Source organism: Pteropus medius, unplaced genomic scaffold, assembly GCF_902729225.1.
Source record: "Pteropus medius unplaced genomic scaffold, Ma_sr-lr_union100, whole genome shotgun sequence".
In the NCBI taxonomy this organism is placed as follows: domain Eukaryota; kingdom Metazoa; phylum Chordata; class Mammalia; order Chiroptera; family Pteropodidae; genus Pteropus; species Pteropus medius.
In genome coordinates this window covers 1,973,978-2,046,066 of record NW_024344241.1, presented here as the reverse complement: position 1 = coordinate 2,046,066, position 72,089 = coordinate 1,973,978, and positions in this window count along the sequence as shown.

Genomic DNA, 72,089 nt, shown 5'->3' with positions numbered 1-72,089 from the left:
TGGCAGGCATTTACAATTCAGATCCTGTTCCTAAGGGATTCCCATTTAGGGCCTGTTTATATGATTGATTCTGAGCCTTTCTTCACTTATGGACGCTTGAGATCGTTAGGTAAAATGCACATATATGCTCAGAGACAAATCTTTATCATCATTACCTCAATGAATAATTTTCCAGCCCTGACATGTTCTAATGTCCCCAGTGCTTCAGCAGCACCCCCTCCTGTCTCTTTCTTGTTTACCGTGTTCCCCTGCCCTCTCTCCTCTAGTCCCCACATCTCAAAATTTCAAAGTATTGCCCCCATCAATCATTGGAATTTAGCTGGCAGCAGGGGAGTAGGGGGAGGAGGGGTTAGATAGGCAGCAGAATTATTATCCAAATACCTCTTTCAAAGAAACAAAAGATAATGGCCTTTTTGTGCTAAAGGAGAAGACAGGAAAGAAGGGAGGATGGGGGCTCTCTGAGACATCAGACTCAAGCTGTTTTTAAGATATTGATGGTATTTACTGACAGCTCACAGTGTTGTGGGGATCCTTTGCTAAGGAGAGAAAGGCCTCTGTTGTCCTGGCTGGACCTCCACACACTTCATTGCTTGTCTCTTGCAGCTGCTGCTGAAAGAGCACACATTTCTGTTTTTCCAAGCAGGGGCCTCCATCCAAGGTGATAGTCAAGCTGATTCTGGCCTGCTGAGGCAGCATTTTTCTCATTGCTGGATCAAGGGATGGTGCGATTCTCATCACTAATTATATGCACTATTTTTAGCTCTTTTAACTGATTTATAGTATGATCCTTGACCTCTCTGGGTTTTTTACCCGTCCTAGTTTCTCCTCATCGGGCCAAAGCACAGTTTTTTGTTTGTTTGTTTATTTAGTTGTTGCTGTTGTTTTGTTTATTTGACATGAGCATATTATTAAAAAAATTGTAAAGTAGACAAAATAAAAAATGCATTATCATAAATGCAACAGAATTCTTGTTAATATTTTGCTGTATTTCTTCCATTCTTTCTTTCACTTAAAAAATATAGCTGCAATCATAGTGAATATTCAGTTTTGTAGCTTGTTTTGTGTATTTCCTGTGTTGCTAAGTTATCTTTATAACGATGATTTTTAATGGTTTTATAATATCAAGACATATTTCTTATTCCCTTCTATTGATTCCACCTAGAAAACATACTGGAATTGAGATACAGTTTTTACACTGAAAAATTTCCTGTGGACAACCTCTTGTTAGTTGCCTTTTGAAATGTCAGGTAGTTTCTTTTTTAGAATAAGAAACTAGCCCAGTGCCTAAAAGATAAAACACCCAAACAAAACCAAACCCAAAAAACTGGTTGATTCTTTTTTAAAGTTCTCATGGCCAAACATTCGATTCTTCTAACTTTTGGATTAGCATATCCCAACAAGCATTCCTTGAGCTTTGTCCCTAGGATTACCAGTAAGTTCTTTTTTTGGATGTCAACTCTACTCAACACCTACTAGAAATCCTGCTGTGTCATAGAGACTAGGACATCAAATTTATATAGAGCTGCCTAATGCAAGAACTACAGATGTCTGATCATGCCAGGGGAGAGAACTTGCAAAGACCTGCAACTGGGGTACAATTGATTTAGATGTATGGCTTTTTCTGTCCCCACGTCAGTTGGGGAGACAAGTCATGGGATTATTTGATTACTCTTCTCCAGATCATAATGTAAGTCTGTGATGCAAAGTATCTGCATCATAAGAGCACCTCTCTTCATTGACTCTCCTGTGAAAGGCTGACCACCTAAGTAAGGAGGCTTTACATTGTTTGTGGTGCCATTGCTCTGCAGTCATAAGAGAAATATTCATACAGGGAAGGCAGTAAAGTAAAACTTTTATTTTAATTATTAAAAATCCAAACAAAAATTTCAAAAGGTGATTATTTTTGAGCAGTATATCTTCTTTTTCTTTGGTAACTCATTGTTTCCAAGTGAATTCATCATGATTCTATAACACATATCATCCTTCCCCATTTCTCTTGTTCCACACCAGGTCCAACTGCTGTTTCCTCTCCCACTGTATTTTTATCCAAATTGGATAATTGAGAGTCACCTTAGCTTTGTCTTTTAGTTTTCAGGTCCAACATTCATGCTACCTTATTAATTCTTCCATAAGTGGCTTTCATATCTACCTGCTTTTCAACTCCCCTACTCCTACTGTGCTACTTCAGTCGTGTTCTCATTGCTGGTTGACCAGATTTCTGGGTTACCACAGTAGTGTGACTAATCTAATATACATTTGTCCCTCTCTTTGCAACTCGTCATATCTGATCTCAAAATCACTCATTTTATTCTGTTCACTTTCATCAGAATCAACTTTCTCATGTGTCCATCTGACTATGCCACTCATCTGCTCATGAACTACATTGCTTCTGTGGTAAAGTTCAGGGTTCTTGGCATAGTGTACATGGTGCCTCATCATCTGCTGCCGGCTTCTCTTGCCAGCTTGATTCTTACTTCTGATTCTACTGAATCAAAACATTAATTGGTGGACTCCAGGCAAATATCTTTATAAAAAGCTTTCCAGGCAATTCCAACGTATATCATGTAGTCATCTGGAAACTGCTATTCTTGAAGTTCTTTAGAATATTAATATTAGAAATCTCAGGTACTGAGATTATTGATTTTTTAAATTCTAATTTTATTTTTCCTCCTGATATTTTTCAAATTTCTGTGTGGCTCCATTTTTCTGTAATCAAGAAAAAGATGCATCATAAAATAATATAGTTACTGAGCCCCCTTGGTCTGGGTCCAAGATAGAATCCTATCATAGTTAATTCTACATAGAAGTTTTTGTTTAGAGTTAAACCTCAGGATATTAATGTTGCACGCTAAATCAGTTATATTATTTCCCTGTCTTACTTCCAGAGAAGCATACCTCCTTATGCCCACGCAAAGTCTTAAGATGGAAGAGAGGGGAATATGGAAGTAACAGAGTGAGATAATAGAACATGATAATATGGCAAAAGAGCAAAAACGGGAAACGCGGCTACCCAGAACTTCAGAAATTGATTATCATGTGTAGTTTCATATAATATCATTTATATCAAACATGAAACTTTTAAAAAATGAGTTTTAATAATACGGTGAATACTTATTATTTAATAATATGAAAATGAAATTCTATAGAAAACGTTAAGGAAAATGTCAGGATGCAAAATTGCTTTTGTACCATAATCTCGGTTGTGAAAAATATGTATAGAAAAAGAATCTTTAGAATATTAATATTAGAAATCTCAGGTACTGAGATTATTGATTTTTTAAATTCTAATTTTATTTTTCCTCCTGATATTTTTCAAATTTCTGTGTTAACGGCTATTCCCTTGGGAATTAAGAAAATATAACCTTACTTTTATAATTGTCATTGTTAGGACTGGAACAGAAAGAGACATAAAGGTGAGAGAGAAGATGGTAAAGGAGGGAGAAAGAGAGAGAGAGAAGAAAAATGAAAGGAGGTAGGATGTGAGGGAGGAAAGAGTATGAAAATAAAGCAAGGGAACGTTTTGTTTTAAAGCCCGAGGAAGTACACTTTAACACTCCATCTTCAAATTGAGACTTCTGATTTTCTAAGCAGCCTAGTACTCTGATCAGAAGACACTATAAAAAGACAGCTTTTAAAAAAATAATTTACTGATATTCTTTACAATGACATGTGGAAACAACAGTTTATTTTACCATCAGTATTAAAAGCAACAATGAGCTCTTGGACATTCCTTTGAAGTCATTTGCTTCTTGGTAAATGAGTCACAAGATGGCAAAGCTTCAGTGTTTTAGGAAGTATTTCTTTAGTTTCCTTATGTCCTTTCTGTTGATTTCTATTGTCCAGAGCCCTCTCAGTTCAATCAAGGAGGATATGAAGCTAGACCCTATGTGCCAGTCTGTTCCTTTGTCCCAAGGTGAGTCCAGGACCCGGCTGTAGCTGTACAGTCCTGACCTGGAGAGAGGCTCAAGTCACTGTAAGACTGGCAGATGGATTAGGCCATGAATATGCAGAAAGCAGGATGAAGGGAATGACTACTCAATGCATAATGACTGAATTACAATTTTAAAATGGAATGAGTTAGATAGTTATTATCAGTGTAATTATTCATAAATGTGCCTAATTATTCATAATTATTCAGAAGCATATTACTTCCCTGATTGCCATAAGTGATCTCTGAGGCCAATTACAATTTGATTCTGGTCACAAGACTCAGTGAGTATTATCCCTTCTGTCTTGGTGAATCCTGAGTTTGGTCTCTGGCCTGACAGCATTGGGAGCCCTTTGTGTCATCTGGCCCTTTAACTACACACAACAAACCCTTTGCCTCAAACCCAGCTGATTTCAAAGCCCCCATTGTCTTTTTCCCCTTTCCAGTCCCAAGCTCCTCTTATTTGGGTTCAGGCTGTTCCTTTGAGGGCCTTTGCTGCTGCTGTTTAATTAGGGCTTTCTTGTTGTCATTCTTGCATTTGATATCTTAATAGCATTTGAAGGCACATGTAGGAAACGGGGCAAGAAGGAAAGGACCCTTGTGCAGATAAAGGTCACTTGGAAAAGCCTGAAGTCTGAAAGATTTGGCCATCTTTAAGAAGATGAGCTATTAAGTCCGAGATTTCAGATTTCTTGAGCATCTAGAAGCCCTCTCAGGTGGGGGAATACAGCCATGTTTAACTCACCTACAATAGACTACAGATCACTGCCTCCTTATACAATTCCTGCTTCTGGGATCATTTCAAAATAGTGTAACCTAGGAGAATATTTCCAGTTTTTGCAGAATGATTTCACTTTGACCTCAATGTGGAAAACCATCAATGTGGGTTCAGGCTTTATAACTTGCTCTTTGTGTGGAGGTTCTCATGAAGGCACAGCCTTTAGAGATGGAGGCACGGCTCAATTTCTACTTTTTTTTTTCTCCCTGGAAAACATTACAGCAATTACCATATTGTGGGGCGGCATTATCAAGTGCAAATTAGCATATAGATTAGTTCTGGTGGGTAGGGAGAAAGAGAGGTGGGTTAAGATCTTTAAAATCATGTATAGTTACGCTACACAAAGAGTAGCATGCAGAAATCTTTTAGGTCTTGGTTTACCTAATCCTGTGTACACGTTAACAGAACTGATGGATGTCAGCCGACAATTTCTAAGGGAGCAAAGACAATTCGGTTCTGATCGTAGCTGAGATATGGCTGGGGACTGGGCAGTGTGAGAAGTCGCAGATCTATTTCATGAATTTTAAGACTTTTACCTGCTTTTTTGTTCCTAGGTAGAGAATCCTTGATTTGGTTTGTAAGAATACCCTATAATTAATTGTTATCACCAAGTTCAGATTTTGCATTTGGTACAAGAAAAAGAAAAGTTAATTTTTAACCGACAGGGTAAAATGAAAGACAGAAAAGAAGAGTATAATTATAATTGAGATTTTTTTTTGAAAACGTGCCAAAAGATATATAGATTAAATTACTCTCCTCTAACATAAGAATATTAAAATAGATTTATTGAAAAGTAGAGATTTGTAGGATCCACTTTCTCTTTTTAGGTTTCCTAACGACTATTGTAACCAATAGGAGATGAGTGGTTTACAAATAGTCAATCAGCCACTCTGTCAAGTATTTATTGAGTACCTGGTATGTATACAACACTGTGAGTGATAACAAATATAACATATGGCACTAGCCATCAAAGCTTCAGAGTATTATGTTTTAAAGAAATGGTACGGCTTTAACCTATGACTGCTGTGGAAGAGAATTCAATTTAGAAGAGACAGCAAACTTTGAAGACTGAGTGGGCAAGAAAACACTAATAGGATTTGGGAACTTACTTGGCCATAAAGGTTAGTGTGATGTGAATAAGCATTTGTGAGGACATTCCAAGCCAGGGTGATGGGCCCCAGGACCCAGGGGTCGAGGGGCTGTGCGTGAGGAGACTAGCCTGACAGAACAGAGGTTCTAGTTGGGGTGGTGGGAGGTAAAAATAAAATGGGGTAATGACACCCAAGGCAAACATCAACCTCTTCCAATCTTTGTAATTGACTTAAATGAATCTAACAACCACTTTGAAAAATTATTGTGGAATAAAGAAATCAATTGTTTTTTTTCTATATGCGATTCCTGACACATAGTAGGCAGATAGCATTTGCTTCATGGATTAATTAGCTAATTTAATTTGGTTTAATCTAATTGAAGACCAAGAAGTTCTGCTCCGGGCCTAGTATTAAGCATGCAGCTTTCTCTGAAGAAAGTATTATCACTAAGAAACAGACAAGATAAAAGATATTTTATTAAAATAAATAGAATTCCTTTTAAAAGTAATATTGCCCAATCCTTTCTGGGATCACTCCCTCAGCTATCCTGGTTGGGAGTAGCCTTAGAACAGGATGCAGAAGAAGCTGCCACAGCAAAACAGAAAAACAGTATATATGTACAAGTGAACTGGTAAGACAGCTAGAAAGAGCTACACAGAGATTTCTTTCTTCCCAGTGACTTGAAAGAATGAAAACCAGAAGAATATGGCTCCAGAGCCTTACAGGTCAACACGGCTGCAAAGCGGAACGCATTGACGCAGCCTCTTTGATTGCTGGAGCCAACACTACACATTTCATGCTACATTAGGTAGATTTTTAAACCTAATCTGGTCCCATGAATGTTTTATCAGTGGTTTTATCAAGGTACAGATTGCTCAACAAGTCAAAGATGCAGAAAGGGCATGAGAGAGCCATTTGGCCATGTGTAATTTAGCATGACGTTCTGGTTCCCAGACCTGCACTCTTCATCGTCCACGGACGGCCCCATCAGCTCTGCACTCCATGTACCCTGAAAAGTCAGCTGGGTCTATTCTTTAGTATCTCTCCCACCTAGCATCTCCAAATTCTGTGAGAGGCTGGGTAAGAAAGGTACAAGGTCCTCACCCTTAGAGAAAAGTGTTGACGCATAGTAGGTGCTCAACAAATATTTGCGAAGTAATATTTGTTGAATATCTCCTTTTGTTTAGTTTGAATCACCAGGCCCTGCAGCCTGTACTGGAGGGCCTGGTGATTCAAACATTTTCCAACATTTAATGCAGGTATTAGAGTTTTTAATTTTTTCATTTTGTTCACAAAATGAAATATCTATTCTCCAATTAGATTTCAAGCTGTTGTAGGACAGGGACCTTTAGTTCTTGTCTCTTCCACAGTATCCAGTGTAATGCTTTGCTCACTACATGTACATGTTGATTAGCGATAATGGAAGGCAACTGTAATCTGGTGGAATAGGCAATAAATTAGGAATCATAAAATTAGTTTTTTTTGTGTTTTGACAAACAGTATGAGAACACATAAGCCATAGTCTTTTTGAACCTCAGTTTGATCATATGTAAAGTATGGATATGAATTAATGTCTCACCTGTATAATAGGATCAAATAAATTGGATTTGTGAGATTCAAATAAATTACTGTTTGTGTTTAAAATGCTCTAGCAATTACTTCTTAAATTTAGCTGTAATAGTACTATACCTACATGAGGCATCCTGAATTTGAGGCATTCCCATGCTAAGGAAGGAACTAATCCTCAAAAGCCTTCATGGAATAGATGTGAGCTAACATTGTTCTTTGACTTGGTTGCAATTGGAATCAGGCTAGTCCAAAGACAGAACGCCTTTTTTTTCCCTTCAGATATCATGTGATAGGTGAGACTATTGGTTCAAGAATAGACAGGCTTAAGCACAAACAGCAGCTTCATCCAAATAAAAATTTATGCTGAGGACAGAGAAAGAAAAAAGACTATCCTATCTGAGATTAGAGAAACAAAATTAACAAGCTAGGCAAATCTCAGCAAACCCAGGTCTATAGGGCATGAAATTCCTTGGAAGAAAGGAAAAACTCTGGGTAAGGAGTTTCCTGGAGTTGATGGTAACATAAAGTATAATGGAAAGAGTATGGTTGAAAATTCAGTTGGCTCAGTTAGCTCTGGGTGAATTTTTCAATGTTTATTGGGATAGTCTGGCCCTAGACCTTATTACTATGTTTTAATTTTCCTCCTGATGCATGTTTTACTAGTAGGTCCTCAATCCATCACTGACCCCACCATTGGTCAACCTCAGAGACATTTTTCCCCCATGCTTGCTTCATTTCATTCTATTTGACGTTGAGCATATCATGACTGCCATTATAACTTAATTTCTCTACAGCAGACATTTCTCTGCTTAGCATAGATGTTTGAGGTTATCTAAACAATATGGTGATCCTGGCAGGTTTTGAAGAAGCTTTCTCACTTTAAGACTTAGCTGTGCTCCTGAGAGTAGTAGACTAGTAACCCTCAATCCTAGATGTATTTAAAAATTTGGAGAACTTGATAAACTGATCTGGAGTAGGGCCAGGTAATAGTGACTTTTTAAAGTACTCCCTAAATGCTTATAACTGTAGCTAGAGCTTTGAATCGGTTTGTTACATAAGTGGAATTCTTGAGCCATATTATTGATATGTATTGTTTAAAGAAATCCTGCAATGACCCAGTTGTGACACAAATAACCAGTGTTGCGTGTGTGTGTGTGTGTGTGCACACGTGTGTGTGTATATATGAATAATACATGAATGTCACGACTCCAAAGACTTCATTACATAAGAGAGCTCCCTTGGTGCACCAAGAAGGAATCTTACTTCTGCATTTACAGTAAGTTTTTATCTATACCAATTAATTAATCTATAATCTTACAGAAGTTTGCATATAATATGTATTCATATTTACATTTAATTTATAAAATGAAAAACATCTACAAATTCCAAGTTTCAAGAAGGCTTATTTTTCCATCGTACTTTTGGTGGCATTATTTTTTCTTCTTTAAACTTTTTATTATGGACATTTTCAAACATACACAAAAATAAAGAGAATGATCTACTTGGTTCCCATTTACTAATCATCTGACTTCAACAATTATCAGCATTTTGTTCATCTGGTGTCTTGTCTTCATCTTTTACCTTCCAATCCCCAGTCTCTGACTGAGACAAACTTAACCTAATAATTCTTACATTTCTTTTAAAAAAATCTTAATAATTGTTTAATATTACATTCCCAACAACCCTCACTCATCCCTGACTGAAGAGGCAGGCTGTAATTCCGTCTCTGGTTTGCAAGGTTTCCTGCTAAACCTAAACCCTTAAGCTATGTTCTTGCAGACTGGGACATTAGCAAGATCTCTCGATTGAATTACAGAATTGCATTCCACCAAGGATTCAGTTTTGTAGAGTACTTAACATTGAACTACATGAGGAGGCACAGGAGTAATGGGTCTTTTCAGCAATGTCATCTTTTTTTTTCCTTCCGTAAATCAAAGGCGGTATTACAAGACATTTAGTTTTGTGGCACGAATGGAGATAAAAGTATACAAGGTCTGGGAATAGCCCCCAAATTAAAGCATTTCTGTCATCTTCTGAAGGTTTATTCTTTTATCTACAGTTGTTAATATGAATCATTGAAGAATCAGATCTTTTCTGTGATTTGAAACTTTTTTGGGGGAGAGGTACAGATTTAACAGTTTCCAGTGCCCTACAAGATGAAACAGAATAAATTACCTAATTCATTTCTGCCTTTTGTCAGTGACCTATTTTGGGGCTCTCTGATGCAGTCTCCATTCAATGGGGTGCTTTACTGTCCGGCCTTGAGGATTGGAGTTTATAGGTCACCGTGGGCTCTGAGACAGCCTGTACTCTCTTCTGGGTTGACTCTGACAGTAAAATAAAGAGACTGTTGTAGAGAATCTCCCATCCTGAGGAAGATCCATGGGCTACACACTGGAGGCCAACTTGTCCCTGTCTGTGAGCTCAAGCCAGGAGGATGTGTTTGCTTCCAACCTGGATTCAGTGACCTGTGTAGTTGTGTTACAGTCAAAACACCTTGAAGTTTCAACCCTTTTGTGTCTCCTGCTACTTCAAGAAGATGTGAATTTTCTGTAATTTTTCTCAAAACGATACTTAATTTTATTTTACTTTTATTAAAGAACCAAACACTTATAATGTCCGAAAGTCTGGGAGCAAAGAGGGGAACTAGAGAAAAGAGGATAAAAAGAGAAAGCTGTAGAAATTTGGGAACCAAAATCTTATGTCTTTTTTTTTTTTTTTTGGAAAGAAGGACAGTAATGAACTAATTGTGGTGGTGTTTAAGTGAATCTATACGTGTATTAAAATTCATAGACCTATATTACAAAAGAAAAAAAGTCAATTTTACTGTGTTATAATTTAAAAAATAAGTTGTTAATCAGGGGGAAAAATAAAACACTCTGTCCTGTTGAAGGCTGAAAGTAAAGAAGCCAGTGAATGAATATAGAAAATCCTGGAAAGGAATGGAAATGTTTACCTTGAGATTATCAGTGATTTTAAAAATTGTTTAAACTTTTAAAAATTATTTTTAAAGATTCCTATTAGGTAAATGATATTATAATGACAGAGATTTTAAAAATTTACCGAGAATCGCCTAACCATAATAAATCACTTATTTTTATTTAAAAAAAAAAACTTATAGACTTCAGTCAAGCCGCAAAGTTTCGTGGAGTTGATCAAGTCCTCACTATTCCCAGTGAAGTGAGGACTACCAGCTTCTCTGCTTCAGAAGCTGCTGAATCAGAAGCTGCCTTCTAGATGCACATTAAAATTTGAGAATCACTTGTTAGAGATACCTGGTTCCCCTGGAGATTGCTACTGAGGGCTCGAGTAAATCCTTGCTCTGAGGGTGACTACCAGCACACATACCTGCCTTGTTCCCTGCAGTTGAGAGTGAGGGCATGTTCCCCAGGATTTCTTCCAGCAAAATAAAACTAGAGTATCAGAATTGCCCAAAGAAGCTTATCTTAATTCCATTTTTAGTATCACAGGCAGTATTCGAGGATGACTTTCCTTTGTTATCCTAAAACATCTCTTTTTCTCTTAAATTTAAGTTTTATATCATCTCCTTAGCCAGGCTGAGGGGAGCAGGCTGATGGACTGGGTAGAATCTGTGAGAAATGTGATCTAGTACCTATGGAAGGTACTAGTTAGCAAAGATAGATGCCTGGGGCAGAGAGAATTCCCTGCTGTCTCCTATTGCTTGGTGGGGACAGAACTGTTCCATGCAGAGCTGTCATGTTCATACACACTGTTGTGGAAAGTCACCAGGAATGCTTTGTCCTGAGCATGTTCCCGACTGCTACTGTCCAAACAAGACTTCCTCTGTGGGCCCTGGATATTGGTGCAGGGACACTCTGGAGCTTGCTGTCACTGGGTGAGCTGCTGGGGCCAGAGCTGCAGGACCAGTTGGTGTTTCCCTATGGATGGCATGACTGGGTCCATACGCCTTTAATTTTATGAAGAAAAAAATCCCAGTGAAAAAATGAATTAGCGCCAACCGAGATTGCTTCCATCATATATTTTTCTTTTTAATTAATATTTCATGACCAGTTAACCAGCAGTCTGTTATCCTTCTAATAAAGAAAAAGCTATTACAACCAATAAAATATATTTATTGCCCTAATTTTAAAGTCTTAATTAAGGACCCATCCCTCATGAAAATCTTAAAAAAATACCATCAGAAATGCACAATAAAGGGGGAGAGAAGCCCTTGAATGCTAAAAAAGAAACATACCCTCTCATGGTTATCCCATTAACTGTGTTTCTTGGACAAATTTGTAAATTCATGCAGTAATTAGCTTATTATAGAAGAGGCAGAATTATAAATCTGTTACTAAAAATATGGATCATTGTAGATTTTGTATATAGCATGTGCATGCCGTAGCCTCATTCTCGAATTTGGAGAATTCAGAGATTTTACTTTTGTAAACTCAATATGAAAATATAGTGGAGCCCTAAGTTAGCAGAGTAATTCAGGAACACATTATAAGAAAAGGAGTTTAGTGCTTTTAGGATCATCTTAAATGAGCATAATATAGTTTTAAAGCCATGGCTATCAATCTTACTGGACATTTAAGTTGTGGGTTCCAAGAGATGGAATCTGTGAAGACAGATTCTGTTGAAGAATCTGTGCAAGACAGCTAGAGAAAGAGCACAATGAATTCATTCTCAGGTGGGTAAATATCAAATAGATCAGAGTAAGTAAACAAATTCTAAACCAAAGGGTTTCTCCTTCCTTTGTGTGTTTCGAGGTCTTGATTTTATTTATCAGGAAATGTGGGAGACAAGCTGTACACTATTTTCATTAGGGCTATTCATAGATAGTAAAATCACATATTTACAAGTGAAATAGAGGCTTAGAAATATTCCACTTAATTTTTCATTTGAGAAAAGAAGGTATAAAGGATTTAAATGATTTGCTCAAGGCAGCACAAGCTAGCTAGAGGCAAAACTAGGACTAGAATTCACCTCCTTCTGTCCTGTGATCATTTTAGAACTGAAGGAAGCAAAATTCCCATTTGTGCAGCCCATTCGATCAATGGACATGAAAAGTTCTGTGTAAAGTGCTATTAACTTATGCTTGCTGGTTCTTAGTCAACCAGGATAATTTCAAAATGTGTTTGATATGCCCCAGTAAACAAAAAGGGCATCTTTTTTTCCCCCCAGGAAATTTAAGTTAAAGGCATATTTACTTTTAAGCAAGAGGGACTATTTTTTAAGGCATTATGACAATCTCTATCCCTGAATCTGAATCAATGTAAATGGAGAATCTGTTAAAAATATTTTTAAAAATGGGGTGATTTTGATGAATGATTTTGTCAATAAAGTCATGTAATAAATGTAGGAAATAATTTACCAAAATCTTTGCTATCTGTTCAGAACTCTAATGAGATCATATGAGATATTTCTTATTCTATCATATTTACTTTTATGATAACACATTTTGCAAATATAAAATGCAAGTGTAGAATATACTAAATGCCAATAATCTTTGTTTGAATATCCTTAAAAATAAAATTATTTTTCCAGTTGTTTCTGTTTCCCTGTAAAGAGAAATCACTGGGCTTTTTGATCATTGGTGTTTATATCTTGTTGACTCTAAGTTTAAAGAACAAGCAAAGCAAAATACCTTCCACTGATAGTAAAAAAATCTTAAAGCTGAGAAGAAACCACTTGCATATTTATATTTTTATGATGTTAAATTGGTTTTGGTGAGTATTCAGCATACAAAACAACAAACAATAAACTAAACCCAACATCTTCCAATGATATTTTCTTTTTCTGCTGTTGAATGGTGGAAAGAAGGCAGTAGTGTGCCACCTAGTGGGTGAACATGAATTGGTGTGGCAGACCCAGAATTCTATTTTACAGAATTTAAAGCATATCAGTATTTCCTTAACTCTACCAATTCTTTCCTTCTTGGACAGATTTATTTTTCTTAGTCTGAAGAGTCTTCATCAGGCACTTTGATTTTGTTCGAATATCAGAAATAATTTAAAAATTATTTGAAATAAGTAATCACCTTTAATGTGCCGCTCCAATCATGTATGTCCATGGGCATTGCCATTTGAGTTATATCGATAAACGGTATTTAATTAAATTCAGATACCACTAAAAACTACATATTAAAAAAGATTCTATCTCCAGCTGCGGAATTACGAGGGGCTGTATATTAGAATACTAGAAGTTATTTCATCTCTGTGGACTACCAGTTCACTTTTCAAATAAACATTGATTTCTATAGCTTGACGTTTATCAAATGCTCAGCCTCTTCTGTATACATTTTATCTATTTGGTAGAGTACAATCAACAATGATCACAAACTATTACTCTTCATATTTAACCTTACCTTTCTCAAGTCCGGATAAGTTTTTATATTCTAGACTATGGTTATGGCCATCATTAGTGTATGGCAGATTTGTTATAGAACTCTAGCCCATGAAATCTGTTGTAACGTCCTTGAACTCAGTATAGGATTTTAAGATTTTTATTCTACTTTGTGTTGTGCCTTAAATATCTGAAATCTTGGCTAAAGTTATTGGGTTGGGGTTTAGGGATAGTCTGATCAGTATCAATGAAGAAAAATTCCAGGAATGGTAATTTACTTGCTGTTACAGACTCGGGTATATCATTCAGTCTTTTGTCTTTTTGCAAAGAATGTCTTGAAAATCAGAGCCAAAAAATTTTTAGACAGTGCAGCTAAACCAACCTCATGTAGTAGTGTTTTGAGGTTTGCCTTATGAAATTGAACTTAAAATCACATGTTCTCCTAATTTTGTTCTGTGGTAAATTTTTTAATATCAAATTGTGTGTATATATATGTGTGTGTGTGTGTGTGTGTGTGTGTGTGTGTATGTATATATACATATACATGTATGTATGTATGTGTATATATATATCATGCTTAGCTTTGTGTAGGCCTTTGGCTAAAAACAACAACACTCTTATTTAACTTGTCCTACCCTTTAGGATCCTTGAGATATTGGAGACTTTTCAACAGATTATAATGACAGAAGTTATAGCATATGTTTACATTCATTTTCAACAGAAGCAAAGACACTGGTAGATAAAGAGTAAAATGCATTAATTTGATTGTTTAAAAACATTAATCATGAATAATGATTCTCTTGTGCAGGAATGTAAAATAGAAAATATGATTCATTTCTGATTTTGAAACTTTGATGTTCTTTATTCTGAGATCACTTTATCATCTTCAGTCAAAGAGACAATATCTTGTTAATCTATCTCCTCTTCTAACATAATGGCATTAGTGAAATGTCATATCAAGGGCATAATGTCATATTATATTATAATGTCCTTCCTTCCATCTTTTTTTGTACAAAGCTAGATGATTAAATATTGCTAGCGAGTGGCACCCACAGTTTTTGGTGCAACCTTTGAAGCAAATATTATAAATCAAGGATATGGAAGTCACTGTTCAAAGTCATTACTGATCAAAGAAACCATCTACATTAGGTTATAGTCAATCAAGTCTTGCATCTTTGGTTGACTTTGCAGGAAATTGTAAGACGTTGCGTGGTGTAGAGGAAAGAACATTAGCTCGGGGTCTTGCTCTGTTGGTAGAAATGCTTTTAGACTTTGGTCTCCAAGAGGTTTATTTACGACTAGATTTTTTTATATACTAAGCTAGTTCTGCAACTATGTGTAAGACATTGAGCAAATCATCCCACATATCTGGGTCTCATATAGAGCACAAAGTAATTTGAAGTATAAAATAGTTAAACAGTTATTACAACAATCAGATTCTGTGGTTCACTTTCAGCTCAAACTTTAAGCAAGAAGTGAGTCTTCTTGACAAAGGGCTCTCATGTGCCCCTTGCATTACCGATGCTCCTCTTCAAGCTGGTGAAGTCAGAGGGAACAAGCCCGCTGACGTTACACACATACAGGATGAGGGCCTAGATGGGACGGAGTGTGGGTGTGTGGGGAGGCAGAAAGTTGCAGCCCTATGCAGTCATCTTTCTTAGTAAGTAATGCAAGCAGCCAACCTTTGGAGAGAATCAAGCTTCTCTTCAGAAAGCGAGTTCTGATCGCAAAGACAGTGGCTAAAAGCAATGTCTAAGAACAATTTTGTGCTTGACAATAAGTAGCAAGAAGGCCACATTCAGAGAGAAGTAATAAGATAGAAGAGGATCCAGGTTAGTTGTGAAATATTTCTCATCAAAATAGATTGAGTTATTACTCGTGCTCAGTGAGGAAGAAACAGTTATTGCTATCAGAACCTTCTTGTGTACCTTGTATAGACTCTAGTACAGTTGACCTTTGAATAATGTGGGGGTTAGGGGCACTGACCCCCCACACAGTAAAAAATTTACATGTAACTGTTGACTCCCCCAGTCTGTGGTAGTGTTATGGCAGCCCTAACACATCTCTAATACAATGTCAGAAGTTTGGCAGTTCTCGTTATTTCTTTTTATCATCTTCATGAAGTCTTCAGTTAGGATTGTCTGATAATAGCCAGGATGCTCAGTTAAAGATAAAAACAAATTTTAGATAAAAAAACAAAATAAAACAAAATGTTGGGACATACTGATACTGGACAATTACTCGTTCTTTGAAATTTGAATTTGACTGGGTATGCTGTCTTTTCATTTGCTAAATCTGATGAGTCTTTCTGGAGTATATTTGTCATAGTCATGTTTATTTACCTGGACTAAGAAGATTCTGTCTGATGCCTGCTTAAGGGGGCAAAAGCAGAGAAGAACAAATGCTGTTACACTTGTCTCAATAAGTTCTTTTTTTTTTTCTGATTATATTTAAATATGTTAAACTAGTTCTACTGCTAACCAGCTGTAAGACACTGTATACATCATCTGACATATCTGGGCCTCAACTTTCTCATTTGTTAAATGAGGGAGCAGAACTATATGTTTTCAAATGTCCCTTTCAGCTCTCAATGTCTACCATTGGAGAAAATGCTTCTTAAAAAAACATTTAAAAAAGCCTAGCTTATCAAAGCACTAGAAAGTACTTAGCTATTTTTATGGGTTAGATCAAAAATATAAGTTGCCACTTCTTGGGAAGCTTTATTACCTTCACTTCTTAGCAAAGACTGAAGTTTAATATCATTATGGTACCACTTAATGAGGATTCCCTAAATTAGGACAGCATTCATGATAATGATCACTTAAAAAGATCATTGATTTGAGAAATGGTTCAAGTCTTAATGGGTGCTAGAGATGAAGGCTGAATGATTACTTTTTTACTGGGCTGGTGATGGTGATGTTTGCTCTGCTGATTGTACTTAATTTACTGTGAATTTTTTTTCAGAGACTCCTGTTGCTCTGAAAAATGGTGCTACTGGGTGAGACACTGAACTTGGAGCCTTTATTCATTGACTATCACATAAGCCTTAATAGAGAATGCATCCTGAATTTATTTTTAGGTAATTTATTAGAGGGAGTACACTACAGTTAGCCTAGGAGTTTTGCATCTTCCCTCCACTTTGCTTCTTAGATATGTGAATAATTTTACCCATCAGTTTATGAAATCCCAGGAGTTGGTAATGTTCTTAAAAAAGAGACCAGATTGTTATTGCTCAAAGATGATTCTAGAGTTTCCTTTTTGAGAGCCAATGGGCATTTTATAGTGGGTGTCAGAGAGGAGTGGGATGGTAGGAATGTGAGGGTCAAGAATAAAGGGAAGGGGGTAAAATATTCCTGATTAAAAAAAAAATACTATTAGGATCCCTTTGCTCTTATGGAGAGCTTGGCAGAGCACTGGGTTTTCTTCAGGAACTTGTACTTGGGCTCAAGGAAGACTTTAGGCCTCGAGTCACTTTTGTGAGGGCTACAGTAAAGCAGTTGGCATGACTGAGACAAAACTCTTCTAATAACCACATCTTGAAGAAAGACACCTCAAATCACTCACCAACCCAATAAACCCTAATCCTTATCATAAAGATATCTAGAAGGTTCTGCTTATTCTCAGTGAGTCAGTTGGTCCTATCTCATGTATGATTTTATATAGAAATTTTAATTACCCAAAAAGGAGATTGTGAGCACACCCCGTAAGTTACCCACCTAATATAAATTTCCCTCTTCTTTTTTGCTAATAGAATTATGATTTTGTTTGGGCTGCAATGTGTCCAGTTCTTAGAGGTGGACTGTGATTGGTCCAAGCAATTATAATAATCTTGCCCTCCAATGTCCAAGCTTCCTTTGCAGCTAGCAGTGCCCGTGGGTCCTAACTCTGGCCAATAAGACGAGAGGAAGTCTGTGGTAGGGACCCTTGAAAAAAGCAGATGCCAATGGCAGATACCATCCCTTCCCATTTTAAAATTCCTGCCTCTAACTGAAATATAACGTTTGAAGCTGCATGAGGTGAGAAGTGAGTGGGATGATAGGGAAGAAAGACTGAAGAAGGCTGTGTCCTTCAGTTCACTGGCCCACAAATTACTCTCAACCTCTGACCTATGGACATTTTGTTGTACTAGATCTTACTCAGTTCTTAACTTTGGGCTCCATCATAAGAGGATTTGTTTATTCTTTCCTAGTGGATTCCATATTGAAGAAGAAAGGGGCTGACTTATACACAGAGAGAAAGTGACGTTAACTGGGAAAAATATCGCCCCTGGAAACAAACCAGCATTATCTAATGTTCTGTTTTCTTGGCTTAAAGTGTATCTTGATCAGAATAGACCAGGTCTGTGCCCTGAAGGTTTTGTTTTCTATTTAAATTTTTTTCTCCACCATATGGGTATGCATAAAGTATCACATACAGTAATTCTATCAAATATAATTGTAAATAATGGGAGCGATTATATATGTACATTATATTCACATTAACAATAGCTTGCTTTGCTTTGAAAGACCCCAATCACCTTTAGTACACTAAGGAATGCTAAACAACAAATCAATGGCTGGTTTTATAATTTCGGTTGTACTTTTTCTCCAAAGACTGTGCGAGGAATGAGAAACAAGACAGTTAATTTAACTGGACCTAGAAAGTCATCCTGATCTGAGAACCAGGTGTCTAGTTTTTCCACTAAGATTTATTGCCCTGTATGTCAGCCAGCCCAGGCTGAACATTCTTGAGTAATTAGGAGTCACTTCATTGGCAGACGGGTACTGACCTCACCTTGCAAAACTCTCTAAAGTGTCTGAGCCAGAATCCTCCCCCTCCCCAGCATACCTTTGCAGCAGTGTCCCTGCAGATACTTTATGACATGTTGCCATGACATAAAGCCCACATGAACTGCATTACAATCCCCCGAGCCCCAGGCTACTGGGAAAAATGGTAAGTGTTTGAAGTTTAAGCTAAATAATATGCTTTTAATGAGATCGTGTGCGTTGCAGATCAAAAGCATCACCAAAAGGTAAAAAGTTCAAAAAGGCCTGTACATGCACAGTGAATTTGACCAAAGAAGCTTTCATGATTTTTCTGATAGAATTTTAAAAAGCGTTTTAAAGTTTCTGATCCTAAATGTTACAATTCAGCAGGTTTTCCCCTTACCTTTCATCACACAGACACAGGAACGATTTGTTGGTGGAGTGGATTTATTAGCAGGGGAATGACAATGCTTTGCAATCTGTGATGCTGAGCTTATCAGGGTCTGGAAGCATTTGGGAATGTGAGCTGGGTGGTCTGGCAATCTGATAGGATGTTATCTCTTCAAAATGTTGGGGAAAATCACAAAAGCAATACCCAGATTAGGAAAATTTAAGCTTTGTTTAAGCTTTGTTTAAACTCTCCCAGAAATCTTGATTAGAATAAAGGGAGGGAGGGAGAGAAGAATCAACATTTGCTGAGTATCTATTAAATAAATATATGTTGGAGACTTTAGATTCATTATTTCATTGAATCTTCAAAGTATTTTTTTTTGAGATGGTTCTTGTTAATAATCTATTATTCCATGGAACTTTATTTTTAACCATAAAAGTAGCATTTATTATAATCATATGTGTATGATTTGTATGAAATTTATTTTGTAAATGTCATTTTTCACCTTTAGATTGCAGGCAGAGAGCAGAGGCTATGCCACTTACAGCTACTGTTTATGGCCTACTCTGTGCCAGTCATAGTACCAAGTTCCCTTTATTTGCATCATCTCCTTTAATCTTATAAAAACTCTGGGAATTTGGTTTTGTTTTGCTCATCTTATAGATGAGACCTTAGGTAACCTGCTTAAAATCACCCAGCCAGTAAGTGGCAAAGCTGAAATTTGAACTCAGCTGTCTCCAATCTTTGTGTTACCCTTAGAATCTAGTGCTTCACTGTTTGCTTGACTGAATGCTTCCCTCATCTTAAGTGATTTGTTTTCTAATGGGTAATGCCTTCCAGGCTCTGATCATCTGATTGCAAATCCCTTTAACACATTTTGCTGGCACTCTCTCAACATCGTCCTAACTCATCATGCAAAGTGTGGTTCAAGAACTAGCAGCATCGGCATCATCTGGGAACTTTATAGAAAAGCACATTCTCAGGGCCTCCCCTAGACTTTCTAAATCTGGGGCGGGACCTAGGAATGTGGTTTTAATCAAGCTTTCTAGGTGATTTTTACATATACTGAACCTCAAAAAGCTCTGTTTTAAGTGGTCTCTCTGTGTCCAGTCATGAATCATTTGATTTATTCTTTAGAAAACTGCCAGTGATTTTTTGAAACACACTTAGCACCATATCCCATGGGCGATAACTGTTTACACTCCTTTTCCAGGCACTGAACCCTCTACATGCTTCTGTTCAGGTACCTACCATATTTTGACGGTTTTACTGAAATGACTGTTACTCTCATTCATTGACCATGAGTGTTTTGAGGGCTTGGTTTTATTTACCTTCATAGCCTTTGTGCCTAGCACTCTGAATACTGTTTATTTAACAAACTCAGTGAACTGCTAAGTCACATGTCATTTTCTTGTGTCAAGAGGCAAAATCTATTAACCAATCTGACAAGTTTAGAATGATGTATCCAATTTTTTTTCAAATTTTTTTGATAATAGGTTTTTCCCCAAATTAAAAAAGAATACCTAGGAGTTGGAGTGGGGAGGTAATAATTACACAAGTAAAGCTTATTATTAAAAGTAATCAAAAAACATAACCATTACTCTAGCTGAAGAATCTACAGGCTGCTATATGCTGATTGCCCAAGTAGCCACCACTTTGCAAAGAGTCAATTCTTCATTTGTTGGCAAAGTGGTTTTTTTGGTTTGTTTGTTTGTTTTTTGCAACTTAAAAAAGGTTAAAAGGTATGTTCCCTCGTCTTTCACTCCTGAAATTTTGGTGGGGAACCCCAAGTTAAAAATTTTGTCATTGACAGGTACATTATCATTCGTTTTTTTCTCTTACAGAATCCAGAGTTGGGAGTTGCTTTCCAAGTAGGCAGAGCAGGAGATTGACAACATGAGGCAATTTTAAGGCTGCTGAAGATTACGTTTTATGTTCGACGCACTGAGGCTGATAGAATTTCAGTAATTTAGTCCACGTTCTACTGGTTGTAAGAAGTAGGACTGGGATTGAATTCAGGTCTGTCTGAGTTCTTTTCCCTGTAACACTGACCTCCCAAAAGAGGGGTTCCCAAGCCCCAGGATGAATAAAGAGCTTTAAAAAAATACAGATTTCAAAGTTCCACCATAGCCCTAATAAGTTAGAACCTTGGGGTAAATCCAGGAGAATTTGTAATTTTAAAACATGTTTGGCTATTGTGCGTGTTTGTGTCTTTTAACAGTGATTCTAATGTTTGCTAAAATTTGAGAAATACCAATCTAATTGTTTACTGTAAAAATGTACATATTCTAGGGAAGAACAGACTTTTAAACTATTAGTCGGTTGCAACGCAGTGTAAGTGAAGGCTTCAAGTGCATTTTCTCTACCTGTGAGAGGTGGGGAGAGACAGCAGCAGAGAGTGCTGGAGAGAGGTAAAAGGGATCTGTGGAGTTAGGAAGAGGGCAGGTAAACCAAGTACAATCTCTATAACCTCCCACTTTTGCCTCAGGCCAGCCCTGCCTAAATTAGCTCTTGCCTTTCTTCTAAGAAGTAAATGTCAAAGGTAGTTTTCTTTGAAGGCAGACATAGGTATTTAACACCTCAAACAGTGAGAATCCCACCAGACAGTTTTATGATGTGATAATTTACCCTGTACACTTTGCCCAGGTAAAATTTAACCAGCTCAATTTGGGTTTCAGAAAGGAATTCTGCTGAAACAACTTCTTCTGCTTTTTTGAAGGCAAATCTGATTGACTTTAAAAATTTTAATTGAAAAATAAAGTTCCTTTGGGCTCATCGCATCGACTAAAAGAATGGGCAAATTATTATCAATAAAACAGTGTGACCAGGAATTCCTGTGGTTTAAAAACATACATGAAGGTCTCTAATTTTACTTTTGTACAGTATAAAATGAATATGTTAATTCTTCCTGCATTTAAAAATATTTAAGTAAAATATTCCTTACCTTTCATTTAAAAATATTCAAGTAATATTAATTGTGTACCAATCATGTGTTGGCACTGTATTGGATCTTGGGGATATAGTGATGAACAAGACAGGATCTTGATGCCCAAGGAGCTTCTAGTTCACTGAGAAGTTTGTACTATATTCTCCATCAGAGATTTTTCTGCCCAAGCTATGCCTGGATTTTAGTTACATAGTTGCCTATACAGACTTACCCATAAGAATATCAAGCACATATGTTAGAATAATAACTATCTTTTTGGGCATGTCATATAGGGGTATTCAATGTATGATATTGTTTACATAGGTCATAGAAGAGCTGAGGAGACGGACAGGACAGCAAGGCACTCAGAGATGAGCAACACAAGCAAGGGCTGGAGGGACTCAGGGAAAGGTGGTGTTATCAGACTCCAGAAGCTGGCTCCTTTGGGTGGTTCTAGGACCACAGTGGGAACCTCCTGGAAGGAGCTGGAATCCTAGACAGATGCAGCTGCTGCTAGAGATGCCTGCCAAAGTAGAGCAAGAAAGAATCCCTGATTTACCTCTTGGGTAACATGTTGAAAAATTCACTTTAACTCCATTGCGTGGAAGGGGCTGTGGACAAGTACAGTAGGAGAAGATGTAGGGAGACTCTGAGAGAGGCTATTGGAGTTATCCAAACATTAGTTGTGACTTTTAGTAAAGGTTGGAAGAAGTGCCCCTTTTTAGGAATAATTCAAAGAAAAGTCATATATTAGAGCATAACACTTGCCTAATCCTTTTAAAATTTCTTTCTCAATATTTGCTCTTTATTGCTGACAGGCTCTTTGGCTGTGGGCGGCTCTTCAGAAGGCCCAGGCTCCTTTCAGTCTCTTCAGTGATCTCCTCACAGCTCCATCCTTGTTGTCAGTGATTCTGCACTCTCGGGCTACTCCTGGGTCTTGGTGGAACACTCTCTCCTGCCGTGCCTACAGCAGATGGATATGTTTACGATGTCTTCCAGTCATTGATTCAACTCTTCGGAGATGTCATGAGCTCTCTTTTTGGGCTGCACAACTGCCTCTTTCTCTGGTGGTTGAAGTTTGGTTGAGGACTGCGGACCATGTTGCTTCTTCAGGCTATTTTCACTGGGCAACAATGAACTAGCTGCTGGAGGTGATGACTGTGGTTCCACTGAGAGCTGTACAGTGATTAGTCTCCATGCTGGGAGTAGCATCTAAAAGTGCAGAACCTCCCACTGAACAAACCTAAGGAGAGATCAGGAAGACACGGGAGTCTGGAAACCACTATTTCTGTGATACAGAGAAGAGTAGGACATGGGAAAGTGCGAACACACCATCCAATATGGGCAAACTCAACTGTCTTCAGAAAGAATTTACTGCCAGTTAGATCAGAGTAAGAAAGTTATGGAGAAGGTCAGGATCATTTTGTGTGTGTATGTGCATGTGTGTGCGTGTGTGTGTGTGTGTGTGTGCGCGCGCCATGAAGAGATGTACCTCATGGACAGCAGACGAGATATATAAGTCAAAGCAGTGCAGAGGCACAGTTCCATCAAGACCCCTTTCAGAACCAAGATTCTTGGATTCTCTACTAAACCTCACTCTCGCTTCAATTTTTTAAAAAACTTTTTCATCTTACATCAGAACTCTATATCTGCCTTCTTCTCTCAGAAGTAACCAACCTAACAGTGAATCCAGACAGGTATCAATGTGTCTACATTGACCTCTTAGATTCTCAGAAAAAGAATGCTTAGCTCAAAGTAATAAATTGCAAGCATCATGAAAAAGGCAAACAGATTTTTGGCAAAGAGTTTCTTTGGGAGCCTCTACAGGATCCTGCCTCTCTTACTATAAAGAGCTCTGCACTGAGGTTCGATTTGTCAGTTTTACCAGGACAATGACAAGCTGGATACAATGACTTCAGCTGACGATGGTACTTCTCAAGAATCAGTTTTTTTTTTTTTTCCTGCCAATCCATTGTGGACTCATATTTTTGTAAAATATAATAGATTTAAAAAGCTTAAGAGGAAAGGATATACAAAGCACTAGTTCAAATATTTTTAAATTAGGTTCAACAGGCATAAAATTACTCCACCCAATTATGCTGAAAGTTTCTAAACTCTTACTTTCTGTTATGTACTTACTATAAAACCAGTCAAACAGTTTCTGGTCAGCTTCTGGTCCACTGTCCATACTTGCTCAGAATATACAACTGAGATTTTCCTTATGATCACAGAAGGCTGCTCTGGAGAGACCTTGTTTTTCCTCCTCCTGCCCTCTGACCTGGAGGTCTTGACCAAGATTTAAGACGAAGCAGGATCTGTGACTCAGTAAGAACACAGTGCAAAATAGCCCTGAGCAATAGCTGAGAAGACTCTCACCCATTCTGTTTTGGGGGCATGTGTACACATCGGATTCAGTAGAACGGGGTCCTTATCTTTTCAACTACTTCGTTTTATGTTCTTTCAGTGCTGACAACTTGGAAAAGGCAACATACTTACAAATGACAGTTATCTTCAGGGAAAGGAAAATGGCAAATATTAGACAAAAAAAGTATGAAGTAAATTTTTCACCCTGAAGGGCCAAAGAAATCATTAGAGCTATCTGACAGCCCGAGTCTCCAGGCACATGACCTGCCTCCTGGCTATCTCATTGCTATTTATATGAGCCGGGATGTCTATCTAGCAGCCAGGGTTGAAACCAGGTGGGATCCATAGAAACTTAGATATAGCTCAGAGTAAAATAAACCAGCAAACCCTTATATATGTCTTTTTAAATTCTAGACTCCAAATTATTTATGTATGGTTTATAATTAGTTACTCTTCTCCCAACACACACACACACTCACACACACACGTTTTTATATTTTTATTCCTCTCTCCCCCAAAACATTACATTGAACAAAGTAAATCTTTAAGAGTTAATTACCATGTCTTTTCCGCAAGATATTACTATACTTATAAAGTTGGTATTGAAATAAAGTAAAATGAAAATAGCTGCTCTTTGCACGGGTAAGATATTCAAATAAATTATGAAATAAAAAGTTCAAAATCCTTCGCTTAATTTTGACAGTTATTTAAATCTGCCAAATTTCTTATTAAAAAAGTTGCCACTATTGAAATATTATTAAAGTAATATAATGAAAATTAAATACACACGAATGGAATACACAGTCCAATACAATTGTATAGGGATGGAGTGTTCCTTTCCAGTTGGGAAATAAGTTCTCTCTAATGCCCTTTATTAAAGTTTAAAGGAAGTGTTGACTTGGCAGTAGCAAAAAAAGATAGGGAATGAGCTTTCCTGCAGCTGACCTTTAGGAGCTGGTGAGCTGCCTGCAGCACTGTTATTAAGCATGGGAGGATGAAGTAATGTTTGTGAAAAAAATGTTTAAAAAATCAAAAACGCAAAATTCCTCTCTCCAGACCAGCCCCAAATTCATCGCCCAAGATCATTCTGTGTTTTTGACATGTCTGCGTGTGCACACGTGTTTGGAGTGAGAGCTTGATCATTGTTCTACCAGGAGCTAAAATTCTAAGCCATATGTCAGTGCGTTTATCAAAGAGAAGCTTGACTGTATTCTCTTCATACTGTTTCAGCAATCGATTCTAATCACCAGAACTTAAAAATCTGTTCCCACAATTGTTTGACAAGTTAAAGTTTCTGTTTCAGCCTTTAGCATGATAAGAAAAAATTTGAAAACCTCTGTACCTATTGAATTCTTACTACTGCCAAGCATCTGCCTTCTCTCTGAAGATCGCATCATCTTCTTTTTGACTAGGTTGTACATTTAAGACCTGAAAACTGTGACCCCCGTTGCCTAGCAACTGAGAAACTCAGGCCTCAGCCTTGGTGGGTGAGATGAAAAAAGGTCAATTAATGTGGCAAGACTGTCCTTATCAATATGCTACCGTGGCAGCTACTTTTATTTCTTTATAGTAATATATCATAATAAGTTTTGTAGGTCTTTATGCTATGGTTTTCCCTTTTGAATAAAAGCATAACTAAGACTTGAGGGGATGTCTGATATAACAGAAAATGTAACCATGAAAAAAAAACCCAGAATAGAAATCATCTGAGTGCTGAGTACCCTGCCGGGCTGCCTGAGGCAGTTACACATTTCCATTGAGTTATTTTATGATCAGGCCAGTATGTTATTGAAATATTATCTCTTTAGCCTTTCTCATTCTGATAAGAAATGACAGGCTCTCAGAACAGTAATACATACAGAGTACAAAATATGGAGCTGCGGACAAAATTCAGCTGGGGTAAAGAACACTGGCTTCGGAGAATTTCCATTAAAACCGATCATCCTTGAGTTATATTTTCAAATCAGGCACGGTCACATTCTAATGTCCACCATAATTGTGATGAGAATTCGGAGCCTCTGTCGATGATTAAATTTAGACTCATTATTGAACAACATTAAAGAAAAAGTCTGTGTTATTTTTAGCAACCTCACTGAAAATATTGATTTCTTTAGTAAATAATAAAAAGCTGTAATATTTAAGATACACAGATAACAGTTACAGTCAGGCTTTGAAGGGTCATTCATGAAAAGAGGGTAAGGATATATAACTCAGAATAGAAAATTTCAATTTAAATATTCAGAAGGTGATCTGATTTGGAAATATTTTGGAAATGATTTGCAATACATATAGCTTTGTTCATTTATTTCTAAAGGTTTCTCAGGAAGGAAGATGATCTTATCACTGTTTACTTATTGATTTTTATTGTTGTTTAACACGTGAGGCATTTCATATTTACAAAATTAATATATACATATTTATAGATACGTAAGTTACACATGTGTTCTCTTAGTCTGGATATCAGGAGAACTGGGTTTCATTCATCACCCTGCATTGATTAACATGTGACCTTGGGCAAGCTGGCAACTCTTAGGGTCTCAGCATTGACTCCCCACCTATAAAATGAAGAAGTTGAACCACATAATTTCTTGTGTCTTTTCCTGTGTTTCTTTTATCTTCTATCAGCTACATATTTTTCTCTGTTCTTTATTCTGCCATCTAGATACACATAAATCACATTTTTTATGCAAAGGATGATATATATGTGATTTGGCATAATCGCCACTTTGTATATTTTAAGACTTTTTGACCTTGTGACAATAACATTTAAAAGGATGTAAACTTAGGCGTTCCCAATTATTAGCACCATTTTGGGGTTGGATAAATTGACCTTCCAGAAATCTAAAGTTAGCATTTTCCTCTGTTCGGCCCAGTCTCTGTGAATGCGTGGGATTCATGACTGTTTTGCTTTTTCTCTTCTTTCTTCTTTTTTTAAAAGAGCATTAATGTGGAAGCAGATGTTGTCTCCTCCTCACAAAAGCTGCACAGTGAATCATCTGAGCCTCTCTGTAAAATTTTAACTTAATGGAGTCCTGGCATTTCTGATGAGACGAGGAACTTAATTTTATAGAACAACCTATTGAACAAGCTGTTCTTGGACATTCCCATCTCAACTAAATGTTAAAAGTATTAAAATTCACATTAGCACAAGAGGAAATTTTGCATGGGTAATCCTTTAATACAGTGTTTTATGGCTCTATTAGCTGCACAGCAGCTGGTGACATGATGAATTTAATCCATTAAAAAATTCAGTAAGAGGTTTAAAAGTCAGCTTTTTAAAACATTATCTTGCTTCAAGGAAAGAGAACTTCTCCTCAGGGCCAGAACCGGGGTGGCTTCACACTGTGGCAGGTATGGGAAACACACCTGCATGACAAACTTTTACGGGTTCAGGGATTTGCACCTAGGAGGGGTCAGAGTGATGAGTGAGAACTCAGGGCTTGTGAGTAGGAAGGGGCTGAAGCTTTTGAACACTTCTGACTTACACCTCCCACTCTCTCCTTGCTTTCCAGAGGTTTCACAAGGATATTAAATGATGGCATTGTTTTTAAATGGGGTTAAGCATTTTTGTGTCGATGAACGTATTCATGTAAAATGAGAAATTCCCTGAGCCTTTAGTGATATAATTATTTATCTTATGAGGACATAAGTAAAAAAAGATTTCTGACCTTTAATATAAATAAGCTTCTGCAAAGTAACTTGGGTATAAAAGCTTTGACAAGGGTCTCACCTTGAAGAAATGCTCCTGATTTGTGTATTTACAGAGTATTGGGAAGGATTCTGGGCACAGAGCAGGTAAATTGCTTCTTGGATGGCTTAGTAAGTGAGAAACCTATCTAGGACTGGACCCATGGTACTGTCATGTCTTAACCACTAGCCTTAACATTCTTCATTTTTCTTTCCATTTTGTGACATGTTTTCCCAAAAGGAAAAAAAAAATATATCCACATTGTCCAGCCCTATCAGCAGATTTTGTGAGTTACTAGATAGAATTAATTGTTCTCAAAATCAAGAGAATTTCTTTGTTGGTAACAAATATGTATTTCTGAGCAGAGACGATAACAGGTCACTTTAGATCAAATTGCCTAGCATCTGTAAACAAGTTTGTTACTGTATTCAACCCTCGTGAATTAAAAAAAAAATAGGTAGCTTAACTTAGGAGTGGTTTTGCCTGAGCAATTAATTTATATGCTACTTCCTATGTTCATGTAAATTCCCTCATGTTAGCAGAACTTGGTGTGGGAGGGGAATTGCTATTTCTTCTGGTAGCTATTGCGGATCATAAGAGCAAAACCAAAATCCACTTTATCTGCTTTGCAGGAGATCTCTAACGATCCCTACAGTTTAAACACACCACCAGGTTGAAAACGGAAACAGCTATTGTATTTTCGAGTTTAAAAATTGGTTTATTTTTCTTCCAACACGAAAGGCTTTATCTTTCTTGAAGTGCATGGTTATTTGGGTATAAAAAGACTTTCCTTCTGTTCTGCAGGAGAAGACATGAACATTTTAAAATTATTAATTTCCATAATCCCCTCCCCCCACAATGTTGCCAAACATTTACCTTTTAATGAAAACTTCAATATATTTAGAAAACAGTTGAACTTGAGAGCTGATTACTGTTAGCTTGAGTGAAATCTGTTTTGATAATATCTAATCCTGTGTTTGAGCTGATTGATCTACATTCACTCATCTCTCCTCCTCCCCCTGGCACTGCAAAACTCCCCCCCTGCTTTTACAAAGGCGCCTTTCACGGGTGTGCAGTAATGTGTTTCTTTTTCCAATCTACAAAGTTCCTGGTGACTGAGCCTGTTGTGAGAAGGGTTATGCAGTCTGAGTGCTCGACTAATGACACTGCCTTTTTTTTTTAAATAAAATACAAACTCCACTAAAATGATTTTCTTATTGAAAAAAATGCATAACTGAAATCCAGTCAATAATGTCATCATAACCATACACATTTCCATGTATATACTATTTTCATAAGCAAGAGAGATTCTGGTTGACATTTCAGATTTTATAGCCAAGGATAAAATGAAAGCAGGATAATCAGGTCTTTTCAACCAGCAGAGGTATTTTGCTAGAATTTGTCATGTTATTAACCATTTCCAAAGAATTTAAAAATGAGAGCAATTCGTGTTTCTTGATGATTTGATTAATTTCAATGATTCTTGAATCGCCACTGCAGTACAATCCGGGTTGGGCCAAACTGGGTTACTTGAGATATAATTAGCTAATCCTAGCTTCTAGGAGAAAGCCCTTGGCTTTTTCCGTGTTTCCTCCACTTTGGGATATTCTGCAGTTAGACACTCTCCTCCCCTGGTGTATGAATGAGACATAGATGGCCTCTGTGTATTGACTCCTAGGTTGTTTATTTCTTCATCGTCAGTGCCATGCCAAACCAAAATTTTTACACACCAATTATTTAAAAAATAGCTCAAAAAAGCAAATTTTTAGCCATTTAGAGACTGTCTGCTTTGCATACCCAGTGAAATCTCATCTAACAGCTGTTACTTATTGTCAGGATAGGACCCTGCAGTTATAAGATCTCAAGCTGCAGTGCCCTTCTGAGCTCTCTGTCCCAGAGGCTTCCCACTGTGCTGAGTGCCATCCCATAGACACGTGAGCCCCTCATCTCCTAGGAATTCCCTTGTTCTCCTCTTTTAATAATGACTCCAATGCTGCGAGGGACTTTCCTCACATGCAACCCTCCAAGCAAGTTCCAACCGGGTAAGATGTGTGTGTTACTGCCTCCTGTGGTCATATTTTTTCCCTCCATCAGCCCCAAATTACTCAAATCCCTGACCCCCTCCTTCCCTTCCTCCTCTCTCCTTCTCTTGTGCCTCATTTTCTTTCTCCTTCTTCTCCTTGATTGCTGTGGGCTGAAAATGGGAGGAGGAAGGGCGTGGAGATTTTTAAAAAGGCTGCCAGAGTTTACACAACCTTGACTATGTTGATAAACAAATGACCACTGGCCCCCTACTGGTCTGGCTGCCATAGGGAATGCCCATTTGAGTAAGACAAGGGCTTATTCTCAGGAAGTCTCTGGGTGGACCACACAGATACATAAGACAAGAGAACAGATTAGTGGCTGCTCCTCTCGAGTTGTGTTCCACAAATTCACAAGCTGGCTTCTTTCTCTGCTCCCTTTCTGCTAACATTCATTCATTTATTTTTTCATTCTGAGGATTTTGATTGACTCCCTCCTGTGCGAATGGCACTGTTGTGGGCCCTGGGATACAGCAGAGAATGAAGCAAAGGTATGAATTAGATTATGATGTAGAGAAAAGTCCCACCAGATGGAAAGGGGAGCTTAGAGAGAAGCCCATCTTTCTAAACCAGTGGGGAGCAGGAAAAGAGAGTTAGAAGGATAGTGTATGGGGAAGAGGCCAGGATTCTTCTTTTCACCACTCTCTGGCCTGAGATTTGGGGTCTGATACAGCCATCCAGTTCTCTTGGGGGAAGTTTGAGAAAGTTGGGCCAAGTGACCTTCTCCATTAGGTATGGGACATGTATGTGTATGTGGATGGTGCAGTTCCCCAAGGACACTCATATTATGACAATACCCAAATAATTCTCCAGTAATCCCAGGAAGTGCTCAGGGTAAAAATAGAGCTCCATGGACAAATTTGTTTGTAAAACACTGCACACTACCAAACACATTAAGGCAACACTTCTCAAAGTGTCTTTGCACACGAATCAACCGGAGATCCTATTAAAATGCAGATGCTGTCAGTGGGCCTGCAAGGGGATGTGGGGCCTGTGATTCTGCATTTCTAATCAGCGCTCAGGTGAGGTTATGCAGATGGTTTATGAATCCTATTTCGATGAAAAAGTTTATGAGATTCTTTCTGCCTCTTAGTCTTTTAAAGTCACAAAGAAATCCTTCATTAATTCACCCAGGTTTATTGTCTAACATGTTCATTTACAAAGCTGTCCTAGCTACAGAACAGCTATGAGAGCTTCTGGAATGCAGCTAAGGAAACATTACACTATTTGCCTCATGATATTTCTCTGCATTGTCAGTCAAGAATTCTATTTGTTTTGTGTGAGCATGTGTGCACTGGCATGTATGTGTGCTATGTAAGTCTGTATGACAGACTGTAATTTGCACAATTATCTACTGCATCCTATATGGGAATCTCTCAGAACCTTGTCGACTTCTCATTACAAAGTAAAGTCTATGTTTCCTCCACTTGAACCTGTGCCTGACAACAATCTCCATGAGCAGAGCTCGGAAGGAGCATGATCACGAGGTCATAAAAGGTGACACAGTTTCCACTTCTGCTCTCTCAGAACTTGTGCTCCGAGCCTTCAGTCACCAAGTGAGAAGTCTGGTTACCCGTGGGCCAACCTGCGCAGCGACCACATGGAGAAATGAGAGATGTTGAGAGAACGCCAGTTATTCTAACATCAAGCTGAATCTACCCAGCCCAGCCACTAAACATGCATCAAAACTTTCAAGATGACCTCAGTAAGACCTCAGCTCCAATCACAGACTGACTGCACCTGTATGAAAGACCTCAAATGAAAACTGCCTAGCCGAGCCCACTTAGCCTCAGATTTCTAGAAAAATAAACGATTATTTATTGTTTTAAGCTATTGTTTTGGAATGGTTTTTATGCAGGAATCGATGTCTGGAAGAGTCCAAATAATACAACTTAATCAGATTGAGGACTCGCTTTTTTTATATTCACTTAGGGCCAGAGAAAGACTTGGTACAATTTTTGCTTGAGCTGACATAAAAAATAAGTTACTCTTAGAATTTTCCTATGGATAGAATTCTTATTGTCTGTAGTTAGTATCCAAAGCTTAAGCACCTTCTCTCCTCATATCCTTCCAAGGATAAGGTTGTATTCCATAATGCTAGATGACAACTGATAAACAAGCAGACACCCATTAAAATGAATGACTGTCAAAATTTTTTCATGCTTATTTGTTATTAACGACAGAGAATGTGAAGGTGCAATTCAAATAGTTTATTATTGTCATACGTTTTTGCAATATATTACAGTTTACGCCTTGGCTTGGAAGTTGATTACAAGTTTTATGAGACTGAGTGCCTGTTATTGGCAATCTTGATGTTTTCTTTATCCCTGTAACATGTCACAGGCAATTGATTTATATGTAGTCAACTTTTTTATATTATATCATTTCAATAAAAAAAATTAAAGAAGAAAGGGTGTAGTATGGTGTAGAAAGAGTATAATGAAGGTTACATCAGTCATATGGAGGGATTTTAAAGTATATTAATAATATGTGTGTTCTCTATGAAATCCATTCTAAGATCATTTTATATTCTTTGCGAGAGACAAAAACAAGTCATCAGAGACTTTTTTTTATAAACACAGGTGGTGCTTATTAACTGAGAAATAAAAATTTTACACTCCTGATGATTAGCCTAGACAAGTTTCCATGTGCTCCTGCACTTTTGGCAAATGATTCTTATTTTCTTTCCTAGTTTTTCTCTCAATTCTGATTACTTTCATTCTATATGAACAGCTTGGGTTAGTGGTGCAGTGATACCTAATATATCTCTGACAGATTTTTTCGGGAAGGTATTAGCAATCTATTTTACAATGATCATCATAATGAAATATGGCACTATACATTTTAACTGACATGGCTGTGAAACCTCAATGCAATAAACAAAGTCTTCATATGTGAATGGAGAATTAGGATTTACATCTACAAGTAACAGGCTTAAAAGGAAAATCCAATCTGCTTCCTTTATCTGTCATTGATATACATCGCTTGTGTGCTTTTTAGAATTGCCTGAATTGACTGGTTATTTTATGATTGCTTCAATATATATGAAGGGCAGCTTCAAAGAAGACACAAAAAATTAAGAGGATTCTGTGAAACAATAGGGAAAAAGCACACAAATGAAAAAGGGTACTGCAGGAAAAGTTTTGAAAGAGGAGGGAATGGATCCTCGAAAACTTGAAACAAGAAAAATCTGTAGTGTAAGGATTTGTGAATTCAGATCTCTGGAGGGCAAGAGAAATGAGAAGTTATATGGGCACTTAGAGTAATTAGAGGAAATGTGGTTTGGAGAGCTGTATGACATTGGAAAGTCTTGACGTGGAGGTTGAGCAGCGAAATTTGAATTTAAAAAATGTTGTAGAGATGATGGTTTATGGGATGGTCTTTGGATGCAGGAACCCCCTTTCTATGAACAAGCTTTACTTCTCATAATTTTTGGTATCAATTCAATTTCTTTCTCAGAATGCTGTAGAAATATTGTACTTGAACACACTGAACACTTTGTACTTGAAAATATTGTACTCACGGTTTGGTGAGTATGAGGTGAACAAGTGAAAAATATTTCTTTAGTTAAGTGTATAAATCTCTCTCTCTCTCTTTCTCTCATCTATCTAATCTAATTTATCTGTAATTCAACAAATGACCTAAGATGATGGCATAGAAGAGTGTAATCTAAAATCATTAATTATTAATTAGGAGATGAGCAAAGCAGAGTGCAAATAAATGAGAGGCAGAAGCCTTGATCTTTGGTTCTGGCTACTGAAGGACATCTATTCAGGTGGGGCGCTTCATAAGGCAGATGAGAAGAAAAGAACCTCCACTTGCTACAAAGACTTCAGCAATTGACTCCAAAGAACAGATTTCTGAAAGGTGATCATTTCCTGCACTATCGTTGTATATAGTGGAATAAACTCCCCCAAGTGAGAGATTAAAAAACAGCACAAGTTGGAGCAGATCTCAGATACCTTTCACCTCTGAATTCCTTGAGGAGCAATCCTACCATCTGCTCATCTGCCCACTTGTCTGGGGAGCTAGTTAGACCTTCTATCACCCATCTGTGTGCCTTCCTTGACTGATATTAATTGAGCAAAAAACCAAGAGAGAATAGAGGGAGGTACAATAAATGCCTCCTAAGGAAGACTTGAGCCTCTTTGTTGTTAATTTGTTATTAACTATTTTTGAGATTTAAATATTCACTAGGAAGAAAGTTAAAGAAACTTAATTTGGGTTTTGAGATTTAGACCCAAGGCAATACAGAGTATTTAAATAAGGAATTTTACCTCTTAGCAAAGGAATTTGATGGCTGAAGTTGTGGCCCACAAAAATAAATTTGTGAAATAATTTTCATAAATGATGGATGAGATTCCTTCATTCACCCAAGTATTTACTGAGCATATACTATATGTCAGCATGTTAATCTTTTTTTAGTCTACTTTACATGTTTATTATTTGTTTTAATTAAAGTATAGTCGACCTACAATATTATATTAGTTTCATATTCAACATTCATATACCTTATGATGTGATCACAATGATAAGTCTAGCAACCATGTGTCACCATACAGGGTTATTACCATGTTACTGACTGCATTTCTTGTGCTGTACATTACATCTACTTATTTATTTTATCACTAGAAGTTTGTGCCTCTTATTCTCCTTCACCTTTCTTCCCATCCCCTTCTCCCCTGACAACCATCAGTTTCTTCCCCGTATTTATGACTGTTTCTGTTTGGTTTTGTTTATTTGTATTGTTTTGTTTTTAGATTTCATATATAATTGAAATTGTACAGTATTCATCTTTGTCTGACTTATATCGTTTGGCATAATACCCTCTAGGTCCACCCATGTTGTTACAAATGGCAAGATTTCATGTTTTTATTGTTAAATACTATTCTATTGCATAAATGTGGTACATTTATGCAATAGAATAGTATTTAACAATAAAAACATGAAATATTATTTTATGAATAAAATAATATTTTATTTTAATAGATAGAATAAATAGAATATTATTTAACAATAAAAACATGAATATTATTTAACATAAATGTAGTCACCTATCGATGGACATTTAGATTGCTTCCATACCTTGGCTATTATAAATAATGCTGCAATAAACATAAGGGTGCATATATCTTTTCTAATCAGTGTTTGTTTTCTTTGGAAGAATACCCGCAAGTGGAATTCCTGAGGCATATAATAGTTCTATTTTTAATTTTTTGAGGAACCTCCTTACTGTTTTCAGTAGCGGCTGAACCAATTTACAATCCCACCAACAGTGTATGACAGGTCCCTTTTCTCCACATAATCACCATCACTTGTTGTTTATTGACTTTTTGATAATAGCCATTCTGATAGAGTGAGGTAGTATTTCATTATAGTTTTGATTTGTGATGTTGAGTCTATTTTCATATATCCATCGGCTATCTGTACGTCTTCTTTGGATAAATGTCTATTTAGATACTCTTTCCATTTTTGAATCAGATTTTTTTTTATTGATGTTGAATTATATAAGTTCTTTATATATTTTGGATATTAGCCACTTATCAAATACATCACAAGCAAATATCTTCTCCCATTCGGTAGGTTGTCTTTTCATTTGTTGATGGTTTTCTTAATTGTATATGGTGTAATACAGTGGTGCAGTTTTATTTATTTATTTATTTTTGCATGTATCTGTCCAGTTTTCCTGACACCATTTACTGAAGAGATCTTCATTTCCTTATTGTATATTCTTGGTTCCTTGGTCATAGATTAATTGACCATATAAGTGTAGATTTATTTCTGGGCTCTCTGTTCTGTTCCATTGATTGTTTTTGTGCTAGTGCTATACTGTTTTGATTACAATAGCTTCATGGCATAGTTTGAAATCAGAGAGTATGATACCTCCAACTTTGTTCTTATTTCTCAAAATTGCTTTCACTATTTGTGTTTTCTTTTTTTTGAGGTTCCATATAAGTTTTAGGATTATTTTTTCAAGTTATATAAAAAATGCCATTGATATTTTGGTAGAGATTGCATTGAATCTGTAGATTTCTTTGAGTAATATGGACATTTTAATGGTGTTAATTCTTCCTATCCTACAGCACAGTATGTTCTTTCATTTATTTGTGTCATCTTCAATTTCTTTCATCAATGTCCTATAGTTTTCAGAGTACAGATCTTTCATCTCTTTGGTTAAACTTATTCCTGTGGATTTTATTCTTGATGCACTTATAAGTAGAATTACTTTCTTAATTTCTCTTTTTGATAGTTTGTTATTAGTGTATAGAAACACAACTGATTTCTGTATATTAATTTTGTATCCTGCAACTTTACTGAATTCATTTATTAGTTCTAATAGTTTTTTGGTGGAGTCTTTAGGGTTCTCTCTATATAGTATCATATCATCTGCAAAAAGTGACAGTTCTTTTTTTTTTTACAATTTGGATGTATTTTCTCCTTCCTTCCTTCCTTCCTTCCTTCCTTCCTTCCTTCCTTCCTTCCTTCCTTCCTTCCTTCCTTCCTTCCTTCCTTCCTTCCTTCCTTCCTTCCTTCCTTCCTTCCTTTCTTTCTTTCTTTCTTTCTTTCTTTCTTTCTTTCTTTCTTTCTTTCTTTCTTTCTTTCTTTCTTTCTTTCTTCTTTCTCTCATTGCTGGGGCTAGGACTTCTAATACTATATTGAAAAAAGTTGTGAGAGTGGGAATCTTTATTTTGTTCCTGATCTTAGAAGAAAAACTTCCACCTTTTCACCACTCAGTGAAATGTTAGTTATTGATTTGATATATATGGCCTTTTTATGTTGAGAATGAACAGCGACTGAGGAATGAAAAAGAAGAAAAACAAAAAGTGCAATGTGGTAAAGAAAAGGAAAAGAAAAAAAGGTATATCTATTATACAGACAGACAAATTTCTCAGAGTGTCCTTTATGGACTTCTGATAGTCCCTGGTGGTTTACAAGATGCCAAGAAGCAAAGTGGAAGCTTTAAGAAAAAAGTTCTTAAATCATTTTATTCATATCATTACCCAAATTTGAAAGACTTTCATAATTATGCAAATCCTATTATATTCTAAATAATTGCTACATAATTAAGACAGCATATACTCTACAAGGGTTGTGTTTGTTGGTCATCTTGGTTAAAATTCATGTAAAAAGATATAGTTTTCCTGGGATTATATATTTTCATATTACTTGGGTCTTTGTCTTAAATTTGTAAAATGTCCCACTTTCATTATGACTATTGAGTTGTATGATATACCTAATTTATAAAAATCACATGCACAAAAATGGTAAAAAATGATTAGTTGGGTAATGGTAGAATAACTATTATTAAAACAGTTCTTCTACAAATAATGACTGTAACCTAGGGACAAAATACAAAAAACAACTACTTGAAGGCACTAGGGAACAAACAAAAGCAGGCAGGTCATGGAAGGACATTGAGAGCTAGACTGAAGAATTAAAACTGTGTCTCACATTTTTAAAGCTTTAGCTTGGGGCAAGTCCCAGTCACTGCCGTATGGGGTTGCTAAAACATGGGCAGAAACTCATCATCTTATTGGTTTAAAGAATCATAGGATAGAATTCCAGGTACACAGCACCTGGAAATTGACGTGGGAAATCTCTGAAATTATAGTCAGAGAAGAAGGGATCCCCAAAATCAGAGTAAACACTTTTCCAAATCTCTGGATAACCCTGAACAAAACATCTAAAGAGTAGACTTCAAACATCCCAATTAAAGCTAAAAAAAAACCAACCTGTTGTTTCAGAGTTTGAGATTTGCGTTCATCTAGTTTAACAATCTGCTTTAAAAAATACTTTTTAGAGAAGTGAACAGAATTTATAGTTTCTATAATATAGCATTCCTAATGTTCAGGATACAATCTAAAACTACCAGATGCATGAAGAAAAGTGATAATGTGATTCATACTCAAGCAGAAAGAAATCAGTGGAGAATGATCTCAAATAATCCAGATGTTGGCATTAGCAGACAAGGATATTAAATCAAGTATTATAATGATACTCAAGTGTAGAGAAAAATGTGATAAAATTAAATGTAAATATAGGAAATCTCATTAGAGAATTGCAAACTATAAAAAAAGAACCAAAATGGAAAGTCTATGACTGAAAAATACAATGTCAAAATTTAAAAACTTATGTGCTTAACAGCATATTGTATATAACAGAAGAAAGATGCCATGACTTTGAAGATTATCCAATTTGTAGGCAAAAAGATAACAATTTAAATGGAAATAACTAGAACCACATGAAACTATGGAAAATACCAAAATTCCTAATAAGTGTGTAATTCAAGTTCCAGAAAGAAAAAAGAGGGAGACTTGGCAGAAAAATAGTTATGGTCAGCACACAAAAAAATGAGAATATCTTAACCTGCCAGAGAAAAACAACACTTTAGATACAAGGTAATAACATTCTGAATAAGGAGAAAAGAGAGAATAGAATAACTTTTTTTTTTTAAATGCTGAAAGAAAAGCAAAAACTCGACCTCTAATTTTATATTCAGTGAAAATATCTTTTTACATGAAGGCAAAAATAAAAACCCAAAACATTTCTAATGCAAAACAAGAGAATTTGTCAACAGCAGACATGCATAAGATATGTTAATGAAATTTCTTCCAACTGAAAGAAAATAATGCTGGATGGAAACTCATTTTCAGGAAGGAATGGAAAACATTAGAGATGGTAGATATCTGGGTAAATATAAATTTTTTTCTTTTAAACAATGTAGGTCTGTTTAAAGCAAATTTTCTTGTGGGGATGTATATTATATATAAGTATAATATATATGCAAACTGTAACACGGAAAACAAAAATAGGTACAATATTAATTGTAAAAAGACCAAAAAATTAAGAGTGTATATTATAATCCCTGTATCATCCACTAAAAAATAATGCAAAGCAGTAAATCTAAAAAAAACCCCGATAGGTAAATTAAAATGGAATTTTGAAAATATTCAAAGAATCCATAAGAAGTCAACAAAAAGAGGAAACAGGGACCAAAAATCAAAGCAGACAAAGAGAAAATAAATAATAAAACGGTAGACCTAATTCCAATCATTTCCACGAATACACTAAATATTAAGGTACTAAACATTTAATTAAAAGGCAGAGTTGATTGACTGGATAATAAGGAAGACTTAATTATGTGCAGTCTACATGAAATGTGTTATAAATATAAAGACATAGATCACAAGTAAATAAATAAAAAAAATATACCATGAAAATAGTAAAAATAAGAAGAGTGGGGTGGAATTGACATTAGATAAAACAAAACTCAAGACAAAGAACATTATTGATGATAAAGACATTTATAGTGATAAAAGAGTCTATTTGTTGGAAAGTGATAATAGCCATAAGTGTGTGTAAGCATAACAATTTCAAAATATATTAATTAAAAATTGATAGAGTTAAAAGGAGAAATAATCAATTCCATGATTACAGCTTGAGATTTTAAAATGATTTTCTTACAAAATTGATAGAACAACTAGACAAAAAATACTTGAAAAATATCAGAAAAACATCAATCACCTTGAATAAACTGATGTTACAGAATATTACATCTAACAAATACAGAATACAAACTATTCTAAAGAGTTCATTGTATGTCATCTATATAACATAAAGGGCAGCATATGCTGTGCAGTACAAATCTCAATAAATTTTAAAGAATTGAAATAGATGGAGTATATGATCATAGAATAAACTTACATTAAAATACATTTTAATCACATTACAAATAAAAAAATGAGATATCAATGAAAACATTAACTATTTGGAAATTACTAAACTCACTTCTGAATAATTCAAGGGTCAAATCACAAGGGGAATTGGAAAATATTTTGAACTGAATAATAGTGAAAGTACAACATATCAAAATTTGTTGGATACAACTAAATTAGGCTTAAAGGGAAATTTACAGCTTTAAATGCTTCTGTTAAAAAAAGTAAAAAATAATTTGTTAAAGGAATGACACAATTGAAAGACTTATGCTTTCTAAATTGAAGACTTACCATAAAGCTACAATAATCAAGATAGTATGATATTCACAGAAAGATAGAAAAATAGATCAATGGAACATAATAGGGTCCAGAAATACACCTATGCATCTTGATACAGTTTATAGAGTTTTTGTAGTATTCCTTCAATTTTTCTTTGTCTGAAATTATGTCAAAATAAAAAATTTAAAGATCGAAATTTAAAATGTTAAATCATTTGAACAATAACAAAGTGGAATAGGTACTTATTGAATGTGCGGATGAAATCTATAAAATACCTATGCTAAAAAATGTGTTTATTGTTCTGAAATGTAGTTTTCTAAAGATTAATCTGTAATACTGTCTTCTATTTAATGAAAACCTTACATATTGCAACTGAGAATGAATATTTTAATGTGTAATGAATATTTGTATTAACATCTAAAAGCATATGAATACACATTTAAAAATTAAGACCCAACAAACCACTTGGTGAAAAAAATCCTAATTAAAAATGAAACTGAATCTATATACATTGTAGCAGATGCTGCATACAATCACTCCTAGCTCCTTATCCTTTGTCCAGGTTCACTTGAAGTTGAGGTGAACAGAAGCCATGAACAGAGATACTTTCCTACCTTGAACTACTATGGCTTTATATTTTCCGCCTGAAGGATTTCTCCAGTGTGCTTAGCTCACAGATGGCAGCTTGGAATTACTGAGGATTTAATACCCAAAGGAGTTTCTATAATGCATACTTCAGGTTCCTCTTTGCTCAATAGAACATTTCTATGGCATGTTTTCAACGTTTTCACAGAGATGGAACTATAGCTGCCTCTAGCATTAAACTGCTTATTAACTCACCTTTGATTGTTTTTTCTTCTTCCAAATATTAATATCCTCACTTCCTGCATTGCTTCCTAGAATCACACCTCACATAACTTTCTACACCTAAGTACTTGTTCAGGATCTTCTTTCAGAGGAACCCAAACTATAACACATATTATTTAAAAATAATGTAAAGAAGACCAGTGTGTTTCAAAACTTACAGGATGTGACTAATGCACTATGAATAAAATTTGTAGCACTATACATTTTTATTATTAAAAAAGAAAGAAACAAATATAAGAATTAAATAATTAACTAAAAAAGTTAGAAAGTAACACATATATCTAATAAAAGTAGAAATAAGGAAATTATACAAAAAACACACATACAAAATAAATTTGCTCGAAAGCAAAAAGTAAAATTAATAAGTCTAAAAGCGTGTTCTTTGGAAAAAAAATAAAAAACCAACAAAGGTCTGGAAATTCTGGTGAAAGATACAGTCTAGTACTACTTAACTATGAGATAAATTTTGAGAAATGTTTCCTTAGATAATTTTGTCATTATGCGAACATCCTAGAGTGTACTTCACAAACCGAGACAAGTCTTTACAATGTGTTGCTATACAAAACAACACAAGATTAAATCAAGCACAAAAGAAAATGATGCATTCATCAGTAAACGTGAGATGTATGAGGCTGCTGCCAGGGTAACATGGCATATTATTTTACAGCAAATTGTTTTTTTATAAGTAAAAACAGTACACTTTAAAAAATGTATAGTATAGTAAATATTTAAACCAGTAACATAGCTCTTTATTACCATTATCAAGTATTACGTGCTGAACATAATTGTATGTGCTATACTTTTATATGACTGGAAGCACAGTAGGTTTGCTTACATTAGCATCCCCACAAACATGTGAGTAATGTGTTACACTATGACCTTCTGATGGCTACAAATCACCAGGTGACAGAAAATTTTCAAAATTATAATTATAATCTTAATTATGTAAGATTATATTTTACCTATACTTAAAATTTGTTATAATCCTATGGTACTATGGTCATATATGTGAACTGTTGTTGACCAAAACAATGTGTTATGCAGCACATGACTGTATCAACAACAAAATAAAAATGAGAAAACACAAATAAGCAATATAAAAAAGTGATCACTACACCAGATATTGAGGATATAAAATAATTTAATCAGAATCTCAGATATGTTTATGCTAAAATTTTGAAAACTTTGGCAAAATGAATAACTTTTAAGAAAAATCTGAATGATTATAATTAATCTAATAAATAGATAGTTGAATATAATCATGGGGGAAATTAAAAACGTTTCGAAGAATTTCTTTAAAAATACTCTAGGACTGGATTATTTTGACATAACTTTTTTCAAACTTCAAGTCATAGCTAATTTTTATGTTACACAAGCCATTTCTTAGAATGGATAGGAATGGTTCCAACTTCTTTCATAAAAATTTGATGCCAAAATTTGAAAAATAAAAAGAAAAAAGAAAAAAACATAAAACAATTTTTTTTCTGAATATGCTTAAGATAACAAAAAGGCAATCTACAATCAAAAGGCAATAGTTTATTAGGCAGTAAAGAGGTAGAGGCATTGCCATTAAAATTAAGAAAAAAAATGGATGTATGCTATTGCCTCTATCAATTTATATTGTCTTGAAAATTCCAACTACAAAAATAAGACGAAAAATCGTCTGTCATAATGTGTTATTGAGAAAAAACTTGTTTGTAGATGGCATAGTTGTCTTTTTAGAAATTACAAGAAATCAATGGAAAAACTATGAACATGAATTAGGTTAGTATGTTGATTAATTAGATTAAAAGCTCTTGTGACAAAGAGACCCCAAATATAATAGATTAAATAAGATAGAAATTTCTTTTCATCTCTGTAATACTCCAGAGATTAGTGGTCAAGAACGATAAAACTGCTCTGCTCCATATGGTAATTAAGAGACCCAAGTTTCTTCTATCTTGCTGTTCAATAGACTCCTACGACAGGAATTGGTAAATATTTTCTGTAATGGGCCAGAAAGTAAATATTTTAGGCTTTAAGGGTACATACAATCTCTGTCACATTTTTTTCTTCTTCTTTCCTTCCTTCCTTCCTTCCTCCTCCTTCCTCCCTCCCTTCCCCTCCCTCCTTCCTTCCTTCCTTCCTTCCTTCCTTCCTTCCTTCCTTACTATTTTTTTACAGCCATTAAAAATTTTAAAACTATTCTTAGCTCATAGGATATACAAAAATCAGGCCACAGGTCAGATTTGGTCCACAGACCATAGTTTGCTAACTCCTGCTTTATAATGTTGTTCACTTCTTCATGGTTAAAGATGATTCATCCCAAGTCTGTGTTCAAGAAGAAAAATATAAGAATTTTGGATATGACTGGAAGTTGCACATACTATTTCCATTTTTATCACACTGGTTGAACATAGTCACCTGCCCATGCACAGCTGCAAGGGAGGTTGGGAAATATGGGTAGCAATGTGACCAAGAAAAAGAAAAGAATATACTTGGATGAGAAAACTATAAATTTGACTTACTGGTTAAAATAACAACTTTTAGAAAATTAATAGTCTGAATATCAGTTATTATCAATTAGAAAATGTAATGAAAGAGTGTCTGGTCAAGATGGCTGAGCAGGTAAACACTTTGTTCACCTCCTCCCATGACCACAGCAGAATTGCAACTAAACTACAGAGAAACCATTATTGAAAATCTCCTGAAATCTAGCTGAAAAGAGTCCTACAACTAAGGACATATAGAAGGAGCTATGTGGGGACTGGGAGGAGGGGTAGAGATGTGAAACAGCTGGTTACACACCCATATGCAGCAGTTAAAAATCTTGGCTGTGGAGGTACCCCCCTGAGGAGCAAGGGGGTCTCAGCCCAATACCACACTCTCCAGCCCAGGGTTCCAGTGCCAGGAATAGAAATTCCCATAACTTCTGACTGTGAAAACCAGTGGAGATTGTGGCTGAGTGAGACGGAGGGTGGCTAGAGTCCCAGACTTCTTCTTAAATGGCCCATGCATGGCCTTACTTGCTGATGGACTCACTCTGAGCTCCAGTGCTGGGGCAGCAGCTTGAAAAGCACCAGGGGCATATGGGGAGGAATGAAATTGTCTGGCTTCAGGGTGAGGGGTTGAAGGGCAGCTTTATTTCAAACAGAATTGCTGGCAGAAGCCATTGTTTCTTTGTTGAGACTTCCCTGCACCCAGACATAGGAAGGTGTCAAGTCTGAGTCTCATCAGTCTAGGTAACACTATTGCCCTGTCCTGGCTATTGCTGAGAAATGCCCCCACTTCTCTGCCATCCAATGTATGGATCCACCCAAGTCACTTCCAGCCGCTTTTTCATATAACTAGTTGGTTTGGCTCATGCTATGGACTTTCTTAAAATTACTCAAAGGTTCACAAACCCCAAACAATCAGCATCTGGCCTTAGTGTGCTTTGCATGATTTGATAAGCAGCCCTAAGCCTGGTACTATTGGCAGACAGCCTCAATTTGCAGCTTAGCCTCTCCCAGGAACCTCTAAGCCCAGCACAAGTGGCAACCATCTGCAGATCATTTTGTAGCTTATACCCACTGTGCCTGGTTAGGCACAGGCAGTGCCTGATTTTGGTGTACACCAGAGCCTCTTCTAAGATCCCCCAGAAACGACACACCCAGTGGCCAGCTTCAGACCACATGAGAGCACCACTTAACCACTTCCACAAATGATACACCCAATGGGTAAACTTGGCAGGCACCAGAGCCCTGCTAAAGCAAATCCTGCTCCATAGGGTCAACCCCTGCACAAAATCTCCTCTACTATAGTTGTGGCCAGTCCTCACAAACAATTAGCCTAAGAATCAATCCCTCCCATTGATATGACAATAGCAATCAAGGCTCAACTACAACATGAGGACACACACAACCCACACAAGGGACATACCTGGAGCACCTTGCTCAGGAACCTAGGGAGATTGTGCCACTGGGCCCTACGGACACCAATTACATAAGGCCACTCTACCAAACTGGGAGACATAACAGCTCTACCTAATACATAGAAACAAATCCAGGGAGGCAACTAAACTAAGAAGACAAAGAAACATGTTTCAAATGAAAGAACAGAACAAAGCTCCAGAAAAAGAACTAAACAAAATGAAGACAAGCAATCTATCAGATGCAGAGTCCAAAACACTGGTTATAAGGATGCTCAACGAATCCAGTGAGAACTTCAACACAGAGACAGAAACAAAAAAATAAAAATGAAGATAGAAAACACGAAAAAGAACCAGTCAGAAATGAAGAATACATTACAGGGAATCAATAATAGATTAGATGGAGCCAAGGATCAAACAAGAGATTTAGAAGATAAAGTAGCAGAAAACATCCAGTCAGAGTGCAACAAGAAAAAGGTTTCTCAAGGAAATGGGGATAATTCAAAGAGCATCTGGGACAACATCAAGCATATCAACATTCACATCTTAGGGGTACCGGAGGAGAAGAGAGAGAGAGAACGAAGAACAGAAAACACATTTGAAGAAATAATGATAGAAAACTTTCCTAACTTTGCAAAAGGAATAGGCATACAAGCCTAGGAAGCACAGTGAGTCCCAAACAAGATGAACCTAAAGAGGCCCATATCAAGACACATCATAGTTAAAATGCCAAAGGTTAAAGACAAAGAGAGAATCTTAAATGCAGCAAGAGAAAAGCAGTCAATTACCTACAAGGGTGCTCCCATAAAACTGTAAGCTGATTTCTCAACAGAAACTTCACAGACCAGAAAGGATTAGCAGGGGATATTAAATGATAAAAAGCAAAGACCCTCAGCCGAGATTAGACTACCCAGCAAAGCTATCATTTAGAATTCAAGGACAGATAAAGAGCTTCCCAGGTAAGAAAAAACTAATGGAGTTCATTACCACCAAACCAATATTACAAGAAATGTTAAAGGGACTTCTTTAAGAAGAAGGAGAAGAAAAAAAATAAAAATATGAATAATAAAATGGGAATAACTACATATCTATCAACAATTATTTTAAAAGTAAATGAATTAAATGTTTCCATCAAAAGATATAGGGTGCCTGAATGGATAAGAAAAAAGGACCTTAACATGTACTGCCCACAAGAGACTCACTTCAGACTGAAAGACACACACAGACTGAAAGTAAAGGAATGGAAGCAGATATTTCATGAAAATGGAAAGGAAAATAGAAATCTGGGGTAACAATACTCATACCAGACAAAATGACTTCAAAACAAAGACTATAACAAGAGACAAAGAAGGACTCAGAAATTTCACTACCTGGTATATATCCAAAGAAACCCAAAACACTACTTTGAAGAGCATGTGCATCTAAATGTTTATTGCAGCATTATTTATAATAGCTGAGATATGGAAGGAACCCGGTATTTATCAATGGATGAATGGATAAAGAAGAAGTGGTACATGTATATCTTTTTTATGGCTGAGTAATATACATGTACCACTACATAGATGGACCTAGATGGTATTATGCTAAGTGAAGTAAGTTAGACAAAGACGAATACTATATGGTTACATTTATATGGGGAATCTAAAAAACAAAATAATGAACAAATAAAACAGAGAAAAACTCATAGATACAGAGACTATTTTGATGGTTGTCATCTGGGATGGTGGTTGAGTGGATGGGTGAAAAATGCGAAAAGTTTAAGAAGTACAAATTGGTAGTTACAAAATAGCCATGGTAATGTAAAATATAGCATAGGGAATATAGTCAGTAATATGGTAATAACTATGTATAGTGTAAGTGGGTACTAGATTTATGGGGGTGATCACTTTGTAAGTTATGTAAATGTTTAATCACTATGTTGTACACTTGAAACTAATACAATATAGTATGTCAACTGTAATTGAAAAATAAAAGAATTAAAAAAAAAGAAAGTGGGGAAAAACAAATACAATTGAAAATAAATCTTTTATAATAACAAAATGTCTTTAATAACTATTTAGAAAACTTTGAACCTGAAGTGTTCAGGATTGACCTAAAGAGAATTAAAAATATAGATATTAAGGAAAGTAAATTTGACAAATCAAAGGAAAAACAAATAAAATTGCTAGATGAAAAGACTAAATATTTAAAATATGCATGCCAATATTCTCAGATTAATTGATAGGTTTAATACAACACTAATAAAATTCCAAAATTCACTCTGTATTTGACAAGATGATTCTGAAATATAGGATGATACAGAAAAACAAATGGGAGAGAATGTCCAGAAAAAATATTTGAAAGTAAATGCAATGAGAGAAAATTGAGCTGCCATATATTTAGCTATAGGTGCTATCATTTGAAGGAATGTTCAGAAGAGACAGTGTAGTTGGAACAGTGACACCCACCCATTACTTCTTCTAAGTATTTTTACATTACAGGATTTTGGGAAACAGAAAGTCCTAATTCAACTACTTTTTGAGTGACCTTAGGCAAGTGATTTAATCAATCTGAGCATCAATTTTTATATATATCAATTACATATATATAATTGGCTTAGTTTTATCATACATATATCATAGTTTTATTTTATATATAAATATATATATATATATATATATATATATATATATATATATATATATAAAACAGAGGTTTATTTAGGATTATAATTTATGTACTCCATCTCTCGGAATAAAAGATTTAATCTAACTAAAATGATCTTAAATCCAATGTCCCTAGCAGAGGCATATCACCTAGTATTGCAACATATGATGCCTATCGTTAACTGATGATGCTAAGGAAGAGGAGAGCTGATCAATTGATATGACTCTCTTGATATGCTACAGAATTTCGCACAGCGGTTTAGCTAAGAAATAGTTGTCAGTTTAGGGAAAGAAAGCTGTTCTGAATTTTAGTTCTCTTTATTTCTAGCTACATAATATTGGGAACATTACTTAATTTCTCTGTGCCTTTATTTTCTTATCAGTAATAATTCAGGTAATAATGATGATATTATAACATAATAAGCAATTTATTGATTATTTACTCTGTCCCAGGCACAAGGTGCTTGTGATACATTAAATCATTTAATTATGCACATAAATCTTAAGAGGCAGTAATCATTATCATCACCGTCATAGTTATTATTGACATTTTGCGGACGGGAAACAGAGATAAAAAGATTTCTATAACTTGCCAAAAGTCACACTGCTATTTAATGTGGACCTCAGGACCAGCATTTGGTCAGCTCTTCACCATCACAGTACTACTATGTGTTTAAGGATATGCACTCCATAAATAACTGTTGCAAGACTCAATGTGTCCTTGAGGTCAGGGTGTTTGCAAAGCATTCAGGACAGTTCTTGGCATATGGTAAACATGCAATAAGTGAGGCTGTTGGTGTGGTGGTTCACAATTTTAATTAAAAGGTCCCAGTCAATAAATATTTATCGATTGAATGACTACTTTAATAAAATCTCTGATCTTCAAATGTCTTGGATATTCCTGGATTTTCCTAGAGTTATAATTTTAAGATAGTGAAAGATACTCCACAGTGAAAAGGCTTGTAGTCATAAATCAGTGTTCGTCTATTGTACAATCTTTCCTATTTAAATTTGGTTTAAAACTAAGAAGTTTGTAAGGGAATTGTAACAGCCTGAAATAAAGGAAGTGAAACCCTAATCCACTTTGAATCAACAAACATTGCTTAAATGTTTAAGAGTAGTAACTGACTATTTTTTAAAATTCTGAATCATGTGTTTTATTATAGTCACTGTAACCAGTTTCACCCAATCCAGTGAAATTGTAAATTTCAGCAAAAAATGATGGATATCAAAGGAAACATATATTTTACTTGCAGTATTTCCAATATTACTGTTTTCAATTGTGAATCAAATGTTTGATTAAGATAATGAAGAAAGCAGTGCTATTTTATAAAAGTTTTATGGGTTCACTAACATTTACTTATTTTAATCCTTTCTAAAAATTTTGGCTAGAAACTGCTTTATGATTACAATGGTTACCAAGTAGAAATGTCCCAGGAAAACATTATTTTATTGAGGGTAGACTAAATGATTTTCTGGGCAAAAATAAAACCATCGAAGATAACAGATTTAAAAATCGTGCTTTATTTCAGAGTTTTTTAGCGTATAGATGATACCTATGATACCTATATTTCAGAACATTGGGACTGATTTCAAGTACTTTGTTGTACCATTTTAGATTTTCTTATTTGTAGTTATATAGTATACTCATCACTTGGAAATGGTGTGTCTACATAAGAGAGAATCTGTCCTGCCTTACCAACTCTCAGAAAAATTAATCCTTAAAAAGAGAGAGAGAGAGAGAGAGAGAGAGAGAGAGAGAGAGATGGCTGGGAAAATAATCCTGCACCTTCCATAGTGGCTTCCAATATCATCCCCAAATAGCTCTTTGAGACCTCAATTTATTGAACCTGATGGAAGACAAGAGACAGAATTGTGAGACTGATAATGATTATAATGTGCAGGTCATGGGCTTGGTTAATTCTCTTCCAAAGGGATAGAAAGAAGAAGAAGAGAGAGAAGGGTGAGTACAGTTGTTCAGTCCCTCACTTTCAAGCTAACTGGGAACTCTTTGTAATGAATGTCCCTGCCTCTATCAAGGGCATTTCTTCCTTTTAACAAGCATGCAGGAAGCAGACATTGCTCAAGTACAAGGGTTCAGTTTGCAGAGAGCCACAAATCACATTTCATTTATCAGGTCCTACAGATGACAGGATATCATTGAATCCCTAGAGAGTCATATTCATTAAAAAGAAATCTTAAGTAATTACAACAATTAATTGACTTGAAACAGTTTCTGGTGGATAAGGTTTACATAATTCATTTGCCAGACAAAACAAGCCTGATCAAATTCGAGAACATGCTATTTTGGAGCATCCCTCTATCAGACACTATGCAGTCCTGGAAAAGGGCTTATCAACTGGAGCCCACCCTCCCCCACTTTTTTTTTTTTTTAAGGAATAGGTAATTTATAAAGTAAAAAATGGAAACCTAAAAGGATCTGAATGACTCTATTTTGGGTCTATAATATGGGTTATAGCACTTCTTTACCTACCAACGTTACTAAAACTGAAGAATAAAAATGAAAATGACTTATATTAATCAAGAACTCTTTAAGTTTGTGGTTTTGAAGAGGTATAGATGGATACAAGGCAAAGCCCTCTAAAAAGCCAAGCAATCGTTTAGGACAAAATCAAGGCCCAGCCCAATAACTCATTATCCCCAAAGTAACTTACATGAACAACTACTCTTGTCAAATTAATATTTTGTCAACATCTTCAGCAATTAGTCATAAATTATTTAGCTCTAAGTTTTTAAATGTGGGGCTTCTGATTAAATTTAGAGAGGAGTATCACTGGAGAGCTATAGCAAATAATTTCTTTTGTGCACTATGAAATATAATTTTCCAACCATCTGATAATACTGCAACATAATAGAACCATATTATCAGGCTTCTGCTATATCAGCACTTATTTTTGGAGAAATGATTTAGAGAAGTCTACATAATAGGAAACTATCCTCTAACACAGTTCCAATACACTTCTTTGGGGTGGTAGGAGACTAGATGTTAGTGACTCTTCATAAAACAACAAAAAAAGTATACACTATAGAAATTTTAGATTGCTATTTTTTATTTCATGGCCCCAGGGAGAGTTACTAAGGCTTTTTGGACTTACAGAGGCGGCCTCATTGAAAGGGCCAATGATGAGGCAGGCACTTACACTCAAGAGTGGTGGTCTCTGAAGTTTGGTTCTTCTAAATTAAGCCACAGACTGGCTGCCTCATCTGGGAGCTTGTTAAGCATATAAATGCAGAGCCTATTGTTGACACAATGAATCAGATCTCTGGGGGTAAGAGGCCAGGACCTCTGCTGTTTTAATAGGGTTTCCAAAAACATAGTGACCATTGGTGAGGTTCAGAATCATTGAAAAACTTGTAGAATGAATTTGTTTATTGGTATTTTAAGAAATTATTCTTCTCCAAAGAAACAAAACCTATAGAATATATACCTGTATTGACATAGATGTATTTATTTATTATGAAGAATTGGCTCGTGATTATGGAGGCTGAGAAGTCTCACTATCTATAGTCTGCAAGCTGGAGACACAGGAAAGTTGGGACTGTATTTCAGTCCAAGTCCAAAGACCTCAGAATCAGGGGCCAATGGTGTAAATCTCAGTTCAAGGTCAAGGGAAGTCTCAACTCAAGCAGTGATGCAAGGAAAAAAAAAAAAGAAAGAAAAGAATGAACTCCTTCTTCTGCCTTTTATTCCACTGAAGCCCTCAAAGAATTGGATGATGCTCACCCACATTGGGAAGGGCAATTTACTTTACTGAGACCACTGATTAAAACGCTCATTTTGTTTGAGCATGCTCTCACAGACATACCCAGAAATAGTGCTTAATCTGGGGACCTGTGGCCAGTCAAGTTGACACATGAAATTAATCATTATACTCTCTAAGATTTCCCTTGTCATTACTTGTGCAACTTGTTGAAAGTTACACATTTCTGGAGCCTAGAATTCTGAAGAGAAGTTGCAGTGTTGTGTGTTTTATGCATCCAACCAGCCTTTTTGAACTACCTATCAACTATCCTACCTATCAACTATGCCCAGAGCTGGGGCTACAAAATTATTAATCTTTCCAAAAATTCATTTAGCATTTTTTTGAATTTCTTCATAGATAAAGAGATTTTAATTTTGTTTTTCTATTTTTTTAGGTCTATAATTTCCATTTGGTTAAAAAGGAAGTCATCCTGTGTAGGTGAGTTCCCAGGTCCTGGCCTAATTTGGTGGGTTGTTTAATTTTCTGAGACTTTGGGGTGTTTTTTTTGTCTGCTTGGTTTGTCTTGTGCCATGGGGTCTCTCACTGGTCTCTGCTGGTGCTGCCCAGAGGTTGACAGAGGTTTCCCCAGCTGAGCCCCCTCTCCAATGCCCAGCCTGCTGGAGTAGGAGAGTCTGAGGAGTCAGGAGGGGGTGCTTCTCTGTTGCTGCCAGTGGCTCTGGTATTTATCAGTAGAGGAGAGGAGTCTGCAGCCTTGCCTACAAGGCGACATTTTCTGCCAGAAGCTTAGCTGCCTCTTAAACAGTGCTGATTTGTTTCCTGCTGGTTATTGGAGGGGCCTCCTCCTCATTCCAGGGGAGGAACAAGCCTACCTGGGCTCCTTCTCTTATGAGGTGGGGGCTGGGAAACACTTAGCCTGGGGTGCTTCCTTCCATTAGTGGTGGGGTGGACATAGGACACCCTTCCCTTATGTTGTTCCTCCAAGCCTTAGGTGATGGTTTTCATCTCACCTCTTTTTGGAGTTCTCCTTTGCTCATCTCTTCTGCTGTTTACAGGATTTATAGTCATACTTGGCTGGGAGGAGCAGAATCTATGTTATGGTGAGTTTTTAAAAAATAATTTCCCATGGAAAGTCCTACAGATAGATTTTTAAAAATAATTTCAAACGAAAGTTTTTTTGTTAAAGCCTCAAAGTTTTTTTAGGTAATTTTCTGTGATGCCATTTAAGTGCGATAAGATGTATCAGTAAATTCATGTGTACTTAATTATATTTATATTTGAAACCATACATCAAAAATACCACAGGGTTTGAAAAACTCTATGCTCTAGGAAGAAGAAACAAATAACAAAAAATACTTTGTTTTCAGTTTCAGATTCTATGTCAAGCAAGGTTCATACTCTCATTTAGCACTCTTTCCCCTTTGTCATTCTCAAATGGATAATTATTTGAGGCAGAGTCAGTTTCCAGGGTTCAATGCCAAAAGTTTTTCAGACAGTCTAGGCCAGCGATGTAATCAAAGCTGGCTGATAACAGAATTGCCTAGAGAATTTTAATAAGTCCTAGCCTCCTGGTTTCTGCACCCTGAACATTCTGAGTCAGTGGGATGAGGCTCCTGAATATATATATATATATTTCTTCTAAAATTCCTTGAGCAAGTGACAATGGGTAATTGGTTATATTTGGTAACTATATCTAATCAAGAAATGGGTACATTTCCAAAATATGATAGAATCTATAAAAATAAGGCCCTTTCCCCGGGGTAACACTTTATGCATGGAAAGCCAAAAGGAAAATTGAAATATTAACCTTGCAATGATTTGTCCCAACACATTTTAAAAGGGGGAATGAAAAAACAGAAACTATTGAGAAGCATGACAAGGTTATATAAGGTGTGAGATAACTAGTATGTGAGAAAAGTGACTGAAATAAATGACTTGGTAAAGAAAAGCCTTGGAGAAGATGTGATAATTGTCTTCAAATATAAAAGTATTTTGAAGAGGAATTAGACTTCCATTGTTTTGGAATACGAACCCATATCTTTAGCAAACTTCTCAGGTGATTGTGAAGCAGTCTGTAGACCTCCCTGTGAGAAGTGAGCTGCTAGAGCACTCTTGGTTATGGGAAGGATTCATCTAGACTTTTGTGAAATGGTTTGGGTGCTTGAGGATGAATGAGTTGTGAGAAGAATTCAGTGGGAAAGAAAGGGAGAGGCAGGGATGTTTTGGGTTCAGAAGACCCGCTTTTGGTTGTATGACTTCCTGCAATAAAGCTCAGCAGTCTGGAAACAAACCAGAGAAAATGAAATTACATCAACTTGAAATTGAAAAAGAGAAAGGCTGAATGAAGAGTCAAAGAATAGAGGAACTTTTAGCTGTCAGTAGGAATAGGTTAAAATGAAGGATCTTAGCAAAATAGGAAGGCAGGTGACCTTTAGGAGAACAACAGATCTGGAAAAGTGAGTAAGGCCAGTGTGCTAGAGGTTACCACAAAGGTGAGGAAAAGTTTTAGAAACAGGAATTAGAAAGGATTCTAGATTTGGAGTAGCTTCTCTTTTCGTGGCCTGTGCACCAAGAAGAGAGCAGTGGCTCTTATTGGGCCCAGCTGTAGAACAAGTATTTTGCATGGGACAATGTTTTTCAAACTGGAGAATGTGTCAGAATCACCTGGAGGGCTTGTTAAAACATAGGCTGTGGGACCCCACCCCCAGGGAGTCTGACTCTGTAGGTCTGGGAGGGGCCCCAGGGCTTGTTTTTCTGACGAGCTCCTAGGTGGTGTCAATGCTGTGAACCTAGGACCACCCTTTGAGGAATGGTGACCTGAGAAAAGCCAGGTTTACATTACATTAACACTCTTGGAGAAGATGAGGTCATGAGAAACTCATTTACCATAGAGAATTTTAAAGGGCAGAGTAATGTGGCTAGGAGAGCCTGTACAATAAGCTGCTCCGGGGCAAGATTTTGAGCATTCTTACGTGGCTGGGCTTGAGCTGGATAGATTCCAGGGCATTTTCAAGTAGCTATAAAAGTCTGCATGGGCAGTTCTCTCTTATCCATCACAGGCTATTTAACATTGGCTCCTTTCTGTGCATATATAACTTTGTTAATGCCAAGGGCAGCTTTTTTCACTGTACCTGAAAAGGGTTTTGGTTAGATCCAGTACTGAGTATAATTGGCACCCTCATAAAGAATAAATATTTGGCAGCAGAGGCCTTTAGCAAAACCTGATGCTATGGAAATGTTATTTATAGTTTTTCTTGAAGCCTTTTAATGACTTCCCATAGCCATTAGGGTACAATATAGAATCCATAGTGTTATATACAAGGCTATTCACAATTTGGCCTTGGAGTGTCTTCTCCGTGAGGCAACCTCTCCCTCATTCTGTAGATTTTTGCTATAAAGGATGTGTCCTATTGCCTTGCATACACCATGCTTTCTCTAGTATCAAGGCCTTCATGCATACTCTTGGGGTTGCTTAGAATGTTCTTCTCTTGCTTTATTAGCAAACTTCTACTGATTTTTAAAATATCAACTTAAGTGTCTTTTGGGGGAAAACTTTCCTAATCATCAAGTTAGAGCACTTTTCTCCTCTCCTGTAACAATGTGTCTCACAGTTGTAATTCTAAGTTTACTATCAGTTTTCCATTTTCTACCAGGGACTCTAGAATGGCAGAAAGTGACCTACTTGTCCATGTTGCTCTGGAACTTATCTGGTTCCAAGCGCCATATACTTGGAACCCCTTAGCCGCAGAAAAAACAGGATTGTTGGTCAGACTAGCCTCGTTCACACCATTCCCCCAGATCTAGCACTGTAATTGCCACGCATTGTCTGCTAAAAATATTTGCATTAAAAGGAATTGTGTAGTGCTTGACATGGGTAAAAAGAGAATCATCCCTCACTTTCAATATCTTTATGACCTCAACAAACATTTCTCGAGAAGGAAAAAAAGATGACTAAAAGTCACTAATCAAAATTATTTTGGGGGTCCGATTCCAATCTTTCACTTTAAAAGTCAGTAGGTAGATTTGAGACTATAGGCATATGGTAAGATAATCTATAAGGCTGGCCTGCTGAGTATGGGAGTATCTATTCATTTTTTTATTTATTCATTCACTCACTTAGTGAAGGGCATTTTTTTATGCTTATCCTCAAAATACCCTAATCTCTCCACCATGTTCACTAGTAAATTAGATTTACTTTCTTCAGAGTTTTCAGAAATGACCTAATAAAGTACAAATATTCTGGTAGGAAATTACCTTAAGTTTTGTTAGCTACACGTATGAAGTCAGGAAGGGTGATCAGCATTGAGCTTCAGGACAAAGATCTGTAGACACGAGGACTTCCAGGGTAGCTTAGGTTAGGCAGTGATATCCTATTTTATTTTGATGTTCTCTCTCCCCACACAATCCCCAGGGACATGGATCTCTCTAAACAATTAAACAAATAAACAAACAAACAAATAAATGATCTGTGACCTTGAAGAAATGAAGTACTTATAAGGAACAAAATGTCCTGAGTCACACTCAAGCAAACAAACTCAGTAATTCATCTGTAAAGTTTTTTTTTTTGTAATTTTAAACAAGCTCTCCAATGCTTTGAACTACTGAAGAGTATTTTTTAACACAGTGCGTTTAAGAGTGAGCATCAAGGATTTCAGTCTTCCAAACAAAAAAAATGAGAATGCATGTCTTGTTTCCACTGAGATAGAGTAAGGGCAAAGGCTATTAGGACAACTCCTCTTCTAGAATATGAAAAATATCCTAACAGGCTTCTCCAGGTCAGAAGAAGGGGACCCATGGAGCTTGGAGTGAAGAACAGCTTTGTGATGGCAGCTTTCAGACAGGTATGTGGTAAAGTTGTTACTGCTCATGAAGGCAGAAATAAAAGTGAGTAAAAAGGGAATTAAAACGCTTCTTCTCAGACCCATGATTCTTTGCTTTACTCTCAAAGCATGTCTCCACTTTAGGCTTTGAGGGAAAAGGAAAAAAGAAGGCTGAAAGAATCTGAAGAGGAAATGCGGGGAGATGCTCAAGATCCCACAGTTCACCTGCTCAGCACCAATTCCTTTAACAGAACAGGAGCACCATTCCCTTTACTTCTCTCATCTCAAACAGAGATGATGGAGGAAATTGAAGTAATTTTTAAAGTGTTCTTGATGCTGGAAGCTATCTCAAGGACAGGAGATTCTGCACGAGGCGAATCTGTGCGTGGAGAGTAGAATTGATCAACCCATATCCATAACTACTTGTTCTGGTTTACCTGTTGCCATGTAACAAATTACTTTAGTTGCTTAAAAAAACAGCCATTTTATTCTACTTCATGATTTAGTTGGTTAGATATTCCAACAAGATTTAGTTGGATGATTCTTCTGTCTCACATGGCATCAACTATGGTTGATTACCTGGGGGTGTATTCAGTTGCCAGGTGGGCTGGTCTGAAGGATCCAAGACAGCTTCAATCACAGGTATGATGCATTGGCAGGTGTAATGGGTTGAATAATGGCCCTTAAAGATATCTAGGTCCTAATCCCTAAGGTGACTATCACCTTATATAGCAAAAGGCACATGCATATGTGATTAAATTAAGAATCTTGAAATGAGAAGATTATCCTGGGTTATCCAGGTGGCCCTAAATGTAATCAGAAGTGTCCTTATAAGAGGAAGGGAGAATTAATTATAGAAGAAGAAGGCTATGTGACAACTGAAGCAAGAACATGCATTGCTGGCTTTGAAGCTGGAGGGATGGTACCATGAATCAAGTAATGCATTGAATATGGCTCTATAAGCTGGAAAAGGCAAGGAAAGAGATTCTCCTCTAGAGCTTCTAGAAGGACCAAGGCCCTGCTGACATCGTGATATTGGCCTCATGAAACTGATTTTGGACTTCCGATCTCCAGTACTATAAGAACATATATGTGTGTTGCTTTAAGCTATCAATTTTGATACTGCAGCCATAAGAAATCTATACAGCAGGGATGGTTGGAAGACTGAACTGAATGGAGAATATTGAACAGAACATCTGCTGTGGCAGCTCTAGCATGGGAACTAGTTACAGGACTTCTTACATGGCAGCTCAGTGCTCTCAAAAAGAGTATCATGAGAGAGAGGATTGAAAGTTTCCATTTTTTAATACTTGGGCAAAACTATCACAGAGACTGCCCACCTTCAAAGAGAGGAGGCATAGACTTACCTCTCCATGGAATGAGCATCAAAGATTTTGTGGCTGTCTTTACACTTCAGGAAAGAATAATTTGAAGACTCATGTCTTTTTGTTTGTAGATCAACAACATCATGTTTGTATTCTTATTTAATCTACTGACTATCAAAATTGTAGTTCTGTTGTGGGTAAAATCACTTTTCAATTTGACATAAAAAAAGAGAATGATACAGATTCTTTTGTATTTCTATAGAATCCAAAGTCATATTGGCTTGTCCTTCTCAAAGAGATCAAGAAAATGAGTGAGATTTTCACATGACATCATTCATTCATTAATTCCTGGTCTTTCTGCATAATTGGCAAGAAGACAAACATCACATCAGCAACTATAACCAGTAATTTAAAAGGCACTGTGGCAAAACTGGTAAGTCTTCATTGAAAATCTGGTTTCAAACTGGAGAGCTTAGATTTCTCTCTTCTTTGGTCAGAGCACAATGACTATGAAGAACTGCATAGAATATGCTGCAGCTTCTCAGAAAATACTACTGTCACCTCCACTTCTGCCCCCAGCTGTTGTATGGATGAATATTCAGAGTACTTTTGGCACTTTCCCATGTATTATTTCTTTTGATCCTTATTAGATCCTATCTCTAAGCTTATTCTTTCTAATAACAGAAAACTGCAACTGAGAAAAATTACCTAGCTAAGTAAAAGATTGAGCCAAGATCCTGGGATTGCTTCTCTCTCTCTCTCTCTCTCTCTCTCTCTCTCTTTTGCAGCTGAGAGAAGGTTCCTAGGGATTGATACATGATACAAATGCACAGAGAAGTGGGTTCCTCTCACATTTCATATGGTGTGTTCTCATAATTGAAAAGCATGCTGATCACAAAACTGGATGACTTGACAGATGTTCAAGTGTTTGGGCATCTGGAGTAGAGACAGATCTGAGATGAGATCTTTGCATCAGCTCCATGCAATGCATACCAGCTGATATCTTGAGGCTCTTTAGATGATACTTTTGTATTTGCTGCTCCAGTGGGAAATCATTCAGTCAGGACAATAAGGACCAGCACTTTGGATGTGAGAACAAACTGGCTGGACTACTTGTGTTGGTAGGAGCTCAAATGCCTTCCTGCTGCTCTAAGGTATGTTCGAATGTGTACAGCAGCCCATGAAAAGTGCTACAATTAGCACCTCTGTGAGATCTTGAGGCTTTTAAGAAATCATTATAATAATAAGAGCAATAATAAAGATGAAATTCCTCATGCAACAACTGAAGACCTCTGGAGTAAATGGTTATTTTGTGGTCATAAACTTACAAAACTACTTTTCTCATATGAGAATGATGACGAAGTATCCAGGACTCCAGGTTGAGTTCAAGCTCACTTCGTGGTGAGAAGGGTTTCCAGGATCCTTATCAGTTACTATCATCACCATGCACTTCTATTTTTCATTAAGAATTGGCTCTAGGCTAGGCTCTGTACTTGGTCTTTTATTTATAGTTTTTCTTTTGGCTTAAAAGATAGATTTCCTCCACTACCTTTTCCAATGAAAGTATTGAAATTCTCCTATGTCTAATGACTCATATTACAGAGGGCTGCTGAATTCTGCTGGAAAAATAATGTGAGAAATTTTATAAAAACGAGGTGGAGTTTCTGTTATTCTTGTAACATTTTAGAATCACTTTATTACTATAACGTGAGATTCAAAAGCAACTGAGGTGCTGCTAAAGTTCAGATTTCAATATTATAGACTTTATAGAGAAACATGCAAGTGGGCCGCAGAGTAGTGTTTTGATCTTGCCATTAATCAAGAAAATGGAAAAGATTTTTTTTTTCTTTTGGAGAAACATGGCAGAGACATCCTTAGATCTCTCCTCTTGAAACAATAAGCTGAACATCTAAAACTTAACGAAAACACCCAAACTGCACACCAGCATGTCTGAGCATGGAATCTGCACATAAAAACTACCACAGTTTAGAACCCTGGGTGTTGGGTGGTGGACTGGGAGAAATAAAGAAGCTGCCTCTTGCAGCTGCCGGAGATCCCTGTAGGAGGAGAGAGAGAGGAGAAGGTGCAGCAAGTTCCTTGAACAGCTCTGCCTGGGAGAGTTGTGAGTTCCACCCAGCCAGTGGCAGGACCCATCATCAGGACAGAAAGCAGAGAAGTGGGACGACAGAGAAACAACAATTGATTTTTACCAGCTGTGGGTGCAAAACTGAGGCTGAGCCATAGCCCCCAATTCCTAACCCAGAGCCCATTTATCTGAGACTGAACACTGCAGAGCTCCAGGGGAATCTTTGCAAAAGCTACCGAAACTGTTGCTAACAATGACAGTGACTGAGACTGAGGGTAGCGAGCATGATTAAATATCTACAAGAAAATAAAAAAGACATTAGTAAGGCTTTATATAAAGCAGGGATCCAAGAGGCTTAGATGCCTCCTACTGGAAACCAAAAGAAAAGCACCTTCTTTGCAGCAGGCTAAAGAGAGACCTTTATATAATAAATCTTCTTTCTAGAAAAAAAGCAAAATACATTTCTATTAATACCCAGGTGAAGAAATAGTCCATTAAACATCATGAACAAGCAAGGTGATAAGACATCTCAGAAAGAAAGAGAAAAATCTCCAGAAAATAAGTTTATAGACATAGAAATATGCAACTTAAATGACAGAGAATTCAGGATGTTACTTCTGAAAAACTTCAGTGAGTTCCGAAACGAGTCATATCAACAATTTCAGGAATCGAAAAAACAACTAGATGAGCAGAACAAGGAGGTTGAAACCCTTAAAAAGAACCAAGTAGAACTTCTGGAGATAAAAACAACAACTGCAAGAGTTGAAGAATGAAATAGCAAGCTTGGGAAATAGAGTTGACCAAATGGAGGAAATGATATCAAAGACAGAAATCTAGAAATAAATCAGAAAGAAGAAGAGAGAAACTAAAGAATTAAAAATAATGAAAAAATACAAGAACTAGCTGATACCATCAAGAGAGGAAACATAGGAATAATGAACATTATCAAAGGCGAGGAAAAAGAGCAGGGTCTAGAAAGCATTTTCAGATAAATAGTTGACGAGAGTTTCCCAAATCTAAGGAATGAGCTGGAACTTGGAATTCAAGAAGTCAACAGAACACCCAATTATCTCAACGCAAAAAGGCCATCACCAGGACACATTGTATTAAAATTTTCAAAAATCAATGACAAAGACAGAATTCTCAGGGCAGCTAGGGAGAACAAAACAGTAACTTATAAAGGAAAACCCATTAGATTATCATCGGACTTCTCAGTGCAGACCTTACAAGCCAGAAAGGAATGGAATCAAATATTTAAACTATTAAGTGAAAGGAACTATCAGCCTAGAATAATGTATCCTGCTAAGCTCTCCTTTAGATATGAAAGAGAAATTAAGACCTTTCCAGATATAAAAAAATTGAGGGAATTCTCCACTACAAGGCCTGCACTACAGGAAATACTGAAAGGGGTCAGCTCATGTAAAACAAAATGACAAAAAAAGAAAATACATAATTATGAGTAAAGTGACTATCGGGCAAATAGAAGCAGAGAAGTGCAACCCTTACTAAGAATACGGCATTATAAGCTTAAATAATAAGAAGAGAATTGTTATAAGAAGATAGTAATAAACATTCAGCATACCTAGGGACAAATTGGGATAACAATGACTGAAAAGGGGAGGATTCAAAGATCCAAATTTGCAAAGGGGAATGGAGATAAGGCATGCACAGAAGAAAATGGATGACTATATATATATATAACTATCCTTTACATATTCGTAATGGTAACCACACGCCAAAGGTTCAGGACTGAAGCATATAACATAAAACAAGAAGAACCAAAGGGAAAATCCACAAAAGCCAACCAAAATAAAGAAATCAGAAACACAAGAACAAGGAAGCAATGGAAACACTGAGCAACCAGAAAGCAAAAGATAAAATGTCTATAAGAAGACCTCGTATTTCAATAATCACCCTAAATGTAAATGGACTGAACTCACCAATAAAAAAGCACAAAGTGGCAGAATGGATCAAAAAACAAAACCCAACCATATGCTGCCTCCAGGAGACACATCTTAGGTCCAAAGACAATTATAGACGCAAAGTGAAAGGGTGGAAAATGATATTTCAAGCAAATGGCATTCAAAGAAAAGTGGGAGTAGCGGTACTAATATCGGACAAACTAGACTTCAAAATAAAAAAGGTAAAGAAAGATACTGAGGGACACTTCATAATGATAAAGGGAATCATGCACCAAGAAGACATGATACTTATTAATATCTATGCTCCCAATCAGGGAGCCCCAAAATATGTAAAGCAATTACTAACAGAACTAAAGGAGGGAATAGACCAAAACATTATCATAGTAGGGGACCTAAATACCCCACTGTCAGATATGGACAGATCATCCAAACAGAAAATCAATAAAGAAATAACATTCTTAAATGACACATTAGACCAACTGGACATAATTGACATATACAGAGACTTCCATCCCAAAATGGCTGCTTATACATTTTTCTCTAGTGCACATTGAACATTCTCAAGAATTGACCACATACTGGGATAGCCTCAACAAATATAAGAGGGTTGAAATCATATCAACCATATTCTCTGATCATAATGCTTTGAAGTAGGAGATCAACTGTAAAGAGAAAGCAGGAAGAACCACAACACTTGGAAATTAAACAACATACTACTAAAGAGTGACTGGGTCAGAGAAGAAATAAAAAGAGAGGTCAAGAGATACATAAAAACAAATGATAATGATAGTACAACATATTAAAACCTTGGATACAGCAAAAGTGGTAATAAGAGAAAAATTCATATCATTACAGGCATAATTCAAAAAAAAAAAACAAACAAACAAGAATGAGCCCAAATAAACAAACAAATGCTTCATCTTAAAAAACTAGAAAAGAAAGAACAAATGAAGCCTAAAGTCAGCAGAAAGAAAAAAATCATCAAAATTAGAGCAGAAATAAATGAAATTGAAAACAAACAAAAAAATAATAGAAAAAATAAATGCAACAAAGAGCTGGTTCTTTGAAAAGGGTTATAAAGTTGACAATCCCCTGGCTAGACCCAATAAAAAAAAACAAAGAAAAGACACAAATAAATTATGATTGACAAAGAATCATACAAGAATACTATGAAAAAGTATATAACACAAAATTTAATAACTTAGAAGAAATGGACCAGTACTTAGAAAAATACAACCTTCCTAGACTGAATCAAAAAGAACTGGAAAATCTGAATAGACCAATCATCAGTATAGAAATTGAAACAATCATCAAAAACCTACCAGGACCAGATGGCTTCACCAGTGAATTCTACCAAACTTTCAAAGAAGATTTAATACCTGTTCTTCTCATACTCTTCCAAAAAATTGAAGAGAAGGCAAGACTTCCTAACTCATTTCATGAGGCCAATATTACTCTGATACCAAAACCTGGTAAAGATAACACTAAAAAAGAAAAATACAGACCAATATCTCTCACGAACACAGATGCAAAAATCCTAAATAAGATACTAATGAACTGAATACAGCAACATGTTAAATAGATTATACACCACGATCAAGTAGACTTCGTCCCAGGGGCACAGAGATTATTCAACATATGCAAATCAATTAATGTGATTCACCGATAAATTAAAAAATAAGAATCATATGATCATATCGATAGATGCAGAAAAAGCCTTCGACAAGATACAGCATCCATTTATGATCAAAACACTTCACAAAATCAGTATAGTAGGAAAGTCTGTCACATAATAAAGGCCACATATGACAAACCTTCAGCCAACATTATATTTAATGGTAAAAAACTAAAAGCTTTCCCTCTAAGATCAGAAACAACATAAGGCTGTCTACTATTGCCATTGTTACTCAATATAACATTTAAGGTCCTAGGGAGTGCAATCAGGCAAGAGAAAGATATAAAAGGCATCTAAATAGGAAACAAAGAAGTCAAACTGTCACTATTTGCAGATGACATGATTTTCTATGTAGAAAACTCTAAAGACTCCACAAGAACACTGCTAGAAACAATAAGCAAGCACAATAAATTTTCTGGATACCAAATCAACGTTCAAAAATCCATAGCATTCCTATACTCTAATAATAAAGTGTCAGAAAAAGAAGTAGAAAAATAATTCCTTTTGCAACTGCAACAAAAAGAATAAAATACCTAGGAATAAATCTAAGGAAACATGTGAAAGACCTATAGAGTGAAAGCTACAAGACCCTATTAAAGGAAATCGAAGGAGATACAAAGAAATGGAAAGATATTCTGTGTTCTTGGATTGGAAGAATCAACATAGTTAAAATGACCATATTACCTAGAGCATTATACAGGTTTAATGCAATCCCCATCAAAATCCCATCGGCATTTTTTAGAGAAATAGAACAAAAAAATCATCAGATTTGTATGGAAGCACAAAAGATCCCAAATTGCCAAAGCCATCCAGAGCAAAAAGAATGAGGCTGGAGGCATCACTCTGCCAGTCTTCAAATTACACTACAAAGTGACAATAATCAAACTGTTGGAATGGTTTTGGCAGAAAAACAGACACATGGACCAGTGGAACAGAATTGAGAGTCCAGAAGTAAACCCATATTTATATGGGCAAATAATTTTCACCAAAAAAAGCCAAAACCATACAGTGGAGAAAGGAAAGCCTCTTCAATAAATGGTGCTGGGGAAACTGGAAAGCCACCTGCAAAAAATGAAACTAGACTGTTGTCTATCGCCACACACCAAAATTAACTCAAAATGGATTAAGGACCTGAATATAAGACCAGAATCAATAAAATGCATAGAAGAAAATGTAGGCACTAAATTCAAGGACCTTGGACTTAAAGAGGATTTTATGAATTTGACCTCAAAAACAAGAGAAGTAAAAGCAAAAATAAATAAATGAGACTACACCAAACTAAAAAGCTTCTGTTCAGCAAAAGAAACCATCAACAAGGTAAAGAGAGAACAATCAGAATGGGAAAATATATTTGCAAGTAATGCTTCTGATAAGGGCCTAGTATTCAAAATATACAAAGAACTCATATAACTCAATAATGACAAAACAAAACAAAACAAAACAAAAAAACAAACCAAAGTATCCAATCAAAAAATGGGCAGAGGATCTGAACAGACACTTCTCCCTAGAGGACATACAAATGGCCAACAAATATTTGAAAAGATGCTCAACATCACTAGCTATTAGGGAAATACAAATCAAATCACAATGAGATACCACCACAAGCCTGTTAGAATAGCTATAAGAAACAGGACGAGTAATAACAAATGTTGGAGAGGATGCAGAGAAAAAGGAACCCTCATACACTGCTGTTGGGACTGCAAATTGGTACAGCCACTATGGAAAACAGTATGGAGGTTCCTCAAAAAACTAAGAATTGATCTACTATATGATCTAGCAATCCCTCTACTGGGTATTTACCCCAAAGACTTGAAAACCCATATCCGAAAAGATATGGGTTTCATATCGGACGTTCATAGCAGCATCATTCATGGTGGCCAGGACATGGAAGCAACCAAAATGTCCTATGATAGATGATTGGCTAAAGAAGCAGTGGTACATATATACAATGGAATATTACTCAGCCATAAGAATTGATGAAATACTACCATTTGCGACAACATGGATGGATCTTGGAATAATGATGCTAAGTGAAATAAGCCAGACAGAAAAAGTTGAAAATTACATATCACTTATATGTGGGATATAAACCTAAAAGCAACAAATGAACAGGACAAACAAACAGAGACTCATGGACATGAATATAGACTAGTGGTTACCAGAGGGTAGAGGGTGGGAGGAGTAGGGAGCTTGACGGAGTAAAGGGGGTCAAATATAGGAGGGTAGGGGGAGGGTAAAGTGGGTAAAGGAGATCAAATATATGGTAGCTGAAGGAAACTGGACTTTGGGTGGTAAACACATAATAGAATATACAGATGTCAAATTATAATGTATACCTGAAAATTAAATAATTGTATTAACCAATGTTACCCCAGTAAACTTAATTAAAAAATAAGGAAAAAAAAAAACTTTGCCAATCTGATATGAAAACAAAAAAACCAAAGAAATGAAAAAAGAAGAAATGTTGAAAGCTGCTAGATATAGCAAACACTGCCCCCAGGAGGGAATAGGAAAAGTCTGTATCAAGTAGGATTTGGCTCAGTTGCATGTGACAGCAAACCACAAACAATGATGTCTATTCAGGATAGTTGTTTAGTTTTTCCCTCTGCAGAAGGAGCCCTGGGATAGACCCTGGTACAGTAGCTCCATAATTATCAGGGATTCAGCTTGATTGCTCTCATTGATCCACTGTCCTTGGTCTGATGTCCTCTGGCTTAGGAAGACTTCTTGAACTCCAGCCAGTGTAGCTGTACTTTGTCCATTAAGAGGGATAAGGGAGAAAGACAAAAGCAACAAAGGACACAAACCAGCTATCTTTTAAGGGGCTTTCTAAGCTATTATATATACTGCCATTTTTATGTCTGGCAAAAAAAAATCTATTAGGGGGCGAATCTTTAATCTGTGTGGACATGTACTTAGCTAAAAACTAGGGTTATTATTACTAAGGAAGACAGGGAAAAGCAACAATGGATAGAACATTCGCAGTTGTGGCACATGCCACATCTGTAAGATGATAAAAAACATAGAGATCAGAAAAAAGAATGACCTGATTTCCAATTGTGATACAAACATAGAAACTCTAACGAGTCATGCTCCCCTTTCAAAAACCACATTAAAATAAATTTAAATACATGTATTATAAAACCATTTTTCTTTTCCCTAAAATATTTTTCTGGTAAAATTGAAATGTATCTTATGTTCATTTATGTTTTATATTGAGGCGAAAATGGGAAATATCTCATTGAATTTACTACCTCAAACCCATGAAATAGATAATTATCCTCATGGCTCAGAAGGGTTAGGGAGCTTGTTCAAGCTCGGAGCCAAGTTTGAAATCCAGATGTATCTAGCTTCAAAACCCATATTCTCGCCATTCCAAATTATTTCAAACTTCTTCAAAACACACCAAAACTTTTGGACTTCAAAAAATAAATTATCTTAATGAGAGAGGCTCTTCTCAGTTTCTCCTATATTAAACATTGATTGGTGGTAGACAGAGGTAATTTAGAACTGAGGAAGATGGTGGGACATTTTATAAAGGAAAATTGCAATGAAATATTGTCCTAATCTGTCCTGGTCAGAGAATTCTGTGTAACCATAAAGGGGTAGGTAGTAGCCAGGCCTCCCGGTGCCTTTCCTGCAGCCTTTTGTTGCTTTCACAGCAGTTACATAGTAGGTCCCAGCTGAATTTGTGTTATAGGCTGGTAGGCAACCGATGTAAACAATCCAAATGAAATGTTCATGCTTCCAAATACAATGGCAAATTCCCAAATGCAGAACAGATGTGAAAAATAAACTTGGACCATCTATAGCTGTTGTAAATTGAAAGGGAAAACAATCCCCAAGTAGAAACACAACTTGGTTTGGTGTTAGAAGAATGTATTTTTTAAAAAATGATACTTGAAGAAATTTAAATAGTAAAATGTTATTGGGTAAAGATGGTTAAATTCAGTATTGGAATCCAAATGTTTCCTAGAAGACAAGTGCTGTCCTTTATCAGCATTCTAAATTAATCAGATATCCAAACTGGTAAGCCTTAAATTCAAGGGATGCCTAACAACACTTTGCTTCCAGATTTCATCTCAAGAGTGGACTTGAGTATATTGTCATGACAGAAATATAATACGTTTATTGTTTATAAGGCCAGAGGTTTCCCCACAGTTTCTTCCATGTAGGACCTGGCAATACAGAAGAAATTTTGAATGAGGCCATATGGCTCTGATGTAATTTGATGGACTGTCTGCTCCCAGACAGGTAGGTTTTCTGGAGCTATCTCTGGACTTCTGAAAAACTCTGGCCCACAGCCAGCTTTGTATACGTAATTAAAGGCTTCATAACAAGTTTTGGTCTTAGCTGAAAACAGTGGTGTGGTTAAAAGATCAAGATCTTGAATTTTATGCTTTGAGCAGAATAGTGAAATTCTCTGGGGGAGAAAGAAGTCAGTTGGACTCAGGTGAATTATTGGAAAACTAGTAAACCATCAGTGTTGCATTGAAACTGGAACACTGAGTAAAATGAGCCTCTGAATACCATGAGACCCTAAAGAAATCATATCTCCCCAAGTCAATGATTTATGCTAATTAATATGTTGGGATTTATTGTTAGACATAATCATAGGAGTTTACCTTTAAAATAGGCAAAATGAGTTTTTTTCCTGGATGTATATTTAAGAATTTAAAATACTATTTGAATACCAGTTTCTAAACTACTACCAGTCAAGGAATCATTAAGTATTTATTGCTGCTTATTTTCTGTTTCTTGAGATATGATAGAGTACTGTTGATGATTTGCCATTGAGGAAGGATACTGAGTATACAATGGGCATTTCTTTTCCCCAACTCCAGCTTTACTGGCATATGATTTGACTGACAAATAAAAATTATATATATTTAAAGTATAAAATCTGATATTTTGGTATAAGTACACATTGTGAAATAATTATCACTATCAAGCTAATTAACACATTAGTCACCTCACATAGCTATCTTTTTGTGTATTTATGTGTGAGTGTGTGGGGTGAGAATAATTCAGATCTACTCTCTTAGCAAATTTTAAGTACACATATATTATTATTAACTCTAGTAACTATATGTCAGGGTTCTCCAGAGAAACAGGAAAAATAGGATACATACATAGATACATATAAAAGGAGATTTACTACAGGACTTGGCTCACACAGTTATGGAGGCTGAGATTCCCACAATATGCCATCTGCAAGCTGGAGAACCAGGAGGGCAGGGGGTAAAATTGCATCTGAGTCTGAAGGCCTGACACCCTTTAGACTCAGGGTAGCCTGTGGTGTAACTCCTAGTCCCAGGTCAAAGCCTGAGAACCAGGAGACCACTGGAGTAAGTCCCAGAGTCTTAAGGTTCAACAACTAGGTGCTCCGACGTCCAAGAGCCAGAGAAGATGAACATCTTAGCTCAAGAGGAGAGAGTAGATTTGCCCTTCTTTTGCATTATTTGAACTGAATGATGCCCACCCACATTGGTGAGGGTGAATCTCTTTACTTAGTCTATTTGAATAAGATGTTAATCTCTTCCAGAATTGACCAGACAGGCACCCTCAGAAATAATGTTTTACCAATTATCTGGGCATCCCTCCGGCCAGTCAATTTGACACCATCACAGTAGCCATGCTGTACATTAGGTTTCCAGGATTGATTCATCTCATAACAGAAAGTATGTTCCTTTGACTAACATTTTCCCATTTCTCCTTACCTGGTAACTATTATCCTATAATCGGCTTCTTTGACTTCAATTTTGTTAGATTTCACATATAAGTGAGATCATACAGTATTTGTCTTTCTGTATCTTGCTTATGTTTCACTTAGCATAATGTCTTCCAGGTACATTCATGTTGTCTCAAATGGCAGGATTTCCCTTTTTTTTTTTAAGTCTGGATGATATTCCACATGAACCCCATTGTCTTTATCCATTCGTCTGCCAACAGACACATAGGTTGTTTCCATATCTCAGCTACACTGAATAATGCTGCAATAAACACCATGCTGCAAATATCTCTTCAGGATAGTGATTCTGTTTCCTTTGGTTAAATACCCAGAAATAAGATTGGTGGATCATATGACAGTTCTGTTTTTAATATTTTGAGACACCTCCATATTGTTTCCCATAGTGGCTGCACCAATTCATATTTCCACCAGTGGTGTAAAATTCCTTAACCACAGAGTCAAGGAAATTGTTTCTCTTTTCACTCTAAATACTTTTGCATGTGATCTTCAAGGCTGGAGAAGCATAAACTTCCACAGAAAAGTTCTTTCTGGATTTACACAAGTTTGGAAGTATCAAGCTTCTCCATTAACGGTCAGCTTCATTTGGTCCTTAATTTGTGTTTTCTTTTTGTTCATGCATTCAGCACCTTTTTTTATTACTTTTTAGGAGCAGCTACTGTGCTAGTCATTAGGATTTTGAGGAGAAAGAAAAAATATAGACACATTGCTGCCAATAACTTAAGACATGAATCAAAGTATCAAAGCTACCATGAAGTTGCCTTCAGAAGAGTTCAATAATAAGAACCTTCTACGTGATCCTTCCTGACACATCTTCAGACTTTGGTATGTGGCATAATAATGCACAGTAGAAAGCAGGCGGACAGAAAACCCAAGGGAATTGTGTTTAGCAAGGTAAGAGAGTTGGCAATGGCTTTTGACTGAGGGTGGGTGGCAGAGGGTTCCATGAGGAAGATATTTTGAGCTGAGAGCTGAAGAAGAGTGGGAAGGAGGAAGAAGAGAGAATATTTGAGGAGACAGAACAATCTGTGCAAACTCCTTGCACTATGGGCTATGTGATGGAAAGAGGTCTCAAGTGTTGAGAGAATCAAAGAAGGCTGGTATGTGTGGAGAGCAGAGATGAAGAGAGCCCTTGGTGAGACAAGTAGTATTTTCATGTCCCTGCCCTTGTAATTTCCTACAGCCAAGCTATCTTCAGGTTCACAGATAAATCCAAGTGAAAAGGAGAAAGGAAAGGACCTACTAAAATAGTAGAATTTCAATTCTTATTTTTAAGTACATTTTCACTTTTTTGCATATTTGTTTTAAATAGTTTATGAATACTACTAAAAGACATAATTAAATCCCATAGTCATGACAGAAATATCCTTACCCCACATTTAACTTCTACCTGCCCGTCTCCATATTCCCCATTGCTGAGCAATTAACCACATTTGATTCTTTCTCGTCTTTGTTTTTTATTTCCACATTTCTAGATATGCTTATATTGTTATTTCTTCTACTACTTTTGGACCTATTCATTTCTGTCCTGTTTATGTAGATGAAGACTTAGTTCCCTTATACCATCTTTCACATCTCACTCTCCCTATCTCCCCCAAATGGTAATAATTATCATTTTTAACATCATTCATGATCATGAACTTTGTAAGTATTGTTTACTGCTGAGCCTACTGTATACTTTGATTAGGTTTTTTTTTTCCCCTCCCTTGCAGAGTTTTTGACTTTCCTTCAATCAATACTTCGCTTCATTTCTTTATGGGCTTAGCTCACTCTAGCACTAATATTTTTCCATCAAATCTGAAAAACAAAAACAAAAACAAAAACAACCAACCCAACAACAACAATGACAAAAACAAAAACAACACTCTAGTATTGAGAATACATGTATGGCCACCAGCATTTGGGGAGCAGAGTAAGGGAAGGAGCCTGGGGGGCATGTTACTCACTCTATAGACTTTTCATTATCTTCCTGCTGTTAGGGTGGTACCACTCACCTTCCACCATGCCCAGTATCTGGAGCCTCTCCAAGTGAATTTATTCAGAGATTAAGTCTGTATTTCCTGCAGTGGGGAGGTAGTATGGGGTTCTGGTTGCAAAGCAGATTCTTCTGCTGTGCTGAATCGGTTACCAGCCTTCCATTCTCTTTCCAGCTTCCAACAAATTGGTTAAACTTTCACATCTACTGATGTACATGCTCCTGTTTTCTTTGTCCCTATAGGCTGATGCCTGTTTTATTCCATTTCTTATTTTAGTGACATTTCAGAAGAGAACAGGGATAACACATGGAGCCAGCCTGCCATGTTACCCAGAAATTCCCTGTGCTTTCATGTTCAGCTTTTCTCTCAGTCCAGTGGCCATGTCCCGATTCAGACCTGAGGCCAGTGGGAATCCCACTAGGGAAGCAGGGGATGGCTCTAGTGCTAATATCAGTTCCCTTGGACTTTCTGCTCACCAAATTTTTGCTGTGCTTTATTGTGTCACATTCCAAAGTCTGGAGGTGTATCAAGAAGAATCAAAAAGAAGGTTCTTATCCATGTGTGGTTTCATAGGGTTACATACTTTGTGAAGGTGGAACACGATGGGACTGAAAGATAATAAGACTGGTTTTTTATTACCTCTTTAAACAAAACTTTAATAATAGAAATTTCCCTCCCTTCACCTTTATTTTTTTTCTGTGTATAACTTTATTGAATCTGGGCATCTGGATTGTAGATGTTCATTAAAAAACTCAAAACAACAGTCTGTCCTCCTGCCTCCTCGGCAGGTCTACCCATTAATTCTACAGTCCGTCTGTCTTCTATTATCTCAACCCCTCATTGCCTTCTGTGTGAAAATGATGGGGATGAGTCCTGTGAAACGTGGAGGCTTTTGTATTCCAAAATGAATGGAAATGAAGAGAGAACATTTTGGAAATATCTATATAGAAAAGGTCAATGAAGGAAGAGTCAAAATAAAAAATAAATGGGAGCATGCCTGACTTCTTCGGCATGTGAGAACAAACCTCATAGACATGCGGACGTTCACATTCTTTCTAGTTATTCAGCACAGAGATGGTGAATAATAAATGACATCTTTTCAGAGGCTGTGCTCTTGGGTTAGGGTCTGCCAGGCCACATAGTGGCTGTAAGTGAATCTTTGCAGCTGCTGAAAACAGAAATTTGTAATGGAAATGCTGACAGACCTTTAACCATGGCAGTGCTAGCAAGGGCTGCGATAATATAGTAAATAAGGTGAATGGGCTCGGCTTATCTCATTTCACAGCTGAGCTGTGTATTGCCAGATAAATCAAATCAGGGTAAACGGCTTCATCTAATAAACTGGGTCAACATATAATGTATTTGTTCAGGTTCGCACTTTCATTGATTCTCATTTGATTTAAGAAGAGATATTTCAGCTCATGTTTGAACGTTTTTAGTATTCATCCCTCCTTCTGGTAAGAAGAGGCTGAGAGGCAGGAACACACAGCGGGGATTTTTTTTTTTCTTTTAAATAAATTAAGTTTTCTGATTCTTGGAAGTTCTTCT